General features: G+C 41.3%; 1 protein-coding gene across 1 annotated transcript; it reads right to left on the bottom strand.

Moving 5' to 3' along the window:
• Nucleotides 1–21,009: 21,009 nt before the first annotated feature.
• RAD23B (RAD23 homolog B, nucleotide excision repair protein) lies at nucleotides 21,010–67,550 on the bottom strand. Its single transcript, XM_039240469.1, has 10 exons — nucleotides 67,118–67,550; nucleotides 47,520–47,601; nucleotides 47,149–47,228; nucleotides 43,895–44,163; nucleotides 38,619–38,674; nucleotides 33,719–33,846; nucleotides 29,588–29,720; nucleotides 27,711–27,838; nucleotides 26,866–27,036; nucleotides 21,010–22,364 (listed from the first exon to the last, which is right to left on the bottom strand). Exons 1-10 carry the CDS (start codon nucleotides 67,181–67,183, stop codon nucleotides 22,251–22,253), a joined length of 1,227 nt encoding a protein of 408 aa, XP_039096400.1. The 5' UTR covers nucleotides 67,184–67,550; the 3' UTR covers nucleotides 21,010–22,250.
• Between the last annotated feature and the right edge of the window lie 4,539 nt (nucleotides 67,551–72,089).

Raw genomic sequence — 72,089 nt, 5'->3', positions numbered from 1 at the left:
CTTGCACCTGGCTTTTCTGGTTAGCAGCACTCCTGGAAATCCCTCCGAGGTCACCTAAAAGGGCTTCAGCTCCTCTTAAAGGGCTACTGCATATTCTGTGGCAAGTGATATGAAGTTGGAACTTCTCCACCCACTTTCCCCAGGAGTCTGAGCCTCACAGATGCAGAAGAAATCTGAACCCACGCTGAGGTGCAGCGGGAGACCAGGAATCGCCCAGACTGAGGACCTACTCTCTTTAGTATCTGGTGAGCATAAACTCAGAAGATTATGGGAGAAACGCCTTTTAAATAATGATGATGTGGATGCTGCTGCTGACAATGACTAATAGTTGCATGTGTTGGTTTTGACTTTCTTGTGGACTTTTTTTTTCTAAGCTTACTTTTTTCATAAGTAATGCATTCCCATGGTTCAAAATCCCCAAAAGTATAAAGGGTACACAGTGAAAAGACCCCTGTCTCCCAGCCATCCTGCTCCACACCCCACAAAAGTACCATTAGTGGGTACTTTCTACACTATTAAAAATTTCGATTTTCTTGGGGCACCTGGGTGGCTCAGTCAGTTGAGCGTCCACCTCTGGATTTCAGCTCAGGTCACCATCTCATGGTTTGTGAGTTTGAGCCACATGTTAGGCTCTGCACTGACTGCATGGAGCCTGCTTGGGATTCTCTCTCCCTCTCTCTCTGCCCCTCCCCCAGTCTCTCTCTGTCTCAAAGTAAATAAATAAACAGTAAAAAAAGAATTAAGGTTTTCTTTATTCCATTTACTCATCCAAGCAGAGTAAAGTAGGTAGCAGAACAGCTGTCATTCCATGTTACAGATGAGGAAGCTGAGACTCCTAGGTTCAGACACTAAGCACAACCTGGGTGGGGACCGCCGCTCTGTCAGACCCCAGGCCCACTTGGCCAGGTTTTCTTCTCACTGAACGAGTTCACGGTGTGGCTGGATGAAAGGAGGCCGATCATAAGTTCCTGTCTGGAGTGACGCTCATCTCTCCCACAGATTTATCACTTTAGCAAGCCTGGATTTTTCTCCCTAGAGTCTTTTTGTTTTTCTTTTTTTTCCTCCTGCAAAAAACAAAGCTGATGCCCTGAGCAGTGGGATGTGACCAAGCCAAGGACTGTCCCACCTACGTTTTGCAGCATCTGGAGCTTCTGGAGAAGGCCGGTGCTTGTGCAGCTGGGCCCCTGGTGCCTTCCCTCTGTCTGCCTGGTGTTTGCCCTGAGGGCCTCAGGATAGAGGCTGTCTGTTCCTGCATCTGTTTCCTACCTCTGCCAAGAAGCCTTTCCCAATGCCCCTTGATAACCCCCGGGTGCTCAGTTGAGAAAGATCACCTAGGCTTTCATGGGCTTCCTCCATCTGATCCTCACAACAAGACAGGTGTGAGGAAACTGAGGCTCAGAGAGGCCAAGGGACCCCTTCAGGACTGCACAGTAAGCCAGTGGCCCCATCAGGACTGAAACTGAAGTTTTCTCAGGCCAGTTCCCATGCTTGGACCACTGTACCGGCCACCTCTACGGAATGCCCGGGCCCTTTGCTTTCGGCTCTGGTGTGCAGGCGCACTATGTAGAGGTTAAGGTCGTGGATTTGGGGATTAGCAGACTGGGGTCGGGGCCTGGCCTTGGCACTTGCCAGCTCTATAACTCAGGATGCGTTCTCAGTTTCTCTGAACTTTGGCCAGCCCAAAAGTGGAGAATGTAAGATCTGGCTCACAAGGTCCGTGTGAGGCCACAGCACGCAGCGAGGAAACAAGACGGTGTACACAGCACACTCATCACCGGCTTCAGTTGGATGTGAGAGTGACGGCTTTCTATGACAATTTTAAAAACTGACTCATTAGCTCCAGTTCTCTCTTGAGCCTGGCAGACAGAGGCCTCAACTCCTCACTCTTTGAGCATGGGGCAGTGTTTTGCACAGAATGGCTGACATTCTGAGCTGGAGCTCAAAGGATGATGAGTTGATAAAACAAGGGAGAGGCTGCCAAGGCCAGCAGGTGTGAGGGTGCTGGCATTTTCTCAGAATGGTGGCTCTTCCTGTGTGCTTGGACCTCACAGGTGGCTGGAGGGGGTGTGGAGAGAGATAAGCCTGGAGAAATAAAGAGGAAGTGGACCCATACCAGGAAAGTAAGAAGGAGAATGAAATTAGCATGTGGCCCAGTGGGTCCATGATGGGGATCAAGCCAGACCTCTATGTCTAAGGCTATTTTAGGCAAGATAGAAAAGAAATAGAACTTCCTGGGGGCTTCCAGCTCCCCCGTAACTGATGGGCAGCAAGAACAGAATTTTTGTTGTTGGAAGAACTCATCTGGTTTTCCTCTCAATTGCAAGTTTTCCTTGTGGATCTTTCTGATTTCCCTAGGTTTACCAGTCTAACCTTCCCACTGCTAGGATAATTCCAGATAGAGATGATCTCTTCTGAATTTGGGAGCAGGAACACTTAGGAACGTTTGGCTGTAAAATCAGAAAGATTTGTTTATTGAGGAGAAAACTCACACTAAAACAACCAAAAAACAAGGAAACTAACAAAAAGCCTCTGCTGTGTGCAACACGGCAATGCAAGTGTGTAAATTTCTTCCTAAAACCACAGAAGAGAAATTCTCTAAGGTTTATATTGAACCAAGGATGGTTCTTAGAACATGACAACAAAGTGCTCACTGTTTTTTGTTTTTAATTTTTCTTATCATTTATATTTGAGAGAGAGACAGAGCAGGAGCAGGGGAGGGGCAGAGAGAGAGGGAGAATTCAAAGCAGGTTCCAGGCTGTCAGCACAGAACCGTGAGATCATGACCTGAGTTGAGTTGGACACGTAACCAACTGAGCCACCCATGTTCATCAGGTTATTCTCATGAAGGTAAGAATATTCTTAAGCATAACCTTGTACCCCCAGGCCTTGCCAACCTGTGGGTGGTCTTGGGGTTACCCGGAACACTAACAATGCAGTGTTTTTAGTCCATGCCTCTGACAGAATAATGATCCCGCACAGAGGTCTGGCTCCTAATCCCCAGAACCTGGGAGTATGTTAGGTTACACTGCAAATGGGAATTAAGGCCGAGGATGGAATTCAGCTGACAGAAACATAAGGGGACAATCCAGGCAGGCCCAACAGAATCACGAAGGCCTTGATAAGAGGGAGACAGGAGCATCAGAGCTGAAGGACTTGTGAAAATGGAAACAGAGGCCTGAATAATGTGGCCACAAGCCAAGAGATGTGGGTGGCTCCTAGAAGATGGAAAAAAGCAAGGAAAAAAAAGAGTCTCCCCTGCTTTCCAGAAAGTACCATAGCCCTGTGACACCTTGATTTTAGCCCCATGAGATCCTCTGACTTCCAGATCTGTATGACAATAAATCTGTGTTATTTTAAGCCACTGATTTTTCAGTGATGTGTTGCAGCAGAACTGGGAAACTGATATACTGATATAATGCCCTTACTTGCTGTTGGATGGGCTGAGCCCTTTCCAGCCACTGGGAGTCCCGTGCTTGTTCTGGGGAGATGGTCCTGGGCTGACTCATGTAACTTCCAGACACTCCCCCCACATTCTTCCAGTCCGGCTCCTTCAGTGACAGGTGATGCCCACGTTGTCTTTGGCCATGCTTTGTCACTGTGGCAGGGACCCCCGGGAAGCACCAAGGGGATCATCTTACAGGACGTGGAGCATCATATGCTGGGGTTTCCAAAGTGGCACCATCCCTGTCATCATCACTTTAAACTTCACCATTGTCCATGAAGGAACTGGGAAGAGATTGCTTCCCCCACCACATACTTGGCTCGGGCACCTGGTCTCAAGGGATGGCTGCTCGTTGGGCAGCCTGCATCCCACTCCTCCCGGGAAGGAGTGGGATCTGTCCCATTCCTGCTCTCACCAATGATGCCCTTGCTGTGACCTGTCAGGCTCCCTGAGCTAGACGCCCTCATGTACGTGAGCTCCCCTTGCCCCCAACATCCACTCTCACCAGACGTGCCAGATACATTTTCATCCCCCCATGTGCCCTCAAAGACTCACTTGCCGGGGCGCCTGGGTGGCTTAGTCGGTTAAGCGTCTGACTTTCGCTTAGGTCATGATCTCGAGGTTCGTGGGTTCGAGCCCCACGTCGGGCTCTGTGCTGACTGCCAGCTCAGAGCCTGGAGCCTATTTCAGAGTCTGTGTCTCCCTCTCTCTCTGACCCTCCCCTGCTCACGCTGTCTCTCTCTCTCTCTCTCCTAGAAATAAATAAAAAAATATATTAAAAAAAAGACTTATTTGGCAAGCAGCCTTTTTTGGGGGAGGTAAGGACCAACAGGAATTAAATATCATCACCAGCACCCCCCCAACCCCGCCATTATACCACGCCCCGCTAACCTCACCTGCAAAGCTGTCCAACTGTCATCCCTGATGGACCTCAGGAACAGGCAGGAGTGACCCGGCGCCCCGTCCCAGCCCCAGTCTCTCCGTCGGGGCCCCAGGCGGCTGCTTTGGCTGATAGAGCAGTCCCGGGAAGAGGAGGGGTCCCCTGCAAGCCACGCTCACCAATCAGACCCCGTCTCTGCAGCTGAGTCTCTTGCGGAGCTCATTTGCATAATTTGGTTCAATATTTACCGAGCCGACCTCATTTTCTGGGCTGTCTGCGTGGCCGACAGCTGGGAAGGCTGCAATTACCGCATTACACGCGCGCAGGGAAGCCACGGAGAGCGCACGCTGAGAGGAGGCTTCCAAACAAACGGCCCTAGGGGAGCCCCGCCCGAGGTCTACCCCATCCCTGCAGCTGGAAGGCTGCCTGGGCCACAGCTGCGAGCCGGGCTGCACCCGGGCGCAGCTGACAACAGCCATGGCGGCAGTATCGCCAGCGCGTACTTCCCCTTGGGCCGGTCATCGGAGCTGGCTTCGGTTGGGTGCTTTGGTGTGAGCCCTGGACTCGCTTCTCCAGATGGGAGTTCTCCCCAATCCGCACAGCGGTCCCGGGAGGGAGGCCGTCGGCAAGGCCTGTGTCAGGCCGCTGTGTGGCCACAGGAGACTCTGATAGGGAAGTCTCCGATTGGGAAGAGGCTTCGCTTCTGGCCCAGCTGGATTCAGGGTGTGAGAGATGTCATCGAGACTCATTTTTTTCTCCGGTGAACCGCACCCGCACGCAGTTCCAGGGGCGAACAGTCTGAGACCAACTGCCAGAGGCCTGAGGGTCCCTCGGATGGGACAAGCTGGGAAAGTCGCTTTTCCGGGGCTGCCCCTCGTGACACGCAACAGGGCAAGGGAAGGTAGGGAAGGATCTGAGAGCAGACAGGCCGACAGTCACGGACTCTGCCCCAGGAATGTAGGCTCGTTTAAGGCAGGGGTCCCTGGTGCTTACTCTCCGGCCTCACAAGTGTCTGAACATGGGAGGATTTCAAATACACAGGCTGATTCCTGCTTCTGGATGGATGGGACCTATTTGAGGCTGTGGTTAGGCTTCGCTTAGCCATCAAATGTGGATAAAAATAGCCATCCCAGTTTGGTTGGGATGATTAAATGAGAAAATAGAAGTACACATGCCTAAAATTATAGGTCATGCTTAATAGGGGCTCCATAAAGGACTGTGGACTTCATGAACTCATTCCTTTTCCAGCTGTTCTTGACCATGGTAAGCAACCCAGACAGACAATAGCTGCCTGTGGATTACTTGTGTCCCCCAAGATAATAAAGTAGGTTTTAAAAATAATAATGCTAACCTTTTTTTAAACATGCTTTGCCATTTACAATGCACCTTTACAGTAATGATCTCATTTGATTCTAAACATCCATGGAAATCATGATAATTAATCCTAGTTGAGAGCTTGTCCGTGCCAGACACAGTCCTGGATGCTTTGTGTTTACTGATTCCCTTCATTTTCACAAAAGCCCTAAAAAGTAGGTGTTATTCTCTGCATGTTACAGATGTGGAAACTGAGGCAATGGGAGGCTAAATAACATGATACACAGCAGATAAACAGCAGAGACCCAAATCATCTGGCTTCAGCGTGCCTTCTTCAACCACTAAGCAAGATGCTGTTCTAGTTGGTTCCATGAGGAAACTGGACGCGGAATAATGCAACATCTCACAAGGAAGTGGACAGTGGCAAAGGTGGGAAAGAGAACAAGAACCTGGATCTTTTCTGCGTCCCCACCAGTAAAGCTCGGTCTCTCTCATCCCATAGTACACAGGTTGTGTGCTCAGAGCGCCAGTTTTCAGCAGACAGCTGCCCGCAGGGCTCAGGACCCCGAGTGGACACACAGCAGGGATCTATGAGGCAACTGAGTGGTGGGGGGGGCAAGAACAGGGATCCCCTTACTGTTAAACCTGCAGAGCCAGGAGCCTGGGGGGTGGGCAGGTCAGAGAGGAGGGGTGAGCTAGCTGGTAGCTCTTGGAGAGCAGGGCCAAGCCCGAGGGCGCTCTGGGTGCCCTGAGACAGCACCCCTCTCCTGCCCCCCCCCCCCCACAGGAAGGCACCAGGAAATGTCTGATGGGCGAAATCAAAACAAGCACATTACGGAGTTGGGCCCTGTGGGAGTTTTCTCCACATGCCAGCAGAGAGGAGACCCAGAGAAAACAGCTAGCCAGTCGGCACGCCACATTCTGGGGCTGCCCACACACACCTGGGGCAGTGAGCGGCACCCGAGGGCTTTGGAGCCACAGAAGCTTTGTGGGAACAGCGGGCAGTGAGGCAGACAGGTCAAAAGTTTACACATGAGAGTCTAAATCTGTGGGATGCTAACGGCAAGGTAGTATCTTGGTTTTGATCTTGGAACAGTAAAAGGACGTCAGTGGAAAGCCACGTAAAGTCCGTGGTTTAGTTACTAGCAATATAACCCAGTGTTATTTTCTCAGTTGTGACAAATGTACCGTGATTGTGCAAGATGTTAACAGCAGGGACACTGAGCGAAAGGGTACACAGGGGTCTCCGCGTTACCTTTTCCTGAAAGTTTAAATTTTCCAAAGAATTTCATTAACGTTTTTAAAAAATGTTTATTCATTTTTGAAAGAGATTGAGAGAGAGCACACAAACAGGGGAGGGGCAGAGAGAGGGTAGACAGAGGATCCAAAGCAGCAGGCTCTGTGCTGACAGCAGGGAGCCCGATGCGGGGCTCGAACTCACAAACCACGAGATCATGACCTGAGCCGAAGTTGGACGCTTAACCAACTGAGCCACCCAGGCACCCTTCATTAAGCTTTTTTTTACATCTTTAGATGGAATCTCAATTCCATCATATGCTGTGCAACCTTGACTAAGTCATTTAAGCACTCTGTGCCTCAGCTTCTTCATCTGTGCACACAAACATGGGGATAATAATGGTCCCTGCCTTTGAGTACGCAAGACACTTAGCCTCATCTGGCACTGTAAATACTCAGTGACTGCTTTCCTGGGTTGTGGTAGACATGGGGACAACTCCCAGAGACCCCCCCCTCCACAGTCTCCTCATGGAAGCACTTGCAAGGGAGCCCCGTCTGAGGTCATACCCTTTCTGGAGCAGAGTGATGGGGGGGGGAGGGTGTGGTGTAAAGACTGTGCCACTTCAGGAGGATGTGGAATAGTTCTGCCCCTGGGAGGAGGCCCGCCCTGGCTGTGTCAGGCCTGGTCACAGTTGACTTTCCTTGTCCAGTCGCTCACAGGCATTGATCCCTGATTCACATCTTGCCCACCCCCCACCTCCGACACCCTGAACCCCATTTCATTGTTTGGTGTGAGAACCTTACCTGTAGCAGGTGGTTAGATGGGGGCTGGGGAGCTGGGTTAACCCTTCTCGGCTGGCAAGGAGGACCCTATCACTGGTGGGGGTTGAAGCACAGGCAGGCCCTGGTGCAAGGTGGCTTCCAACTGTTAAAACTTGTCCCAGTGCTGAACTGGATGGTGCACCTGCGGGCAGAGTGTTAGCAGGCAGTGAGGGCACCAGGCATTTGAGACTTAGGGGTCATTGGGGTGATAATAGTAGCTCTAAAGATCACAGTATTAGAAGGCCATGGTAAGCACTAGGGAGGCCCCTTCAGAAAGATAATGGACAGTCGAGGCCCAGAAGCAGATAATGGAAAACTAGGAATGGAAGCCACAGGGCCTCTCTAATTGCATCCAAGGAAACTTCCATCCTCCACAGAGGGAAGGGGGAATGGATTCAAGACAAGCCTGAAATAGTCTTTTTTTTTTTTTAATTTTTTTTTTAATGTTTTATTTATTTCTAGGAGAGAGAGAGGGAGAGACAGCGTGAGCAGGGGAGGGTCAGAGAGAGAGGGAGTCACAAACTGAAACAGGCCCCAGGCTCTGAGCTGGTAGTCAGCACAGAGCCCGACGCGGGGCTCGAACCCATGAACCGCGAGATCATGACCTAAGCGGAAGTCGGACGCTTAACCGACTAAGCCACCCAGACGCCCCACAAGCCTGAAATAGTCTTGAGTGGCTAAACTTCAAAGGCAGTTGACTGCCCAACCAAAGTAAGTCTGTTAGGCCAAGGCCAAGGCAAAGGCCTGGGATCTGGGCTGATGGGATATGGACATCGGAGTGGATGCCTCTGAATGTTTCAATTCCCCAGACTCCTCTGAACCTTCTGAACCAGAAGTATGGTCCAGCCTTCTCCTTACCTCAAGACAATATGGAGGCCTCTACATGCAAGGCAACATGTAGCTCCCTACCCGCAGGGCCCACCTCAACCTCCTCTTCCCTGTTTAGAATTTCCTTTAAGAAATCCTTACCGTCCCTGAGATTAAAAGAATCTTCATATTCCTTTTCTCTCCCCTACCCCCAAATCAATACAGCTTTTTTTGTGTCTTTAAAATGTCACAAATAAGTCTGAAAAAATCATTTGGCATCTTGCTGTTTTCGTAGCTGAACAACTTAGATCTTATTTATTAGCCTGCTGCGTCGTTCCTTTTTCAGAAATATAGAGATCATCCAAAACTTTTCTGATACTCTTGTTTTCAACTGTTGTTACTTATTGAATCAAAGCAGCTGAGTGTGATGCAAGTTCAACATCATTTCCCTCAAGAATCGACTCCTCTTACTGGGCTTGGGATACTAAACAAGCAACACCTGGCATCATCCGAACCCTGCAGATGTCTTTTTCAGCCTAGAAATTTTGAATTTCCACAAAAGAACCATTCTTCTGAATAACAATGTTGATGGGGAAGTGAGCATTCACAGACCTCATCTTGTAATGGCCCGTTGGAGGCCTGTCATTGAAGGATCCAGCCCAGGACAGCCCTCCCAGATGGGCCAGCAATGGTAACACCCAGCAATGTGTGTCAAGCCCCAAGAAGGTGGCTGTATCTATGTCATAGGCTGGAAGAAGTAGGAATCTATAAGACTCGATTCCTACCATCTATAGCTTACAAGTGGGAGCCAGTTAAGGGTCAGTTCTTGCAGGGATAGGAGCCTCTTCCTGCCCGAGGACTCCTCTCTTCCAGTACCCACACTTCCTTCCCTCTGTTCACCTAAGACCTGGGCTTTAGAGAAATCGCTCCTACATCCATAGCCTGTGGACAGCCCTGGGGAAGAGCCCCTTCCACATCCTAAGTCCCAAGTTTCCTTTGGAATCATGCCAACAGCCCCTTTCATCCCAGAGAACTTGCCTAAGCCTCCTTCCCAGATGGTGATCCTTTGAGAGGTCATTGGTCCTACCTCATTAATCATTCTCTTGGTGGCCCACGGGAGTGCCTAGTGCTGGGCTTTGTCTTAGAGGCTCAATGAATATTAAATACCCAGTAGATCTGTGGGGACACAGAAAGGTCACCAAAACCATCAACAAGCTCTAGCCAGGCCTGGAGCAGGGACAGAGCCATGAGAAATTCTGCTCTAACGGGAGACATGGTAAACAGACAGTGACAGTGTGGCAGCTATATACATGGACATGCTTTCAGTAAACACCAACTGCAAGCCAGACACTACTTGCTATCATACATGGTAAGGTCTTGCTCATTGGATTGTTGAAGAGCAAGTATAAGGATCCCCATTTTTAAGATGAGGAAACTAAGGCTTGCAGAAGTAAAATGATTTGTTCATTTTCAAAGTTAAATAAATATCAGAGGTACAGTGAGAACTCACATCCCTGTGCCATAGGAACACTGAAAATAAAAGCCATTCCATGTTGTTTTTTTCCATGGGGGAAGGGAAACATCAGGGAAGGCTTCATAGATTTGATCATTAACATGAGCCTTGAAACCCTTTAATAATGGTTCATTTATTCAGCCAAAATGTACTGAGCATCTATTGGATGCTGGGCACTAAGAAAACATGGAATAAGATACAGACCTTCACTGAAGGAGCACAGTGATTTCCATAGTGATGAGAAAGAAAAAAAAAAGAAAAGGAAAAGTTTGTGTCAGTGGCAGGTGTGAAAGGAGAGTCTGTGTCTGTCCATTCAGGAGATGTGTCCATCCAGCATGGGGCTGGGGGTCATCGAAGGCTCTCTATTCAGTATGGGGGATCATAGGAAGCTCCTACTACAGTGTGGGGGAGTTGTGGGAAACTCCTGGTCCAGTGTGGAGGATCATGGGAAGCTCTCAGCCAGTGTGGACACCATGAGGAATCCCTGGTCTGGTGCAGGGGATCTTGTGAGGCCTGGGGAGGAGGGGATATCTGGGCTGGGTCTAGAAGGCTGAATGGGAGAGCAAGGGAAAGAAGTGTCCAGAAAGACCCTAGAGCAGTATGTGCAAACATCTGGAGGCGAACTTTTTCTGGAGGCCCTGAGAACAGGTTGACAGATAGGCGTCAGAGTGTGTGTATAAGCTCCAAGGCATCAGAGTGTGTGTATAAGGCCAACAGTGGGAAATTCATGAGGCCTAAGTCAATTCCTGGGATTAGTGCAAGTCCAACATTGCTGAGAATTGCATTGAGAATTATTTGAGATTATTAGTTTTGTGAAGTCATAAGGAACACAAAAGAGACACAAAAGGTTGTAAAAAGCATTCCAGGCCACAGGAAAGGAAGAATGGCCCTTTGGAAATGTTGGTTCACTTCTCCGAGGTACCTTCTTCTGCCTGGGGGCTTGAGGGGCTTCTGGTTGAAGAATCCACACGGTCAAGTGAGGACCATTGCTCCAGCTGGAAAGTGGTCCCTGGACTGGGTCAGGGACAGACAGCAAGGAGCAAGGAGCTTCTTGGAGGGGCCAGAAGCCCCAGCCCTCTGTCTGCACGAACTGTCTCCGGATGCCTTCTGAAGGTGAACAGGCTGATTTTTCTAAAGAGAGGGACTCCTCCCCCACCACCCCACTCCATGTATAGCAATACAAATCTGAGGGAGAAAAAAAGTTCCCATCTGACTCCCAATCCTATGAGCTCTCTCTGTGCCCCTCCTTCCAGCCATGGCATAGGAGGGCGAAGGTCCAAGACCTCCTCAGACCGGGATGATCCCGTCTGCCCACCCCCAACACTGGTACAGAGAATTGGCATAAAGAGGGGCTTGGGTGTGGCCTGGAGCCAGGTGAGAACCTGGCAGCCGGCTGGCCTTCTCTGAGCCTCGGCTTCCTCCTCTGTGAGGCACTTCACAAAGATTAAACGAGTCAGTGCAAGTAAAGCTCAGTGCCCACGGCCCTATGGATTTAGTGCCCTGCCCTCCTTTCTCCTGCCCAGCGTGGGCAATCGCAGTGCAGTGTGGGCTGGGTTTTCTAGGCTGGCGTCTTCCCTTCCTCCCCCTAGCCTATTCCCCACAGCTGGCTTCAAGTTTTCCATGACCCAGAGGTGCTGGTTCTTCCTCCCGGGCCTGGCCCTCCCCACTGAGCCATGGCCTGGCTCTCCGTCACCACAAGGAGGCGTTCTCCTTTCCAGCCTGTTCTCTGTCAGGTCCTGGCATTTCCCCATCACTCATGTGGGCTTTTCACTTACTTTTTCTTGACCGTGTCAGACCAACCCTCCTCTCACCCCAACACCATAGGCAAGCCTGTTCAAAGCCCAATTCCTAACGTCCTTGTTAGCTGCGGGTGCTGAGCTCCTACGGCCGCTGGTAGGTATGATAAGTTTTGGTTCTGGCTCTGACACAATGTCCAAAACTCAAATATGCAAAAAACTAGTTGTGTTCAGATATGCAGAGTCTGTGCGCTATGTGTTCAGAGAGTAGAAGGGAGCAGGCCTCTGCTGACGGCTGGGCAAGAAAGCCTTCGCAAAGCATGCAACATTGAAGTGGGTTTTAAAGGTTGAATAGGAGGTCACATGAGAAGAGAGGAATAGAGGAGAATTTCTAGGCGGAGAGACCAGCTATGTAAAGGCATGGAGGTGTGCAAAGGCCTGGGTAAGGAGGTCCTGCTGTGTGTGGTAGATGGAAGGAGACAGGCAGAAGGGGTGAGTGGGGCAGGTCTGTAAGGGTGTTGAAAGCCAAGCAGAGTTATGCATTTGTTATTCTGAAAGTGAGAACGGAGGGCAGTATGAGAGAGGGGCCTCAAAAAGCTCCAGGGGTCTGATATTCCAACCAATGTCCCCAGCAGACAAGAGGCAGCCCTTCACCAGTGCCCCGGGACCGTCCCACGCAGTGTGTTTGGAGTCACTTGACTGGTCGAAAGTGGAAAAACCTTTCCTAAAGAATCGCCTAACGCAGATCTCACACTGTGTGGTCTTAGGACGTCTTTTCCCTCTTAAAATCTGTTGAGAAGCCCAAGACTTTTCGTTCATGTGGGTTACATCTATCGGCGTGTACTTGATTCAAAATGAGAAATCTAAGAAGAGTATTAAGTAAACCCATGTGTTTATTTTTTGTCTTTATGAAAATATATTAAAATTTTTTAGTTTTTTATGTTTTATTTATTTTTGAGAGAGAGAGAGAGAGAGAGAGGCAGTGTGAGCAGGAGAGGGTCAGAAGAGAGAGGGAGACACAGAATCTGAAGCAGGGTCCAGGCTCTGAGCTAGTTGTCAGCACAGAGCCCGATGCGGGGCTCGAACCCACAAACCGTGAGATCATGACCTGAGCTGAAGCTGGACGCTTAACCGACTGAGCCACCAAGGTGTCCCTAAAAAAATTTTTTTAATGTTTATTTTTGAGAGAGAAAGACTGAGCATGAGCAGAGGAGGGGCAGAGAGATACAGAATCGGAAGCAGGCTCCAGGCTCTGAGCTGTCAGCACAGAGCCTGATGTGGGGCCTGAACTCACAAGCCATGAGATCATGACCTGAGCTGAAGTTGGACACTTAACCGACTGAGCCACCCAGGCGCCCCGAAAAATAATTATTTTTAAAACATGAGTGAGAAACATGGTGTTGGATCTGGAGTTTGCACATCTCTGTTGTCTGGCTCACCAGAGGACTGCCGGCTCGCCACATCTGCTCCCGGGTGTGCCGCAGTGTGTGGCACGAGGCATCTGGGAGACTCGGCTGCGCTCCTACGGAGAGTGGAGTGAAGACAGCAAGCAGAGACTTCGGGCTATTGTAAAGGTAGTTCTTACCTCAGAGGCCTCCTCTACCCACCCTGAAAGTGGCCCACAAGCTACATTTTCAGAATAGCCAGGCAGATCATAAGAGGAGCGAAGAGCTGTCAGAACAGATAGGAGGAATAAAAAAGAAAAAAAAAAAGAATCCCAGGAAGAACAGACTTCACTCGTGGGTAGGAAGAAGCAGAGGTGAAAGTGATTTGGGAGCTGTTGATGTCGGTTTGCTTCCCGGCTCTGCCACTCAGTAACTGTGCTCCTTTGGCCTGGTGGACTCCAGTTAGACCATCTGTAAAATGGCAACAGAGCTGGCGCCAGTAAAGTTCAGCTCAGGACCGAACACCTGGATACGTTAACTCCCTCCTGTTGGACCAGAATAGGACTTTGTAACGATAGCATTGGCTCAGTAGGTAGGAAATACAGTGAGTCTGCAGTCGGCTGCTTTTGCTTCTGTAACACGGATCAGATGTGGATTCCAAATGCATGGACACCTTGAAAATTCTGGTCTATTAGCAGAGCTGCTATGGTGTGATGTGGCTGTGAAACCATCAATCTCAAATTTAGGATGCATTAATAGAGCTATCATGCACAGAACAAGGGAGGTGAGAGCTCCTCCTACAGTTCATATTGTTCAGACCCGACCACTCCCCTGACATATTCTGTTCATCAGGATGCAGAAGGGGCTTGTCATAACATTCCAAGTGAGGGACTTTTTTCAGCATCTTGAAGACTTGGCCAGAGGGTGAGAAGTGGTCAGGAAGAGACACAATCTCTCACTCTTAAAGACCTGAAAGGTTGACACATTGGTTCAGGGTGACCCCCAGAAGCAAATTAGGGCCTTGGTCTGGCCTATTCAGGGAAGCAGAGGGGTTTGACTGGAGTGTCTGAACTCGAAGGAGTCTGAGCTGGCGGTAGTAGGTGCTACATCACTAGAGATATTCAAGTGGAGGCTGGAGATCAGCCATGAATGGGGCACTGCGCTTGGCCACTGGGCAGCACCCTCAGAGCCCTTCCAAACCTGAGTTTCCGTGAAAGGCTGTCAGAGGAAATGAAAAGAAAACATGGAGAAGAGAGTCCCTAGGGATGGGTGAGAGGAACAACTGCTATTTTGCCAGGCAGGCTGGCCAGATTCTCTGCCAGGTTTGATCTGGAGATGAGACGTCCCTGCCCATTGCTTGGCCTAGAAACTGACAGGAAAATTCAGCACTGCTCAGAGACAGTTCTTAGAAATTAACACTTTCCATGCTGAACATGCCAAGTGTTTGAGCCGTGGTGCGCAGCCGAGTGGCAAGCCCCATGGCCCCTTGTGAGCACTGTGAGGACAGTGAAGCAGGGAGGACCGGGGCGCCCGGGGACCAGACGTACTCTGTGCTGCTGGGAACAACATAGCCATGCTCAGCCCTCCAGCGGCAACCTCGGAGAAACGTGCAGAGCTTCTTCCAAACTGCAGGATGGGGATGGGAGGGTCAGTACCCACATCAGACATGGGCCTGGCCTTGGTAGGGATGCCCTCCCATCCAGCCTCTCGCTGGAGACAGGCTCGACTGGACGGAGGAGGAAACCAGGCACAGAGGTAAAGAGGCATGGCCGATGTCCCGCAGCTGGTATGGGGTGTGAAGGCAGAAACCCGGGCCTGACTAGTCCAAGTGCTGACCCCCCAAGGCCCCCTGGCCTCCGTCTGGAATTCTTGGGAGTGCAGCTGTTGGTCGGCTCTCCATTGAGGTCTCAGATGGAGAACTATCTGGGATTCATTGCCAGCTTCCACCAGACAGGTTCAACCAGCCAGCTCACTGGATCGTCAGTCTTTCAGAAGCTAGTGCAAAGGTCCCTGGGGGTGAGGAAGCAAAACCAAAGCAGCCTTCAGGATACTGCTCATTGTCCCTCAACTTCTTAGCTTTTACAACTGAGGGGTGACAGAAGGACAGGACAGCTTAGATCTCCTGGAGAGAACAAACGTCCCAACCATATATTCACTGCCCATGTGTGTCCAATATTGACTGGGCCTCTCTCTTGTTTAGCCCTTCACTAGGTTCTGGGGATGGAGAGGAAAGGCACAGGTTTCCAGGAAGAGGGGCCTTGTATGGTTTTGGACACTGAGGAATTAGCAAGACCAAGGAGGTGGGAACAATCCCAAACCAAATACCTGGTCCCGGGTGACTGCTCATCGTTTGCTGAATGTATGCATCAAGGAAGCAACCATGTGCCAAGACAAAGACATGACAGAGCACAACTCGGGGTTGGGGTGGGGGAGCACTTGGAGATCGCAAAGAGCCCAGCGTGTGGGCTATATTCTCCTCCCCTAGTCTGCCCTTCATGCTGTCTCCCTAACCACTTCCAGCACCTAAAACGTACCCTGGTCCCATGGAGAAGAAACTGGGGAAACTCACCCCAGCACTTAAACCCCATGTGCTAGGAACCCAGGGCACCCAGACACCAATTTAGCAGCACAGCAGCAGGAACAAACAAGGCCTTCTCCTTGCAGAGGTGCTATTTCCGGAGTGCTGAATTCAGGAGAATCCATTAAACATTATTTTCCCCTCCATTGAAGCCGGCGAAAAGTTAACATTTGAAGCATGAATGTTGCAGCTGTGCAAAGTGGCTGAACAGGGTAAGGCTCAGCACCCAAACACGAAGGGCAGCTCAAGTGCTTAAGAAGACTGGTCACACACACTGGAGGTGACAAATGAGTCAACACCTGGAGCATTAATGGCAGCCAAGTTTCTCATTGTCCAAGAAAGGTGTCAGAAGCCTGGGCAGCGAGAAGCTGGGACGAGCGCAGTAGTGATGGACCAGAACGAGAGGCACCGGTGTGCACTCAACAGTATTTATATAAAGATGGAGCAGTGAGACTCCAGGTGCAGAGAGCATACCTAGCACTGAGGTGGTTTCTAAAGTCTCTGCGGAAGGGAACCAGAGCTTGAAGAGGCGCCTGGGGGCACAGCAAGTACAAGAGCCTGGATACACTATTGTGCCGGGAAGTCAGGAAGAGCAGGAAGAAACACAGATGCCAGAATGCACACAACAGCAGAACCCAGGACAACGTGCGCATCAAAGCTGCAGCAGTGATGGACTGCACACCACTAAGTAAAACGGGAATCTGAGCCCACACGGACGCAGGGGAAAGTGAACACCAGAATACAGGAGACTGCTAATAAACGCAGAAGAGATTATGCAACTTGAAAATCACCACTTGGCAACTATCTTAGTGCTACTAACTCAGGCAAGAAACATCAGTGGATACTAAAACAAATGGGCCAAACTTTCATGAGAAATAGGATATTCTGTCTCAAAATAGCTTATATAACGCTTACTAAATGCAAAGTAGCTGTTTGAACAGAGTAGTTGTTCAGCGGAGAAGCCTGGCAGGCACCACGTTCCTTGGACAGAGTGAGCCAGCAGTGGGCCAAATGGACGCCCTGGCCCCCCTCACGGGATGCACAGTGGCACTTCTGTCATTCTTCTAAACCCACCGTAACTGGAGTCTAGTCATGAGGAAACACCAAACATAAATGGAGGGCCATTCTAGAAGGCAACAGTCCTACAATCTTAGAACAGTAACAAAACTGTTAAGGTCATCAAGACTCAGGACGGACTGAGGAATATGGACTGAAGCAAGCTATAAACATGGTGTGTCACCCTGTATTAATCAGGTCCCTTTGCTATGAGGACATTAACTGGAACAACTACACAACTGAAATGGGTTTGGGGTGGGATGGTGCTGCTGGTGGTAAATGTGTACTATCCCTGTAACTTTTCTCTAAGTCTGAAATTGTTTAGGGGTGAAAAGCTGTTAATGCTCTTAGCAAAATGCAAACATGTAAGCACGGTATAACCAAAGTTAATGAAGATATTTTACGGAGTGCCTGAGTGGCTCAGTAGGTTGGGCGTCTGACTCTTGATTTTGGCTCAGGTAGATCTTGGGGTTGTGGGATCGAGCCCTTCATCAGGCTCTGCACTGACCATGGAGCCTGTTTAAGATTCTCTCTCCCTTTCTTCCCAGCTCTCTTAAAAAAAGAAAAAATTTACAATCAAATAATTAGTGAAACTATCAAACTTTTTAAAATTTCCTTAGGAATGGAAACAAAATAAAAATTAGTCAAACTGCTGTCAAACCAGGCCTAACTGGCCAAAAATAAATTTAAAACTCCAGCCCTGCCCCCGCCCCCAAAACCCAAAAAAACCCTAAAGGACTAACATGCTAAAAAGTTGCAAAAATCACCCAGAGTACATAGACGTGTTCAGCTGTTCCAAGGCATAGCAGCACCAACCCCATTCATTCTCATCCGGTTTCTAACCAATGCCTTTGAGTAGTTTATCAAGTGTTCTGATCTGTAATTGCAGGCAAATAAACCCAGACTGGCTTCTAAAACTTACCGCTGGACTTCTAGGAGTTGTGAGGCAGCTCTGCAGTGTTAGAGAGGCTGTCAGTTGCACAGGCAGTAGTAGGCAGCCACGGAGCCACGTGCTTCCACGCGGCAGGCCCACCTAGAAAGCCAGTGCAGGCGTGGGACACAGCACTCCCAGCGTGCTCAGCACAGCAAATCTAACAGCTGTCCCAAAACCGGGGGTCGAGATGAAGTTGCTTGAGGAGGCCAGTGTTGAGAACAGCTCCCCCAGCTGCTCTGACCACTTCACTGCCTTGGGAAGATCACGACCTCTTTTATCAGTAACTCCCGCCTAACCAGCTGGGAAAAGCCGAGGGCGTATGTCATGAAGAGCGGAAAGCCAAGTTTCAGAGACATGAGCTGAGAGTCTCGGATGGCTGTTTTCTGTGCTCCTGGAAGACAAGTCATGCACGCGATACCTGGTGAAGGATCCATTACTACTCAGATGTTCTGTCACAGTAGTTCAAACTCAACGGCAGAGATCTTCTTTCAAGTTGTCACCACTGATGCTTCTTTGGTTGTCTCAGCCTCCTCTCCAGTGAAAGCTCTACCTGAGGGACCACTGCTTTTGCAATCAAACATCATACTAGAGAAGGCTTTTTACGGCCAACTTGTCAGCACCATTGTCCCTGTGGTGTCCTCATCACCACTGCAATGCTGGGTCTTTCTCCTGGCAAGCCCAGACCTTCACGCTCCTTCCTTGTCACTGCCCGCCCCCTGCCCCCCATTCCCAAACTCCCTGCACTCTGTTCTGGTACTAGTTTGCCACCCAAATAGGTCCAATGGCTACACTCCCCCGTCTGGGGTTCCACCCACTCTCTTCTTCCAGCTGTGGTCAGGTGCTTCCTCCAGTTGTCTGATCCTAGGGCCTAAGCATTCCCAGATGCACACAGCGCACTTCTTTGTTCTGGTGGATGCATCGCTATGCCAGGTCCAGCTTCCAACTGTGTGCTGAATTTCATTATCTGACGTAAGAGCAAGGAATAGCACAGCAAGAGCAAAGAGTTATTTCAGAGTGGTGCCCTAAGACACCACGTACAGGTTAGGCTAGCACATGAGGCACACAATGCTTGAGACTACTACTCTGGAAAGGACCTTTCATAGTCACAAGCAAACCAAACTGAAGATAAGACCAAAAGTCAGTAAGACAAGAATGTCAAAAAAGCAATAGGAGGCATCACATACGTTAACGTACGCTGGGCCCAATCACAGTTTAGAACAGTGATGGCCAACTTGCTCTGGAAAGGGCCAGACAGTAATTATTTAGGCTTTTGCAGGCCTTAGTCTCAGTTCCAGCTATTCAACAGCAAACCTCTGTAGCACCAAAGTAGCCACAGGCACTATGTAAACAAATGAGCATGGTTATGTTTCAATAAAGCTATTTATAAACACTAAAATTTGAATAATTTTTACACCACAAATCTTTAAAAAAGAAAGAAAATCCTACCTCTTAGGACTACAGTTTGCCAGCCCCTGGCTTAGAAGAACTAAGTGGAACAAAATGGATATGGGAAATCAACTAAAATGGTATGTTGTAGCTAAGCCTCATAGCCAGGGAACTGACCGGAATGGACTTGGTCAGGAAGTACTTACTCCCTGAAATTGTTTAATTTTGGTTGAATATTTTGTAGCAGTTTGAGGCTGGCTGCTCAGACAAGAGCATGGGGAAAATGGGATTTTACTTTTCTTTTTTTAAAACTTATTTTTGTGAGAGAGTGGCATGTATACACAAGCGGGGGGGGGAGAGGGGGGAGAGAGAGAGAGAGAGAGAGAGAGAAGAGAGAGAATATATATCTTAAGCAGTCTCCACACTGTCAACACAGAGCCTGATGCAAGCCTTGATCCCACAAACTGTGAGATAATGACCTGAGCTGAAATCAACAGTTGGACACTTTAACTGAATAAGCCACCTAGGTGCCCTGGAAAAATGGGAATTTAACTAAAATTTCTAAAAGCCATCATGAACTTGATTTAAGGCCCATCAAGTATCCCATCTTTGTGTTGATGTTTTAGTTGAGAAAAACAGGAGACCCAAGAAAATGAAACTAGTACCTGGCCCCTTCATGTAATATTCACCAATTACTAAAGAAAACAGTGACAGGGGCATTGTCAACTTTCAATCTAACGTTTTTAAGATTCTGTATGGCAAAATTATTTTAAAAAATGAGAAATGCAATGGTGTATGTATTGAAAATATTTTATAATTAATTCTCTAGAATCCTAGTCAAGGTACAGGAAAAATTATATGGTGGAACACTTCAGTATTTTTAAACAATGTAAAAGACATTATTTGACTCAAGGATGGCAATAAGAATTTTAACAAATATAAACTTACACTTCCTCACATTTCCATAGAGCAACTAAACAATAAAAATATTTCAAGAAATAGATGACAGAATACCTCAAATGCAAAATTCCAAAGTCAAAGAGCCACTTAACATTAAGAGATTCACCAGAACTGTAAATTAAAAGGTAACAGCAAAAGGTCACAGAAAGCCTAGTTCTTTCACAGCATCTTAGCCAATTCTTTAAGCAGATAAAACAAGGTACTGTAAAGAATGGTCAAAACTTGGCCTGAACTGTCTTCTTGTGTTATTAATCCCACTTATTTGTGGTCTTGCTGTCCAAGGACAGAAACTCCGTGCCACCAACTTCTGCTGTCACTTTCCAGAGAAAAGAAGATGCTGCTGGGGATTTGTTTTCTTTGTTTTGCTTTTCTTTTTTCCAGTTTTCGCTATGCTGAGCAATTAGGTAGCAGACAGAATGACAAAATAAATGAAAATATTCCATTATCCAACCAGAAATGCCACCCTCTTCCCAACTCAATGCTCTGCCTTAAATGATGAACATATTTACAAATCCTCATTTTATTCTCCTGAGACATTTTGTATATCCATTATAAAACATACAGGCAGTACAAAGTCCAAAGGTCTGCTGGATTGAAGGTATAAGCATGGAGATGAAACTACATAACACTGTGGGGAGAAGTCATGGCTTCATTTATTTTCATAAGAGACAGGTGTGAGTGCATGACGTCAAAGCTTCAAAGTCCCCTCCAAACTTTGCTAAGGATTATTGCAAGCGATTATGCAGGGAGAAATCTGTGCAAATTCATTTTCTGTACTCAGTATCAGATGGTAGGGGAAAAAAATTATTTCTTTAAACAGTCTTGTTTATATTCAGGAGAAAAAGATTTGAAAAACAAAACAAGTAGATACTTTCCCCCTCTTTATGATCCAGTAATATGCCAATGTAGAAGAGTCTAATAAAAAAAAGAGCTGAAAAAAATCCAAATAAAAGCCAACACTGCTATTAAGATTTTCTTTTAATATGCCATGAGATATTCTTGATTGTATATTTTCCAAAGTACTTTTCCAGCTGCATCTCCCAACCCTTCCAAAAGATTATGCCAGTCTTTCCAATGCAATAAAAGATGCTGGATTTATACTTTTATCCACCTTTTTTGAAAGTAATAGAATCCTAATGACTTTAATGGTCATATATTCTTATCTAATAAGGAAAAACACTTACAAATATCAGAAACCCAGTTTTGAAACATTAGCTAATTTTCAACTGAATCAGCATTTTGTGGGTTTAAAAAAAGGCAGCAATTTGAACTCACGACTTATTGACAAACACATCTCTGCAGAGGGATGGGGAAGAGAGGGAAAGTGAATGCTGCATTTCTCCATTGGCCCCAAAGTGCTAATTTCACAAAGGGATACATCAAAAGCAAACATGCAATGGTGGTTTTAAAACTTTTACTGCAATATAACAATGAAGTAAACAGTAATTAGACACCTACCAATTTTTTCCCCAAACCAAACCAAAAAAAAAAAAAAAAAAATGTAAACAGGAAAATAACTGCCTATACAGCTTCTCAAATCATGTTAGAAGGGTCTCACATTCGATGATCAAGAAATTTTAAAATAGCAGTAATTATTTTCATTTTAAGAAAAGGCTCCCCTTTCTCCCCTCCCTACCCCCAAGTATTTAACATGAAAGAATGGGCTTTCTTACACATTAATTCAATATGTATTTGAAGCAGCAACAATAACCATCAATAATTTGGCATTTCTGTTTACAATTGCTCCAAAATTTTTTCAATTTCACAAAGCCATTATCCAGTGTTGCCATGAAATAGAGACTGTAAATTCTAGGTAGCAAAGATTCTTTCTGAAACCAATGTTAAGTCAAAGAAATATAAAGCAGGGCATTACACTAAATTTCTGGATCTAGTACACTAGAAAGAGTGAAACCTAGGAAAAGTTACCTACTGTTTTATAGAAGAAATAAAGACCTGCAAAAGCTGATTTTTGGTTGTATAATATTTTACACACTGTGTGGATTTGCGGCATCTGCTACTTGAAGCAGACATGCACTGTATTTATCCCTGCCCTGTATCCTAGATCCCTCCCTCCCCACCCCCAACAATCTACTACCTTATACCAAGTATTGTGGATATGAGCCCAAGTCATCCCAGACAATCCAGTGAACAAAGTTAGTGTAATGCACTGGTGTGAAGTGTGAGATAAAAAAAAGTCCCTTTCAATCTTCATCAAAGTTTTGCTGTAGAAGAAAATTGGCAGCCAAGTTCTCATTCTTCTCACAAGCAAAATATGCTTGTATCACAAGTCCTTCAGGAAATCCTAGTGCCTTTAACTGTAAGAAAAGAGAGAAAACATAGGTTCCAGCACAGCAGTACTGACAGATCATGACCTAAAAATATGAAAGACACAAAAAAGCTCTTAAAAATGTTACATGAACGCATGCCTGAGTATGGATTCACCATCCAACCCAAGCAGCTAGATGGAACTTAGACCCTTTATCAACAAAAAGTCTCTTTCTTGTTAAAGCTATTATACGAACAGATACTTTGCGAACACTCACCAGCATTAATCTTAAAAATTAGTTGCTACCTGTGATGGCTTAAAAATAAATGACCCTATAGAAATTTATAAATTAGCTTTGAGTATATAAAGGGTAAAGATACAGATGAAAGCAACTGGATAGGAGCTTACTTCATTATTTGTAAAGAAGGTCATGTCCTTCACTATCACTCTTGATCTCCTTGGCATACCAAATACTTCATACTAAAAAAACAGGTGATCAGTATTATAGGATATACTTTGAGATCAAGACATATGGTGTTCTATTTATATGTGCTTAAATTTTCTAGCATTTTAAATGGTGATACCAGCCACTTAATTTTATTTTCCTAGTCTATTAAAAAATCACTTGTGACTTAATAATCAATTATCTAACTCACCTGAGACTATATGTCAGCCAAATATTTTTTATGAACCCTCTCCTCAATCATCTAAATCGCCTTTCATTAAAAAAAAAAAAAAAAAAGAGGGGCACCTGGGTGACTCAGTCGGTTAAGTATCTGACTTCAGCTCAGATCATGATCTTGCGGTTTGTGGGTTTTCTAGCCCCTGTTGGGCTCTGTGCTGAAAACTCGGAGCCTGGAGCCTGCTTCACATTCTGTGTCTCCCTCTCTCTGCTCTTCCCCTGCTCACTGTGTCTCTCAAAAATGAATAAATGTTAAAAAAAAAGTCTCAATTCAGCATGATTAACTATTCATCCATGAAAGGAGAAGAAAAAACTGAAAACAGATTTTGTACTCAGTTCTTGTCCAGATTAAAACTTTACTAGCTTAAGTAGAAGATAGGGCACGATCCCCACTATGTGCTTCTACAAGATACACACTATAAATTCAAAGACACAAATATGCTGAACGTAAAAGGATGGAAAAAGATATACACTATACAAACAGTTACAAAAGAAGAGCTGGAGTGATTCTATTAATATCAGACAAAATACACATTAACACTGAAAACTGTTACTAAAAACAAAGACATTATATGATGATAAACACAGGAATACTTTGGTTATAAATACATGTAACAATAGAGCCCCAAGAGACAGGAAACAAAACTGACAGAACTGAAGGGACAAATGATTCAAGAATAGCTGAACATGTCAATATCTCCATGTTCAATGCTGGACACAACAACCAGGCAAGGCAGAAGACTGACAAAGAAACAGATGTGAACATTATAAACCAAATAGACTAACAGACATTTACGGAATACTTTACAACAGAAGACTGCATGTCCTTTCTAAGTATATGTTAAACAGTCTCCATAAAGACCATGTTAGGCCATAAAACTAGCCTCAATACATTTAATAAGATTAAAATTGTACACAGTACATTCTTTGACCACAATAGCATGATTATTGAAATTAGTAACAGAAAGAAATTTAGGAAGTTCAAAATATGTGGAAATTAACCTAATCTTTAACCAACAGATCAGAGAAGCAACCACAAAGAAAGTCAGAAAATACTCTGATGGATGAAAACAGCCCCAAACGCACTGAAACTTATGGGATGCTGCTGAAGCGGTGCCTAGACGGAAGTTTATAGCTGTAGCTATTTATATTCAGAAAGCTCTAAAATAGATACCTAAGATTCTACCTTAAGAAACTAGAAAAGAGGAAGAGAAAATTAAATCCAAAGCAAGCAGAAGGAGAAAAATAATAAAGATCAGAGAGAAAGTAGAGACTAGAAAAATAGAATCGACAAAACCAGAAGTTGGCTCTTGTTTTCTTCCGATTAACAACATTGACAAATGTTTTAGCTAAACAGGGAAAACGAGAAATCTGAGGATTTAAATTACTATAAAAATCAGGGATGTGGGAACATTACTACTTTTTATAGAAATAAAAACTACCAAAGGAAAATACTGTGAACAATTCTATGCCAACAAATTAGAGAACTCTGATGAAACACACAAATTCCTAGAAAGACAAAAACCACCAAAATTGACTCAAGAAACAGAAAATCTGAATAGCCCTATAACAAAGAGATTAAATTAGTAATCATAATAAAATTTCCCAAAAAGAAAAGCCAGGCCCAGATAATTTTACTGGTGAAGTCTACCAACCATTGAATGAATTAACACGGATTCTTCATAAGCTCTTCCGACCAACAGAAAAAGGGAATACTTCCTTATTTTTCTAAGGCCAGTATTACTCTGACACCTAACTCCACAAAATCATCACATACACAGAAAACTACAGACCGATATTCCTTCCAAAACACTATCAGACCAAAATATAATAAAGATTATACAGTATGACCAGTGGGAGTTATCCTAGGAATGCAAGGTTGGTCCAACATACAAAAGTCAATCACTGTATTAAAGCATACTAATAGAAAAGGAATAAAATTACATGATCATCGCAATAAATACATAAAAGCCATCTGACAAAATCCAATAATCCTTTTGCGATAAAAACACTCAATATTAACTAGAATAGAAAGGAACTTCCTCAACCCGATAAATAAGGAATCTAATAAAACCCATAACTAACGTCATACTTAATGGGTAAAGACCGATACCTTCTCCTAAGACCAGGAACAAGACAAAGATGTTCGCTCTCAACGCTTCTATTCAACAACACACAGGAAGCTACAGATAGGGCATTTAGGCACATGCACGCGCGCGCACACACACACACACACACACACACACACACACACATACAGTAAGAAAGAAAAAGAAATAAAGAGCATCCATACTGGAAAAGAAGTAAAACTATGCCTATGTGCAAATAATATTCTGTAAATAGGAACCTCAAGAAACACAATAAATGAGTACTCTCCAAACTGATCTGCAGAAAAAAGTTATCAAACCTTAGCCTGTTTTGTTTTTTTATTTTTTTCACTTTTCTTACAGAAATCAGACAAGCTGATCCTAAAATTCATACAGAATGCAAGGGATCCAGAGGAGCCAAAACAACCTTGAGAAAGGAAAAAACAGATTTCAAAACTTACTACCAAAAAAAAAAAAAAAAAAGTCACAGTAATCAAAACTGTGAGGTACTGGCATAAGGACAAACATAAAAATTAATGGAACAGAAATGAAAGCCCAGTAAACCCTCACAATGATGGGCAGTTGATTTTCAACAAGGACACCAAGACAATCCAATGGAGAAGAGTGGAATTTTCAGTAAATGGTACAGAGGCAAATGGATATCCACATGCCAAAAGAAAAATAAAAATCCAGACTCCTACACCTCACACTATAAACAAAAAGTAACTCAAAATAAATCACACATCTAAATAAAATAAGAGCTGTACAACTCTTCAAAGAAAAGATAGGAGTAAATCTTTTGACCTTAGGTTAGGCAACTTCTCTTAGTATAACACCAAAAGCACAGGCAACAAAAGAAAACATTCCTTCTCCAAAACAGAAATGAAGAAGAACTGATAACTAACCCTAACTATTAAAAAAAAAAAATTGATACTGAACAACTGACGCAAGTGTCATTCACTCACTTATGTTAATTGATGGAGGAAAACATAAGCATGATATATAAAGTATCTTTTAAGAAACATATAGTTATAAACCTTGAACACTTTATATATTTTTATCATAAATATGGACAAATTATCTCCCAGATGATTTTTCTAAGTATTAAGTTAAAATGTACTTTATCAGATCCATCTCAAAACATTTTGTAAAATAGGACAGGGCAGGTACTGTGTCCCTATTTACAAATGTTAACCATGGAGCCCAGAGAAAACTGAATGACTTGTCAATGTATCATATAAACTAAGTTATATGCAGTACCTCAACGTGAACTGGCTGACCCATGAAGGATGGAAACAGAAAAACAGTATCAGGTGCTGATGTTTAATGTACATGTTTTTTATACAGAATTCATATACATATCTCTTTTATATTTTGGGGCAGTAGTGAAGTAAAATTTAGAATATAAAAAATGGATAATCTTGCATTAAGCATACAATTTAATAAGATCACTGTCTTCATGAATGTTAAGACATAAATGAAATCTTTAATTTCTTACTGTATTTGTAACTATTTTAGAAAGTTAGAGTAGTATTCACTTCTAGTCCCTTGGCTTCACAAAGGACAAGATGCAAGAGCAGGGACAAAAATACACAGTCTTTACTGCAATCCTTCAGACAATGCTCTTTTTGGCTCTGTCCAACAGAACTACCTCTGGCGGCAGAAATAATCTATACCTGTGCAATCCAATGAAGGAGCCTCTAGCTCCATGTGACTTCTGAGCATCTGAAATGTGGCTAGTGTGACTAAGGAACTCAATTTTTAGTTTTACTTCAACTCACCCTTTCTATAGCTTCTTTTTCCTGAGGCGTCACTTGAATGTAGTTCATGTGACCACTTCCAGCTTCCGCAATCCCTCCACTGCCGCCTCCGCCCCCTCCTCCTTGCCCGCCAGCTTCCTGGACTGGTTCATTTAACATCTGAATAAAATGCTCCTGGTGTTGGCTAATTTGCTGTGGTGATTTGAAGGACAGAAAAAAAACAATACAATGATAGAAGTATCTTCAGGAAACTAAGAATTCTAAATACAAGTAAAAGAGAGAGCTAGTACTGTACAACTGCCATATTTTAGAATGATTTTGGATTACATAATCCTTGGAAGGATGTGATTTCTTATATATTATTAAAGAAACTCGGGAATTAAAAGAGTTCAAATTCCTGTTCCCCCCAAATCAATTTTAAAAAATTGCTTGGGGGATCTATAAAAAGAAACAGAATGTATGTATCTTCCACACTAGCAGGCAGTACAATGCTGCATGAAGCTCAAATACTTCATGATTTGAGCATTCATTAAGTCCACAAGTATGTTTCTAAGACACAGTACTTCACTAATAGTAAGTCTGGGAAAAAAGATTCATGAAAAGTTTCTTTGCTACAGAGTTTCTCATATTCTTTAATAAAGTGTTTTCAAACTTACTATTTGACCAACTTAAATCAACCCAACCTCCACCCCCCCCACTCCCCAGACTCTCTTATTAGTATATCTGATCTATAGCATATTCTATTGAGGGCAGCTCAGAATAACAGTTTCTAGAGCATGTGGAGGGGAAGGGAGTTCTCATGGACTTTTAGAAAATATGATATACTCTATAAACCCACTTTTGAAATTAACTGATTCAACAGTTACCTGCAGTAACTGAGGGTTTTCTCGACCTATCTGTTGTAGCAACGCTGGAAGCAGGGAAGGATTCTGTTGAATAATTTGTCTCATCTGTTGAAACTGAGGCTGATTCCGTAAAAATTCAAGGGGATGTCCTAAAATACACAAATGTTTTTAAATCAAAGTAGCAATCACATATACAAAGAGCTGATTCAATCATAATTTTAGACAGCAAACACTGACAAGTAAATATGATGAGCTCTCAGATGTGTATAGAAGGAAATAATGACAAAAAAGATCTTTGGACTGCACCAACTTGCAAGTCTTATACTACAGGAATTACTCCTATTAGCATAGGTAGAGTATAGAACACTGAAAGAACAAAATTTTCCCACAAGTGTCCTGAGCACTTGATATTATCAAACAATGAGAATTTATGACCTGGATGTACTCTATTAAAATAAAAAGTACTAAAATTGTTCCTAAGAAAAATACATACCCCGGACAAACAAAACCAAAAAACCTGCTTACTTTAAAATACAACCCAAACCCTCAAGGAAAAAAACCCCCAAAAAACAACCTATGCTTGAATTCCTGGAAAATTCTAAACCAAATAAGAGAGAGAGAACGTAATGCTTAGAAGTGTTCAGATATGCAGATCAGAAGTTTTTTTTAATACAAACTTAAATTATAAAGACGACTTTGGTTATTACCATTAAACTTCAAACATTTATAATCTATAGAAGCTTGAGATAAATAAGTTGTAAGACCACTTAGTACTAATACATCTAGAACTCTTTAGTTCAAAATCCCATGGCAATAATAAATATTAAGGATACCAAATAAAATACAGAACTGCAACTTTCCGGTGTAGCGGTGGTTGTCTGATTATATTACAAGAAACCCAAACTGCATATGTTTTTGAGATTATCGATGAAATATGAATAATTTTTTAGATATTATTTCCTAAAGTACTGAAAAAAAATCATCCAAATTAAAATGGCCACATAACATGAATATTGCTCCTTCTTTGTGCGACACTGGTTTTACAAATGAAGAAAATGAGATTCAGAAAGGAAGTGAACCCAGTAAGTGCAGCTAAATGGGACGGCAGCCCAAATCTGAACCAAAGCTGGGGCCTCTTCTTTCCATTCGCATGCCGCCAGCTCTGCAGAAATGAAAAGCCTGTCCTCTGGAAGCCTGCATACAAAGTGTTCAGGGGGCTTTTTGTCAACCAGAGCTTACTGTCCTACGCAAAGCTAAAAGCTCTAAGAAGCATCTAAGCAGGACCTCTTCAAAATTAACAGTTTTAATTACTTTATCTATACTATACACAGAATGAAGAATAAAAGAGAACAAAGTAACTCTTGGGTCCACCACAGGCTCCAGACTTTCCTCTGCAGTCACGCGTTTGGCAATGAAGGGTGGGTGCTGGCCAGTGAAGAGAGCTAAATTCAAGCTTGGCTTTCACCTTTAGATAGAAGTCTTCTATTCTCTCAGTGTTTTATTTCGCTGGCTGTAGAATAACCAGTAAGTTCCTACTGGTTTTGAAATTATACATTCTTTTGACATTTACAGGGAGAGAAGAGACATGGTGAGCAAACATTCTGAATAGCTCTAGAATGTAACACAAAATGCAAACTGGGAACCATCTCTTCCTTGGCATAGGCTAAACAGAATGTGCCCTTTGCCAGAACTACAGTGCTAATGTTTCAGCAAGAATGTACTGAATAACTGCTTGAAAGAATTTGTTTTAGGCCCTTCTCTAACATTAATGGACAGAGAACTTGTTTGAAGAGTTATCCAAATATTCCAGGAAAGAATCTCACCCCAAAGGTATTTCAGATTAATTTTATACTAAAAATTCAGGACCGTTTCCTCCCCATCCAAACACCCCACTTTACCTCCAGGACTTGCGGTTGTGGTCGACGCTGTCGTAGTTGCCGCAGCAGCAGCCACTGAAGACTGAGGAGCCCCGGTACTAACCGCTGGAGGGGTGTCGACCACAGCCTGACTTTCTCTATCTCCAGGGATCCCCTATAATACAATTTCCCAGCTTTAAAATATCCTGTCATTCAAAATTAAATATTACACAAAGTAAAAGATTTATTCATCTGTTTAACGTGCTTGTCTAATTTCCAGAAGCATCAAACAGATGTCTGCTTCGATCACAAGTAAAGGGATGGGGCACCTGGGTGGCTCAGTTGATGTCAGCTCAAGTTGTGATCTCATAGTTGTGAGATCGAGGCCCCACATCAGGCTCCATGCTAAGCATGGAGCCTGCTTAGGGATTCTCTCTCTCTCTGTCTCTCTCCCCTTTTGTCGTCCTCTCTCTCAATAAATAAAAAAAATAGAAATAATAGTAAAGGATTAAGACTTATCTGAAAGCTTTATATATCTGAGTTAGATTATAAATGACCTGAGTGTGGTGTAGCAGAACCCATACTGCTATAAGGCAGCACTGTCCAACAGAACTTTCCATAATGATGAGAATGTTTTCTGCGCTGTCCAATGAAATACTCATGAATCACAGGGCACGTAAGTGGCTCAGTCAATTAAGCTTCTGACTCTTGATTTTAGTTCAGGTCATGATCTCAAATTTCTTGAGATAAAGCTCCATGTCAGGCTCTGAGCTGACAGTATAGAACCTGCTTGGGATTCTCGCTCTGCCTCTGTCTCTAACCTCTCCCACACTCATGTGCATGTTCTCTCTCAAAATATATAAACAGACTTAAAAGATACTCATTAATCACATGTAACTTCTGAGAACTCGAAATCTGGCTAACGTTACTAAAGAAACTAACTTTTTAATATATATACTTTCAATTTTATTAAATTTAAATAGCTACTTACACTTAATAGCTATTTTACTAAGGTGTAGAGATTTGGAATTTAAAACAGAAGTCACAAAATGATGTTTACATATAGCAAAACAGGTTACACCTAACACCAAAGATTCTAAACTTGCATATTAGGTAATAATGTACTGCTTTAAAAGGCCACCATTAAAAAACCAAAGTATCAATACAAATCTTATTAAAATTGGACACATTTGGTTTTTATGCTACACATCACCCTAATTTTCAAACTTCATAGAAAACTTTCACCAGCTCAGTGATAGAAAGGTTTGCACTTATAAACCTAGCCTTAAAATTATCCAAAGAAGCAGGTTTTGACGTGCACGTGCAGCTCTGAAATGACTGCTGGGAAAAAACCTAATGGAGATAGAGCAGGTGGCAAGAGAAGCCGAGGATGAAGGGTCTCCTCTATTGATCCATGGTTCTGGTTCTGAGAAAGTGTCATTTGAAAGTATCACATACAAAAAATTAAAATGGATTATTCAAAATTCACAGAGGTAGTTATCAAAAAACCTTAAATATTTCAGCATTTAAGTGATGCTTTTTCTAAGTTTGTACTGCTCGTCTTCTGAAGTTATAACTTAAAACTGCACTGAGGGGCGCCTGGGTGGCTCAGTCGGAGAAGCATCTGACTTCGGCTCAGGTCATGATCTCACTGTTTGTGGGTTCGAGCCCCACATCGGGTTCTGTGCTGACAGCTCAGAGCCTGGAGCCTGTTTCAGATTCTGTGTCTCCCTCTCTCTCTGCTCCTCCCCCACTCATGCTCTGTCTCTCACTGCTTCAAAACAAAAAACATAAACAAAAACAAAAACAAAACTGCACTGAGACTTTTGGAACACTATTGTGATGCATGATTTATAAGACTTTTCATATAAGACAGACTAAAAATCTTTATGAAATCCACACAGATTGTGAAAGGAGGAGAATGAGGAAGGAACTATTACATTTAGGTAAGACATGGTAATGGTAAATTCTTCCATTTCCCAATAAAAATCGGAAGTCAAGATCATAAACCTACAAATAAGCTAAACGAACAGCATTAAGGGTAATGGCTGCCTGTGTTAGCTGTCCCTCCAGGCATTAGAAACAAACATTTTGGAGAATCCATTAATTCAAACTATATGCAGAATGAGGGTCCAAAGCCTCCATCAAATTCTCAAACAGGTCTGTTAAACTAAAAAGTTAATCACTGCTATAGAAGTCTCAAAAACTAGTGACAGTTAAAGGTGGCCCTTTTCAGTCTATGAATTGAACACCGAATTGTCAAAAACACTTTAAACTATTTCATGAAATGGGGCACTTGGGTGGCTCAGTTAGTTAAGCATCCAACTCTTGATTTCAGTTCAGGTCATGATCTAAGGTCTATGGGATTGAAGTCCCACAATGGGCTCTGCACTGAAAGCTGAGCCTACTTGGGATTCTCTCTCCCTCTCTGACCCTCCTCCACTCTTTCTCTCTCAAAAAAACATAAATATTTAAAAATATAAAGTGTTTCATGAACTTGTATCTATTCATTTGCATTTTATGCTAAAAAGTAGTAGCAACTTTGAAAACAGTGATCTATTTTTTATACCTCAAAACTTCAAATCTATTATTAGATTAAAATATCTGCTACTATTAAACTAATGCAGAATTCCACACAGGAGTGGATTTAAGTCACTCCATAAAAGGAAAGGTAATACTTAAATAGAATATGGAGTTTCGTTTTTGGGGGGAGGGGTACCACAAACAGACTCACAATACTTATCAATCCAAAATGATTCCTAAATTACAAAGACTTTCATCAAGAGGGCAATGGAAAAGAGAATTCAAAAGAGGAAATGATATAGTAAGAAAAGGCTGTGTGAATCTCACATGCAAATGAGTAGGCAGATAACTGGTGGAGGCAGCACAGTTACTCATTCTTGACTTTGACTCTCCTGAAACTACAGTCTGAAATGGAGTTTCTAACAAAAGTACAACCTGGAAACGAATAGATTAAACTGTAGACTATATTCTCCAAAGAGTTAGGATTCTGGATTTCTAAGATAATATTTAAAGCAACTCAGAACTTGATAATACTGTAAAACACCGAAGACAATTATGGAATAAAATGTTAAGACTTTAAATTTTTTTCATTTTTTTTATTTTTGAGAGAGAGAGAGAGAAGGAAGTAGGGAGGGGCAGAGAGAGGGAGACAGAGGATCTGAAGCAGGCTCAACGCTGTAAGTGCAGAGCCCAATGCTGGGCTTGAACTCACAAACCGTGAGATCATGACCTGTGCTGAAATGAAGAGTCGGTCGCTTAACTGACTGAGCCACCCAGGAGCCCCAGATTGTTAAAAAGCCAATTAAATGTTATTCCAAAATTCTATACTATTACTTTAGCCCATGCCACATCTGTAAACTAACAGACACTCACTGTCATAAATACCAAAGGTTTCAGACCATGTCCACAGTAACCTATTTCCCAAAATTTTATGCTAGTAAAATAACTTATTCAAAATTCCCCTGACTGCTACTAACTATAATAAACAAGCTGACAATTCAAATACTAGTGAACCAAGCAAATAACATAACATTTTACATTACATTAAATGCACAATGCTATGTCAGGTAATAGGGAATGGATGGGAATATAGTGAATTAAAGAGTCTATAAGATCTAAACCCTTGCAAAAATCTGTATCCAAGTTGTCCAGACAAACCAGCTATCTGAATTTATTAAGTGAAATCTTTCAATTTTCAAAAGATGGTCAATGAATTACAAAAATGTACATAGTACAAGACAAATAAAATTGGGCATGGGCTTCCAATTTGATATTTTTGTCTTAAGTAGTATACGCAGCAGTATGCTGTCAAAAAGCTACTAAAATGGAAGATTAGAGTAAAAAAAATCTATTTCCACCCTCCAAACACACAACCTATCATTATGACATGAATAGGGTAGAAAGTACTGCTCTAAGTGCATAGCCAATTTTATAACTCATTTAGCCATGTTGTTTCCTAATTAAAAAATCACATCAAAATCTTTTAGAAGAGACTACATCTTTTTAATACAAAATGTTAACATACTAAGAAAAAAGCATTATATAAATTATTAGCATGTATTACCATTTTTCTAAGAACTGTTACTGTTCCTTTAAAATATATGAGCTTTCAGTCTTAAAGTTGAATGAATGAAGTGAAATATTTCTCACCATTAAAAGATACTCCACTGCTCTGTCAGGGTTGTTGAAACTGGCTCTCAGGGCTGCAATTACTTGCTCTCGTTCATATCCCATTGACATGATCTCGGTTACCATATTCTCGTAAGACTGACCTGTCACTAAGAAAAGGTGTGTGGGATGGGGGGAGAGGAAAGAAAGGAAACATTTAATAAATAGACATTTTCTGCTCATTTCTTGAGGGTGCATGTGTATACAATGTTTCAGGCAATGCAGGGCTAGGAATACAAAGAGCAACAACAGCACAAACTACATATATGCGCAGGTAGGATAATGCCACCTGTGAATCCACGGAATCTATAAACATGTTAGGTTTACAAGGCATAGCAGAATTAAGGTTGTTTATCAGCTGACTTAAACATGGGGGAAATTATCCCAGGTTATCTGGGTGGGTCCAATGTAATCACAAGAGTCCTTCAAAGCAGAAGGAAAACAGATGAGAGGGTCAGACAAACAGATGTAAGGACAAGAGAAAAGAGGCAACGTCACAAATTCTATGCTGTTGCCTCTGATGAAAGAGGAAGGGGCTATAAGCCAAGGAATGAGGGCAGCCTCCAGAAGCCTGGAAAAGACATAGAACAAATTCTCCCCTAGAGTATCCAGAAAGGAATGCAGCCCTGATTGTAGCCCAGAGATTTAGCCCCTTGATTTTAGTTCAGTGAGTACCATGTTAGTTCTAACCTACTGTACCATAACAACAAATCTGTGTTGTCTCACACCAGGAAGTATGTGGTAACTTATAAGTACAATAAAAATATCAGGTACAAATGTAGCACAAATATAGGACAGAATTAGCAGGTCAGGGAAGGCAACCTGGAAGAGATAGATGAACTCATTTTTGAAAACAAGTAGGAGGGACATTTCAAGCAATTGATTTGGCTATAACAAGTTCAGTTTTCCCTTGACACCTTTTATTATCCAAGCATAGGGAAAAAGGAGGTTAGAAGTTGGAAAGTTAGACTTTCACATACCATACAGAGCTGGTGCAAAGCCCCAAGCACTATTCCAGGAATCACTTCCTACAGGCTGTCTCTGACCCAAACTTGCTCTTCATGGAAATGTCAGACAACAGACAACACTCTGAAAGAAAGCCAAGTCTCTACACTAAACTTACCTTACTTAAGCCATTTCTACTTCCACTTGTGTTCTGGGCACTATTCCCTTTCTCGTCTCCTCAAAGAACTGGACCCATTGGTTATCTTCTCTCTTTTCTACCTCTTGCTCTTCACTCTCCACTTAATTATCCTGATCAGCAGTTAACTATATCCTAGAACGTCATCCTAAAAACAGAAGCATGCCCCCATGGCCTCATCTGGATCCCTCTTTCAGAAACTGGCCCATCTGTCTGCTCCCTTCCCTTTCTAGCCACAGCTGTCTGCATGGGCTGTGTCTACTTCTGACATCCCACTCACTCCTCAACCAATATTGACATGTGACTTTGATCTCTTACGGTTTCTCCCTCAAATGTGCCCTACCACTACCAATCTGCCTTCTCCATTTCAGTAAATGGCACCTCCTTCCACACAAGCACCAGAACCAGAAAACGGAGATTGCAGTTTCCTTCCCTTTGTCTTTCGCATCTCATCTAGCAGCTTATCTGCAGATTCTCCCTTTGAATTACGATGCAAAACTCCCTAGGCTCCCCCTTTCTCCACTGCCTTAAGACCAGACCACAAAAGTTTCTGGTCTGGTTCACACCCTGCTTCCTCTCCTGCCCTCCCCCCCAGACTACAACTCTTTCTTCACATGGCTGGAAAAGCAAGCTTTTAAAAAGAAAACCTTATCTCCTTTTGGGTTCCCAACTATCTTCAAACACCATACTCCAACCACACTGATGTTTTCTAGTTCATAAGTCATACCTTCTAAAACCTGCCCCAGAACTTCTACACACGCCAGGCTTCTTGGAGGGCCAGTTCCCCTGCAGGCTTCAGTTCCCAATTTAAATGTTACAGTCTCATAGATTACGGCCTGACTACCAAAAGTATAAGCACCTCTGTTTTTCTTTGTAGAGGCCATTAGTTCTTTAGAATCATTAATCATGATTTGCAATTTACTGTATGTCTCACCCTTCTTTCTTTACTCCATATGAATGAAAAGTTCAACCGTGCAAGGGACCCTGTCATTCTGCATCACCACTTCCTTGGCACAGTGACACGCTTTCCCAGTTGAATCACTTTCTGCAGAATTTTCAAAAGGCATTTATTACCTATGAAAGTATAGTTAAAAAACCCTAGATATCATTGAGCTAAGGTGGCATCTGATATCTTGTTTAGAGTAAGGACTTTTCCTTTCATAGAGGGCTTGTTAATAGATTTTTATTTTCTTAATTACCTATTCATATACTTCTAGCACAAAGCCACTCAAGTGCCAATATACTTTGAGTAATCTAGTTCCCAGATTCAGAAATTAGCATCAAGATAAAAGAAATTAAGAGCTGTTGGGTACCTGAACTACACTATTTTAACATGGTGTTTCTCACTTATCTCACGATAACTCCATGAGAATGGTTTATTTTGATCATGGCATCAATGGCTGGTTAAGTCATGGTGCAGAGACCAACACAGGCTGTCACACTCCAGAGCCCCCAAACCAAGTCAGCATGCCACACCTCCTAAAATCAGGCCTCCTAATTAATCAAGTTATAAAACAACAAAAATAAATGCTTATAAGCAGTTTGCTACTCATAGGAAAACTAGGGACAATGGACAAAACAAGAGAGAGAGCTAATGAGACTAAAAGTAGTAGTGATGAAGAACCATTATGTGTCATTAAAGATTCTTATCTTCCAGGTCACAAGAAACTACAAAGGGAACAATAACCGCATTAGATCAGCCTTTTATAAAGTCCCCTACAACAGAGCACTGACAAGTAGGAGAGAATAATGCAGGAGTATTAGTGAGGTAAGGATGTGAATTAAGGCAGTCACGTGCCTTGGAAACAAGTACTCCAGAGACATTAGAAAGAAGGATTGTCAGTACCCTGGGCTCAAGAGGCCAAGAGAGGCAGGGAGATCAAGGACAATGCCGACGTTTGGTAGAGATGATGGTGCAAGCAATGAGGAACAAAGGATAAGAACTGGATGGGAGAATAAAACAGGACCCTGTTTGGAACCTAAAGAGTTTATGGAGGTTATAGTTTCCCTGTTGACAGTGTAAAGAATGATTCAGTTCACATCTGAATCTGGAGGCTCAGAGGGAGATGTGTACTGGGGTTATAATTTTGGGAATCATTATAGTATATGGGTGGTATCTGCCATTTCCAGTTTGAACTTTGAACTGTGGTCTAGAGCAGAACTGCAGAAAATCCATATATTTAAGGGTCAGGTAAAACAAAAAGAATTAACTAGAAAGCCTGAAAAGGAATAGTCAGATGCATGGATCAAGAAAAGAGTAGTGTCACAAGCCATAAAAGAAAAGTTAAAGGAGCAGGGTATCTACATAAAGACTGGGTAAATTAAAGAGTAAAGGGGTCCCATGACCTAAGTTGTACAGGTTGACAGAAGACATAAACATAAGACATCGCCTTCAGAGGTGTAGGCGTAGTAGCAGCAGCTAGAGCTTGTCAGCACCATGCTTTCCAACTAAGGCAGCAGTGGGGGTAGCCAGACAGTTCAGCAGTACCAGGGGCAAGTGACAGTCGGCTCCAGCTCTGCGGGTGGAGAGCACATCACCAGTTTCTGGGTCATCTCCTCTAGTCCTTTCAGTATCTCTGTAAGGACTTCCTAGGATTAAGCATCTCCCTGTTTGAATACTAACTTATACTTTTTTTTGGCAGCAGAGCAGTCCCAGACAACAGTAAAGATGTGGGTGTGGTACATGCAGTGACCTTAATTAGGTTGATTATCTATAACACTTTGCCCCTACATGCTATGGGCAGCCAAGATGCCATTTCCATTGCAACGAGAGGATCATGGAATTTTAGTCCAATTAGGTCAGAAGCCACCCAAGATCTCATGAGGTGATACTGCTGTTGGAATCCTGCTTCTGCAGCAACTAACTGAGCAAAGAATCTAGAAGCCCACATGATTGAAGCTGTTGTTCCCACCTGTTCCCAGTCTTCTACCTCCCTACCATTTCCAATAACAGAATAGTACCAAAGGGGAGGAATGAGGTGCCCAGCCAATAGACCAATAATCAGCAGGCACAGTAGCAAAGGCACCAGAAGTGTTATAATGGAAAAACAGGCAAAAAACAAAACTGATTTTGACAGTGTGAAGGGGAGATGAAAAAGAGTTATCCAAAACAGTTAAATTTAAAATTGGGATGGGGCACCTGGGTGGCTCAGTTGATTAGGCAGCCAACTCTTGATTCTGGCTCAGGTCATGATGTCATGATTTATGAGACAGAGCTCAGAGCCTGCTTGGAATTTTCTCTCTCCCTGTCTCTCCCTGCCCCTTCCCCACTCTCTCTCATTCAAAATAAATAAACTTAAAAAAAAAAAAAAAGTTGAGATAGAAAGGTATGTTCACTGAAAGTACAACATAAGCAGTGAGATACAGGTGGGACCCTCCAGGGTTACAAACTGGAATAAAGGGTGGAGGAGAATGAGATATGAGACAGATTTAGTAACATTCGGTACCAGTTTCAAAAACATTTTGTAATAAACCTGTACACAGTTCAAACTCTGTTAAGACCATGTTTAAAATTCACATTTGGAAAATTATCTGCTTTAATTAAAAGAACATACTTAACTCTAATAACAGCAGTACAATTTAAAAGATTCAATAACACATTAACTTACAAAGTCTTTAGAAACGTTAACTGAACAATGATCTAAACCATTTAGCAACTTGATCATAAGTAACCATGAAGATGAACACACGACCTAGAAAAATGATCCCTCTGATAAGGTTATTTACAACGGAGACACTTACCAAGTGCACTTGTCGCATCTTCAAAAAGATTTGACCGAGAAGAGTCTCCTGACGTACTGCAAAAGGTTTTTAAAAAATCATACTTCAGAAAGTATATAAAACTTAAAGTTTAGTAACTGTCCAATATGTAAAGAGATTGATTTTAATTAAATGTAAAAGTCTAGCTACACTGTCTCTAAATTAATCCCTAAAGCTTTATCCATAACATTTCCAATCTTAATACTCACTCTGCTGCAAATGCATCATTTTAAATGTCCAAAGATGTAAAATAACAACCAGATTGCTTACTACTTAAGGAATACAAAACAGATAATGCACAACCATTTCCCTGAAATAATTTACATGAGAAGTTAAGTAAGACAAGCCACAGTGGAAGAAATACCAAACGATTCAAGTATCCCCCACTTTCCCAAAGTTCACATTCTGCCACTTCTCCAAAGAGGATTTCTTTCTTTTACAAGGTAAGTGAAAACAGTGTCATTTGCTTTGCAGCAAGCCTTTATAGAGGTGTACACCCAGAAAAGCAAGTGGCCCCGCCAAGCTCCTTCAAATGGAACTAGACCCAGCATCTTGGGATCAAGCCACTATTGACTCTGAACTGCGTCTGTGTGCATCTGTGCTTTATTGGATCTTCCTGTGTGCACCACTAGCAAGGTGTGTCCTAAGGTATCAGAAAAGCCACGGAGGTTATTTTTTGGGTCTGATCAAAACTTTTTCCATATTAATGGTAATTGCTTCTTTGCTTTATGCTATTTCTGCTTTTACAAAAGGTTTCATAGGAACTCTCTACTTTCAAATAGCGGGGGAAAACCTGTACATGGTAAATAGCCAAAGCAGAAACCACATTAGGCTGGAAAGGCCTGGGAACTCTTTACAGAACAGAATTTCAGTTAGATCTTATAGGTAAGTTTTGAACACAGAAACTGAAAGAAGGCATTCAAGTCAAGGAACACAGCATAAGCAAGAAATGGAGAGGTGTGACAAAATCCACATTGTAACCGAAAGTAAACCAGTTTAAAAGGACTAAGTTTCTGTTAGGCAATTGCAGAAGAGGAGTCTGGAAAACAAGGTAGACAAAAAAAAAATTATGAACGACCAGGAAGAGCAGGCCAAAGAAAAATAAATTCAAGTTTACAACAGTAGTAAAGGGAGCCGTTAGCAGTTTTGTACATACAACACAATACACTTATTCCCAATTTAAAAAATAAAACCCAGTAGACTTCAGATCTGAGAAAATACTGTAGCATAGCAAGAGCAAGGAGAATATCTAAGTTTGAATTCATAAATTATTTTCTAAGCCTCAGTTTCCTCATCAATACAATGGGGTCAGCAATAATATCCATGTATCCCAAAGTTGTATGTATGTAGTAGGTATGTAGGGTTACTGCCGGTAAAGTGTTTAGCAAAGTGCCTGGCATCATAGCGTCCAATATGATTATTATGATTAAACTACTTGTCTGGTATAATTTTAAAGTGTCTTCATTATAGATAGTAAGGCTAACATGTACCGAAGGAAAAAGCTTTGGAAAGAATATATATATGCAGGAAAAGTAATTCTCCTGCCCAAGACCCCAACCTGGGGAACAACCACCACTACCTGTTTCTGTGTAACCTGTTTCTGTGTAACAATGAGTTGGGTCTTACTTTTGGAGGTGTTTCATTTAACTTAATTATCTCACGTCAGCATTAACTACAACTATCTCAATTTTTCCTGAAACGCATAGCATTCCATTTAATTGGCCAAATTAAGCTATTACTAAAGTTTGGTTTTCAACTTTTAAATTCTATGGTGAAATTAATCAATTGCTGCTTTTATAACTTTTTTGATTAAGATTTTCATTTCTCCCTATTCTCTTGTTTGTGGTTTCACTTTATCTATCTAGAGTGATCCATCTCTCCCCTTCCATTTGGCTAGACCTTAACCCCAACAGCATTTTCCTCACAGTGGTCTGAAATCACAACTTTAATTTACATGAAGTCCCTGGTATGTATTCTGGTCTGTTTCTAGAATACTATCTATTTAAATGAGCCATCTTTCTAGAAAGAGCCACTCTAAACTGTTGGAATTGTTACCACGTAGAGTACATTTTACTACATGGTAGGACTAGTGTACTTTCCTACAGTTCTTTTACAGAACAGTTTGTGCTGTTTTGCACACTGCTTTAAAATTTCCTTTTTCACATCACAGACCAGACTGAGGTGAGATCGGACTGCCATTCTTCAACCTTGACTCTACCTCCCTGCTTCTCCTTCCCCATCTGCAGAGGAAACTGCTTATCAATTAGTGTGCTGTTCCTTTGTTACTGTTTTTCTACACATTACTACACATACCCAAAAAATATATGATGTTTTGTGGCTTTTCTTTGGTGATGGTTACTGCCCATACTGTTTTGTAATCTGTTTTTCTCACTTGATAACAAAGCCTTGAAACCACATTCACTCAATATGCATATATACTACATACTTTAACTGGCCTGTAGTATTGTATATTAGGGCTTCTCAAGCTTTGGGAAGCCTAAAAATTCACTGGGAGAGCTTGTTAAAATACAGATTTCTAGGATCTGCCCCCAGAGAATTCAGATTTAGGTCAAGGCTTTAATTTCAAACAAACTCCCAGTGATGCTGATGCTGCCTACTGAGCAGCACTGCTCTTTAATATGAATAAATTACAGGTCAAGTCATTCTCTTATTAAGGGGTATTTAGGTTGGTTCCAATTTGTCTTTACTTACAAATTAACAGTCTTTGTGCACACAGACAGTTTCTCTAAGGTAGATATCTACAAATAGAATTTGCATTGTAATTGGTAGTTTTTAAAGAACAAAACTGGCCTAAAGACACAAATGACTAATAATGAAATGTGAGGCCAGGGGTGATGAATAAACTTTCTGATGTCCCTCAAATAGATACCAGTGTATTTCCTAATAATTATCTAAGTTTTGTGCTTTATAGGACACTAAATGTTTTACAGCAGATGAAAGGACTAAGGCACATTTAAGCAGCCAGTTTTCTGAGCTTCTCTCATCCTTCTGTTATCCTTCTCTAAGGTGATAATCTGGGGAAATAAGATTAACAGTTGGCATACAAAGCCCAACCAAGTAAGTAGCTCTAGCATCTGCTCTCTGGATCACTGATCATCTACTGATTTACGCAACCTCTGTAGGTCTGAAAAGGTAATCCTGAATCCTGAGAATGGGTACATCAAACTGTACCTCCAGGAAATTTTAAAAAGAGATCATACCAATCAGTTATGAAATTCTCACTATGAGCTTTTCAAAGAGCTAAAAACATGTAAGAAAACAGGCTATACTGTACTGAATAAAGATATATTTAATTACATTCACAATGTTTAAATAATCTGGAAACCAATGTGTTAAATTTGTTAACTTCCCCCTCCTCTACATGGAATGGACCAACAACCTTTTGATAGAACAGCTTAACCTGAGTCTGGTTGTCTCCTACTAGGTAAGAGTGTTGAATGCATTTCTAAATGTACATGGGAGAAGCATCCAGTTAGGCGACAGTGTCTCAGAATGCCTAAACTAAGGCAAAGTGAGGCAGGCAGGCATACAGGAAATATTTAATTCCTTGACAACAGGCCTAAAGTGAGCAATGAACCAGATGACTCAAATCCCTCCAAACATGGTTGACTTGGATCAGACACAGAAATCAAACATAAAGGTAAAACGCTAAAATAAAAACTATTTTTTTTCCTGATCATTGTTGTATTTATCACAAACATGCTTCCTTTCCAGTACATGTTTCCAATTCCTGTATAGATCTCCATTCTGTCTGGTTTTGATTCCAAGGACTCTATTGCCACTGAGGTCCCAAGCTGTACTAAAGTCACAAAACACAAACAGCTCCAGTGCCAATGCATGCTGGATTTAATACAATCCATGCTCTCAGATAAAGCAGGAATTCTCCATGCAAGCTCCAGCCAAGAGAACTAAAGCACTTGCTTTGGTTCTTTTGTTTGACATTGGGGGAAAAATCTTTACTCATAAATTACTTAGCAATCTTGCTAACTTCTTAGAAGAAATTATTTCTTGCTCCTCATATATCTCAGCACTTTTTCTTTTGTTTTAAAGATCTACACAGGCAAAACTTAAATTTCTACAAAAGTCCACAGAAACAGATAAAACAGTGGAAAAATGAAACAATCCATATGTTCAACAAAAGGTGGTTGGTGAACTACCCACAAGAGCTGATACTTAGTGCTGCATACCATGTGTTATTTTACACCTTTTATATTCATTATTTCATTTATTCCTTATAACAACTCTAGGAGATAGTGTCTTTGTCATCCATACATTTACAGATGAGGAAAATACCCAAAGATGTTACTTTTCTAAGGTTAAGCATGAACAAATTTCAGATCCAAACACAATGCTATGCAGCAAATGGAAGTATTTAGTGGAATGGAAGATGTTTACAATAGAAATGACAAATGAGCAGGGAAAAAAAATCAATATAAAAAATGAGTCAGGGCAGTGTCAAGGTATTTGTAACATGTCAAACTATAACAAAGTATCAAGTAATTGTTAGAATTTTTTGGAGGGGTATTTGTATTTCCTAATTTTTCTACACAAAATGAAGAATGACTCTGGCAGTTCTCCCTTCCCCCGGGGGGGAAAATGAAGTACACAAAACTGGGATTATGAAAATTGTTAAACAGGCACAAAAATCAGTTGTTTTTTTTTAATGTTTTATTTATTTCTAGGAGAGAGAGAGAGAGAGAGACAGCGTAAGCAGGGGAGGGTCAGAGAGAGAGGGAGTCACAGACTGAAACAGGCTCCAGGCTCTGAGCTGGCAGTCAGCATAGAGCCCGACGCGGGGCTCGAACCCACGAATCGCGAGATCATGACCTAAGCAAAAGTCAGACGCTTAACCGACTAAGCCACCCAGGCGCCCCACAAAAATCAGTTTTAGTGTGAGTTTAATGTGTAGAAACAAAGTATGATCAACACAATAATCAAAACAAATACATGCATGATTTTTTTTAATGTTTATTCATATTCATTTTCGAGAGAGAGAGAAGAGAGAGCACAAGCAGGAAGGGGCAGAGAGAGAGGAAGACACAGAATCTGAAGCAGGCTCCAGGCTCTGAGCTGTCAGCACAGAGCCTGACATGGGGCTTGAACTCACGAACTATGAGATCGTGACCTGAGCCAAAGTCAGACGCTTAACTGACCTAGCCACCCAGGAGCCCCTATGTGTGTGAAGTTCTTAATATGAACACATTTTGGGATACAATTTCCTAGAATACAGTTCTTACCTGTCAGTTGATGTTGGACTAGTAGCCACTGGTGTTTCTGCTGGCTTTTCTGCAGGTTTCTCTTGTTTCGTTGCACTAGCAGGCGCAGGTTCAGAAGATGCCGTCGTCGATGCTGGAGTGATGGATGCAGGGGTAGGAGCAGGAGCCACAGCAGGAGCAGGGGCTGGGACCTGGACGGCAGCTGGAGCTGTGGAGGAGCTAACTGTGGTAGTGGTGGCAGGGCTGGACTGCTGCGTTGTAGCTGGTGCTGGCGTTGTCACTGCTTTGGGCTAAACACATTAGAAAAGTAGAATAATGAATCATGATGATAATATTATTGCCTGGTCTGTAAGTAGAGTATTGTTACAAGAGGCTATAAACATAATACTATTACAAACTTGAAACCTGAAAATAATTTTGTAAAGTAACAGTAACATAATAACGATCAGTATTAGCAATCTGAATCACTGTGTTACTCTTTCAAAGCTGATGACAGCATCTATATTAACAACCTTAATTAGCTTTCAGCTAACAGTTTGTTATCAAGTCACTACAAAAAAGAACCAATAGAAGCCACTATTCAGAAATATAAAAAATGTGTTACTAAAAAAAGAGAACCATTTAATTACTCCTCACCAAACTTCACAGTTTAAGTTCCATGGTTATAACTTTAAAGCATTTGTCATTTAAAAGCATCACCAAAATAACTTTCTTGTTTGAGTTGAGCTAGTTCAGCATGCACTGAAACGACTGACTGCGCAAGGTGGGACAGGGGACAGAAAAAAAAAATACTAGGAGCATTCACTCCCTCTTAAAGAGTCTTGTGTTTAGCCCTATAACTTTTTAAACTGGCAATATAACACTCTGCAAACTATTAATATTCTAAAACCCCAATCTAGATTAAAATGTAATTTAAATGTATTACACTCATTTACTATTTCCCTTCAGATTATTTGTGATTGATATAACAATGTAACATTCCATGCCCTCTCAAGGTCTCTGTTGCTACAGTGCTATTTAAGCCTCATTCTAAATGGTAGCAAACCCATCTGCTTTTTGAGGTTTTGATGCTTACTTTTGGTCTAAATAAATTTTATCCTGGCTCTTTTTAATAAGGTCCTTTCTCTTTGCCTCTATAATGCCTAATTCTTCCCCTTCCAATAGATGGCCTCTATTATTAAAAACAAAATAACTACAAATATCATTAGAATCCTATGTAAAATAAGAAAAAGCTTGGCTCTAAGTAGCTATTCATCAAACTCATCCATCTATTCTGAGATTTAGTTAATCCTTAGTTATAAGGGATTAACTGTTCTAAACAGTCAAGATTACAATACTAAAGAAAATAAGACCCCAAACAAATACAAAAACAAATCTGCAAATATGCAGATACCACATTTTGCATTACATACTATCTATAACTAGATGAGACAATGGAATATTATTCAGCTCTAAAAGGATGGAAATTCTGGCACATGCCGTAACATGGCTGAACCTGGAAGATACTATGCTAAGGGAAATAAGCCAGTCACACAAGGAAAATACTCTATGATTCCATTTATATGAGATATGTAGAGAAGTTCAATTCATGGAAAGTACAACGGTGGTTACCAGGGCCTGGGGAGAGGGGCAGAATGAAGAGTTACTATTTAGTGGGTACAGAGTTCTGTAGATGGTTATACAACAATGTGAACATACTTAATACCACTGAACTGTACAATTAAAAATGGTTACACTGGTAAATTTTGTGTTATGTATATTTTATCACAATTAAAAAATATTTAGTTGAAACAAAATTTCCCCATGATTCTGTTCTTCATAATGTGAAGTTTAACACTTAATGAGTAAGTGCTTTAACACAGCAAAATCACAATGGTTCTTAATGGATTATAAGTTTTAAAGTCCAACACATGTCAACTGTTTAGCTGTTTTTTCTTAGGACAAAAATATGTAGTAATTAAAATTTACTTGCTCACTATAAGAGATTTTTTTAATGTTTATTTATTTTTGAGAGAGAGAGAGAGAGAGAGAGAGAGAGAGGCAGGCAGGCAGGCAGGGAGGCCAAGATTCCAAAGAAGGATTCAGGTTCTGAGCTGTCAGCACAGAGCCCAAAGCGGGGCTCAAACTCAGAAACCTCGAGATCATGAACTGGGCCAAAGTTGGATGCTTAACTGACTGAGCCACCCAGGTGCCCCTCCTTTGACTCTTAAATACAGGAAACAAACTGAGGGTTGCTGGAAGGGTGCTGGGTATGGGGAAGGGCTAAATGGGTGATGGGCATTAGGAAGGCATTTGTTGAGATGAACAATGTGTATTATATGTATGTGATGAATCGCTAAATTTTACTCCTGAAATCGTTATTACACTCTATGCCAACTAATTTGGATTTAAATAAAATTTTAAAATTAAAATAAATTAATAAAGTTTACCTGCTCAACTCACATATTTCTACTACATATATTAAACTTAAAAAAAAAATCATCGCATTTATTCTACTTTTAGTCTTTAATAAATCGGTTTCCAATTACTTACCTAAACCTATTTTCAGGGTTACAAGTATCACTGTTCTCAGATTATGACAATTCAATCCTAAAAATTCATGTCACGAGTACACCACTTCTCTAACTCTCCACTGCATGCTTATGCATCTTTAAATAAAAATATAACAGAATCTCTGAAAGAACACATATTCATTCTCTTTTAAAGAAAAACTGACTTTTATAAACTGTCCCAAATCTATTTCAGTCCAATAAGTCACAAAAAATTCCCTTACTTTCTCACAACAATCATTCCTTCATTTCTTTAATTGCCTTTTCCTTTCTTAGTTTCTTAAAATCTACCCCATCAACTAAGAAATATGACTGCACTGAAGAGTCTACCTGCCTTTTCTGCCTGAGTCTATCAGATCTAGAACATAATTTAGCAAGTCCCTTTAAGGCACCCTTACTACTACTAAAACTACGAAATAAATATTTATTCTATTTCTAACAATCACACTTTTAAATAATTACATAGAGATTTTCCTATCCAGCAAAATCTAGCAATTTTATCAACTGTTTTAATTTATTTAAAAACGTTTAAGCTATAAATGTATAAAATTATTTTAATCGTATGGTTCATACAAAGTAGATTTAAAATCTTTAAAAAAACAGGTAAGTGTCTGCCACTATGGATGTGCATAAACTGTATTCACTTATAAAGACTGGTCTTGGGATTTTTATTTTTTTTAAAAACTTCACATGCATAAAAATATACAGAACGAGGCTAAAACTTACTTTTGTCACCATAACCACCACAAAGTTTTTTTCATCAATTTTATATTCTTTTAGAGCAGTATCATCATTGAGGATTTTGCCTAGTACATTAAAAAAAAAGAACACATTATTTGAATCCCCATAACCTTTTTCTTACATATAACTAAAGTTAAAACAATTACCAATGTCAATTCTATCAATTAATACTTTCTCCAAAGAAAAACATGAACTGATCAGCCAAGATAAAGACAAATATAATTGGAAATTTAACAGGTAAAAAGGTACTAACATTTGATTAAAAGATATCAAACACAAACACTGTATATATGTTTGACAGAAATTTGTATACACAATCCAAAGATAACATATTACTTTCAGTACTTAATTCATACCTGCATAAATTAATTTTTGACCTGCTACAGGAAAGGCATCTTTCCCTTTTTCAGATTCAATCTTCTCTTTCAGTGCCTTCACCTAAAGGAAAAATAAACATTTTTTTCTAACACGTCTAAACAACAAATGACTATCCAAAGTCTGGATAATGCAAGGTAAAATTTTTATACATATATTAATCATTAATACTTGCAAAAACTTAAAGATCAGCTTTCACAACATTATATTAAAAAAGACATTCTTTTTTTTTTTTTTTTAAATATTTTTATTTATTTCTAGGAGAGAGAGAGAGAGACAGCCTGAGCAGGGGAGGGTCAGAGAGAGAGGGAGACACAGACTCTGAAACAGGCTCCAGGCTCTGAGCTGGCAGTCAGCACAGAGCCCGACGCGGGGCTCGAACCCACGAACCGCAAGATCATGACCTAAGCGAAAGCCGGACGCTTAACCGACTAAGCCACCCAGGCGCCCCTAAAAAAGACATTCTTAATGCATATCATTAGGTATAGGTATAAACTTTACCACCAGCTGCTATACATACAAAGATTAAAAGAAAAAACTTTTACCAGTTGACTTGATAAATCTCTTCAAAATAAAAACTGCAACATCAGAAGTCTTGATTCTCATTATAAAGTTTATGGGCTTATTTCCCACAGAGTAAAAAAGAAAAACTCTCTAATCTAAAAGGTTTAAGAAAAAAAATAGTCACATCTACAGTAAAAATAAAAGTTAAACATGAATGTGCAAATGATTCACGGGTGCCTGGGTGTCTTAGTTGGTTAAGCGTGCAAGTCTTGATTTCAGCTCAGGTCATGGTCTCATGGAGAGCCTGCTTGGGATTCTCTCTCTGCAACCGGCCCCCCACGCCGGCCCCCACCACTGTGCTCTGTCACTCTCTCTCAAAAATAAATAAACTTAAAAGAAAAAAAAAAGGCACATGATTCACTTTATTTAAAAATTTTTTAAATGTTTATTTTTGAGAGAGAGACAGACAGAATGTGAGTAGGGGAGGGGCAGAGAGAGAGGGAGACAGAATCTGAAGCAGCCTCCAGGCTCTCATCACAGACCCCGATGCAAATGATTCACTTTAAAAGTGGGATTATGTTTCATCATAATCATCTGAAGGGGTTTTGTAAGGATCAATTAAAACATAATTTCTAGAGATGGTGCCTAAACACCTATATTTTTTAAAAGCTTTACAGGTGGCTCCAAAGTTCAGCCTTGGCCAGAACCACTGGACCGCTTAAATGATCTTAAACAAGTAGCTCGGTTTCTCGCAGTATCTGTCTCACCTATAAAGTGAGAGGTACTGTAACAGATGAACTTTATGCTCTCTAACTTGTAAAATTACATGACAGTAGGCTCATTATGAGGTATTCTGAACATGAGTCTAATTTCTGAAACTAACTAATCAGAAAGCATGACAGGAGGAAAAAAGGCAAGAAGATATAATGGAACTAGTTTCATTACTTTTATTATTTTTTTTAATGTTCTACTGATTTCTGGGGGGGGAGGGGAGGGAGAGAGAGAGAGAGAGAGAGAGAGAGAGAGAATCTGAAGCAGGATCCAGGCTCTGAGCTAGCTGTCAGCACAGAGCCCAACGTGGGGCTCGAACCTATGAACCGTGAGATCATGACCTGAGCCGAAGTCAGATGCTTAACCGACTGAGACACCCAGGCGCCCCTCATTACTTTAAAGGCACAAGAATCAAGTGGGAAAATTCCATTCCTTCTATTTCCCAGAATACTTCTAAAATTTGTCTAAGTTGATAGTTCTGAGCTTTAGGTGAAAGACTGCCTGATAGGGATACACAGTGAGAGTACTACTTTCATTACTTTAAAGATACATGAATCAAGGGGGGAAGATTCCATTATCTTCAATTTCCCAGAATACTTCTGAAAATTGTCTAAGTTGATAGTTCTAAGCTTTAGGTGAAAAACCGTCTGATAGAGATATAAAGAGAAGGCTCCTTTGTATAATTAAAAATCAATGGGGCGCCTGGGTGGCTCAGTCGGTTATGCATCCGAGTTCGGCTCAGGTCATGATCTCGCGGTTTGTGGGTTTGAGCCCCACGTCGGGCTCTGTGCTCACAGCTAGCTCAGAGCCTGGAGCCTGTTTCGGATTCTGTGTCTTCCTCTCTCTCTCAGAAATAAATAAAACATTAAAAAAAAGATTAAAAAAATGCTCTATCCCTTTAAAAAAAATAAATGAAAATAAAAATCAATGGTGTAGTTTCCAAAAGAAAAAAGGACCTCACTCCACTATTTTCTCTTGTTCCAAATTTCGAAGGTTAAATGAACACAAGTAATACCTTTCAGAAATTATTTTAAATTTATGAATGAGACTCAAGCGGGGTCCGCAATGCCAGTGCAGAGCCTGATGCAGGGCTTTAACCCATATATCATGACCAAAAGTCAAATGCTTAACCAACAAAGCCACCCAGATGCCCCACAAGTAACAGCTTTTTAAAAAGGCACTCAGAGAATCAGTAAACGCAGGATATAAATTCCATGAGATGGTAAATTCTATGTTACATGTGGTTCAGAATAAAAAAAAAGTACAAAGATTCACCAATCTAACAGTTGTCCCTTGTTCCATAATTTATGTTGACAGTTCTCATTTTACCTATACATTCAGCTAGAACTTCATGATAAGAGTGGTGAAATAAAAGATACTATTCAAATTTCTAAGATAAAGTAAACTTTAAAGACCATTTAATTAAACCCTATACTGCTACAGATGCTAAGGCCTAGAGCAATGATTCTCTAGGTGTGGTCAAGGAACCATAAGGTTCTTAAGACCTTATCAGGTGGTCTGCAAGGTCAAAAGATATTATTTGACTTTTCCACGCTCATTTTCTCACAAGTTTATACTTTAATTTTCCAGAGGCTACAAAACATGAGATTTCAAAAAAGACTGAGTGCAGAAGTGGATGAGAATTTAGCTATCTTTTTCTATTAAGCCAAACATTAAAAAGTTTTGCAAAACAAGGGGTGCATGGGTGGTTAAGCATCCAACTTCTGCTCAGGTCAGAATCTCATGATTCATGAGTTTGAGCCCTGCATCTTGCTCTCTGCTGTCAATGCAGAGCCCACTTCGGATCGTATCCCCTACCCGCCTTGCCTCTTGCGTGTGCGTACTCTTCTCTCTCAAAAGTAAATAAACATTTGAGGTGTGTGGGTGGCTCAGTCAGTTAAGTGTCCGACTTCAGCTCAGGTCATGGTCTCATGGTTCATGGGGTTCAAGCCCCACACTGGGCTCTCTGCTGTCAGCACAGAGCCTGCTTCAGATCCTCTGTTTCCACCTCTCTCTGCCTCTCCTCTGTTTGTGCACGCTCTCTCTCAAAATAAATAAACTTAAAATAAACATTAAAAACAAGTTTAGCAAAACAGGTAAGACAATGCCAGTCTTAACGGTTTTTTGTTTTGGAAAATAATTTTTCACATAAAAATATATTAATTATAACCTTTAAGAGATTTATTATCTTTAAATGAATATTTAAAAAATTCCTCTGCTTAATTTCTAATAGTTAATACAAGTACATTGATAAATGTAATTTTGGGGTCCTCAATTAATTTTAAGTGTCAACGGTCTTGAAAACAAGGAGATGATTGCTTGAGAACTGCTACTTTATATGCTAAATGACTTCCCCAAAGTCAGATGAGCGATGGCCTAGAGCTCAGTTAGGGCATTCTATGGTGAATGATAAATTTTCTTCCATACTTCTTTGTTCAGAGAAGGAGAGAGAGATGCAATATTTGCAACTGTGGTTGCTTGGTTAAAAAAAAAAAAATTACAAACGAATTACAGACCACATGTGGTACTATGAGTGATTCTAGTTCTCAGAACAGTACATAGTAGTGTAGCACACAGCAAATGCTCAATTAACACTTGCTGAATGAGTAAATTAACGTAGCATAGATATATGTGAAGAGAAAGGCAAAATAAAGAAATATATGAAGCAAAAAAATAAGAGAAATAAAATAAATAAGCAGGAATTTCATTTCTGATGACCAGGAATGTGTAGCCAATTTAGACTTAATTGATATGTACACAGTTTCTAACCAACAGAAATTATATTTTTATTTCCCGTACCCATCGAATACATACTTTAAAAGTTTAGGCCATAAAGACTATTCCACTATATTTTCATAAGCCCACAGAAGTAACGAACCTACCTCTAGCTTTGTATGTCAAAAGAAGGAGAAAGGGAATGAAACCCAAAAACCCTTCTAAGTTTAAAAAATAAAAGCAGAATAACAAGAACACCTCCAATCATTTTTCTCCAAAGAAACCAAAAATGGTGATTCAAAAATACTAAATACCTAATAATGAGAACTCTACAGACATCAATATCTGTATGATTTGACTAAAAAAAAGTAATCACAGACTAACATTAAAAGTGTTAATTACTAAACAAAGAAAAATTAACTAAGCATTCAATTCAGACAGAAATAAGACAAATACCAAAAGGAAAAATGCAAATACATTAAGAAGAGAGTAATGGTGAAAATATTTCTTGTGTCAAGAGAAATATGGGACAAATAACAGGGCAACAATTCTTAAGTACAGTCAATAAAAGGTTCAACTTTGTTAGTAACCAAACTCACAAATTTTAGTGTCAGACATCGTTAGTCCAAAACATCATCATACTGGAATAGATAGTGTTGAACAATCCTTGGTGTTAAGTGTGAAGACACAACACTCAGAATGGGAGTACCAAATGATAAAATACTGGAGGGCAATATGACAAAGTGCAACGTTTTTGGGGTTGGTGGCCAATCTCGCAATACCACTTCAGGATATGTGTATATTATATATGTATATACACACACACACGAACTAGATTTTAGTTCCAGATGTACCGACCTGTCCAAAATTCTGGCACTGTTCCTTAACCTCAACACAATCTTTACTTTCAATCTACTTAAGTCATCTAACCCACAGGACACAGGCTGAATCCTGTTATCCCCAAACTGCTCCATCTTTGAAACTGTAAACCTATCCTTACCAGCTCTCAGTAACTAACTCTTTACTACACCTGATCTTGTATTTCATTAAGATTTTGGTCCCCAGAGTACCTACTTTTCACTCTGATCTTTATTGCCAGTTCTATTCAGCAAAGACAACATTTCCACTGCTTCTACCACTTTCTTCCTATTATTAGACTTTGTCTTTCTGCTGCTTCTACCGGGCAAAATCCCATATTTGGACTAACACAACTTAATTTATTTCTATCTGTACTCAACAGAAAATTCACTCTCACCACTCTGTGCTATCTCCTACCTCACTTAGCTAACAAATCTTAACTATCCAAATGCTGCCTATCCATTTACATCCAGTTTTCTAAATGCTGGAGAAAATAAAAGATACTCTAACTCCTCAGTTCTTTTGGTTCTCCTCCATTCTCCAAGAGGATATTTCAAACCTGCACTATTCTCTAAATTTGATTCCCAAAACTTCTTCCCTTCCCACAGATGACCATCTTCTACTTCATTCAAACTATAGTAAGAGCGCCTAGGTGGCTCAGTTAAACTCCTGACTCTTGATTTTGTATTAGGTCATGATCTCACGGTTTGTGAGACCAAGACCCACTTTGGGTTCCATGCTGGAGTATGCTGGGGATTCTCTCTCTGCCGCTCCTCCCAAAATCAAAAACAAAAACAAAAGCAGCAGATATCAGAAGAACCCATCCTTACTTTCTGCCACCAATGGGACAAACCTTTTTTTGCATCCAGATCTACCTAATTTCCTTCCTTCCAATTAAAGAGGCATCTGCTCTTTCTTTAAAAAAAAAAAAAAAAAAAAATTTTTTTTTTTTTTTAGCATTTATTCAGTTATTTTTGAGAGACAGAAAATGAGTGGCGAGGGGCAGAGAGAGAGAGGGAGACACAGAATCTGAAACAGGCTCTGAGCCGTCAGCACAGAGCCTGATGTGGGGCTTGAACCCACAAACCGTGAGATCATGACCTGAGCTGAAGTCGGATGCTTAACCGACTGAGCCACCCAGGCGCCCCCAAAGCTAGTTCATTTCCATTCATACTTAAACAGACCCAATCTTCTATCATCTTAAAAACAAAACAAAAACTTCACAATCCTCCAGATTTCTTGCTAGCTATAAGCTATATTCTCCACCCCTTAGTCTCAGGCACTTTTCAAAAAATTAACTACATACATTGTAGTACTTACTCGTAAACCCACACCCATTACTCAAGAGTGTAAGGTAGTGGGTGACAGAAGCATGGACTTTACTCTCATTCTGCTACTTGTTTCCTCCCTATTCTCATGATTCCATTATGACTGCTCTTACCAATACCACTAAATTCAGCAAAATCATAACTAGATACTTCTTAGTCCTTCACTACATTACTTGACCTATCATATTAAACAGTACTGACCTGTCTCTCCTTTTCACACTGTCTTCCCTTTGGCTTCCATAAGGCCGTACTCACTCCTCAGGATTTCCTATCTCTCTGTTCACTCCTCCTCCTGAGCCAGCCCTTTAAGTGCTACACAGTATTATGCCCCCAAGGCTGCCTTTTCTCCTCCATAAACTTCCCAGAAAATACACCTCACCTAGTTTTAATAACCATCTAGGTATCACTGCTATCTCTTAGCTCAGCCCTCTCCTTATCTTTAGTGATGCATGCTCAACTCTCTACTGGACACTTTTACTAGATACCCCAGTAAACACATTTCACCCATAATGTATTTGTTGTAAGATGGCTTCTAGACCAGTTTGTCTAAATCTTCCCCAACCCAATCAAATGGAACACACTTTAAAATAGCTTATAACATGAATGGAAAAATAGTTGGGGAGAGGGAGGGAGGCAGACCACGAGAGACTCTTGAATGCTGAGAACAAACTGAGGGCTGATGGGGATAGGGGAAGGGGGATGATGGGTATGGAGGGGGGCACTTGTTGGGATGAGCACTGGGTGTTATATGGAAACCAACTTGACAATAAACTATTTAAGAAATAAATAAATACACATCTTATACCCATAAAAAATAGCTTATAAAGAAAGGAGTTCTTTATAAAGTGCTAAAAAAAAGTAGCACCTCTCTACATGGTTTCTCTTGGGAAGGTTATGGCAAGCAACAGATTGCAGCTTTTGACTCCTCTAACTGTCAAGAGCCCCATGCCAGTGCTCCTGTTTCAGTAAACAGTAACAAGATAGATCTATAATTGAGCGCTAGAGTCCCAATAAATACCCAAAGCTACCCTATCTAAGTTAAAAATAAACAAGAAGCAGGGACTAAACTTTCATTTTGCTGCTTATTTCCCCCTAGAGAAAGAATGGAAGTTTATCAACTCAACTACTGACAAAAAGCATGGTTGACAATCAAGAAATTAAACGTTTTTCCTAGCCACATATTTCTTTCTCGTGAAATTGTGTGCATTTTGAAGGAAAAACATACTCTGTATGTAACATTAAACATGGTTGACATGGTTTCCCCCCTCCAAAGGGAGAAAATCGCAATAATAGTAATATTAAAAAGTGCCTACATAAAACTTGATCAATTATCTTGTTTTATCCCATCCCCATGAGATACTTGTCTCTTCTTCCACCTTCCTCACATTAAATCATTCATCTAGTGGTTCCAACTTACCATCTAATTTCTTTCCAATGTGAACATTACATTGCATCCCATGATACTGCCTTAGTTCAGGCCAACAACTATTAAAAGTAGTTATTTTCATTCAACAAACTTAAGTGTATGTTTCATATATAATGTTTTATAAACTATATCCCTGTGGTAGTAAATGCTGTTTTGCACATCATTCTTTTTTTCCTTTTCTTTTGCATGTCGTTCTTCTTATACAGCACTTTTGTACAAGATTTCTAGGATGACAGTTTGTTGATTAGGTTAGCAACTGAATATTCATGATAATCCAGCTTCCTCAATGTTACCATATATTTTCCTTATTACTGTTATAATTATACACATAGTAAGAATATTTATGCAAGCTTTAATGGGTAGCCTTGAAATACAGAGGCTGAATGAATAACAGCTCATGGATGCTATGTACTTAGCACATGCCAGGCAGTATATAAAGAGCTTCACAATACTTAACTCATTTAATCTGTGCTACATCTCCTATTTGAATCCTGGTTAGTGCTACTGTGGAAGTTGATATTTGTGAACAAATACCACTGATATCTGTGAGCATTAATACAGGCAAATTTGAGTTCCTTTGATCCAAGAGCAGTTCTATTATCTAGAAATCAATGTTAAAGAGATGTTTACACAAATACTTCAAAGATATATGAACAAATTATGTGTTCTACACTACTGTTCATAACACTGAAAACAAGCATAAACATTCATCAGTGGTGGAATATATTACTGCACATGCATTCATTTGAATACAATGCAATACAACAATACTATATATGCAAGGTATTCACTGAATGCATGCACATATGAATAATTTATAATTATCTTTAAAGGGCAAAACCTAGTTGCTAAGTAACTGGTTTTTAAAAACATAGTGAAATATGTTTATATATTACACAGACTAAGAAGAAATGTCTAGCAGCAAGCAGTCTTTAGTGGTTATTTGGACCGGGGGCATAAAGCCTTCCACTTTTTTATATACTTTATAACTATAACAAGCCTAGATTATGTTAGTAATTTAAGGGAAAATTTTAAACATTTAAAAGCAAAAAAACCCAATCTCATTGCGTCCCCTTTCCAACCACTGTTCACAAATATCACACAAGAATATACTGCAATTTTGAGAGGAGTCTGCACTAAAAAAGAAAATTCTATGGCACAAAAACAGACACACAGACCAACGGAATAGAATGGAGAACTCAGAATTGGACCCACAAATGTATGGCCAGCTAATGTTTGACAAAGCGAGGAAGAGCATACAATGGAAAAAAGCCTCTTTAACAGATGGTGCTGGGAGAACTGGACAGCAACAGGCAGAAGAATGAAATTAGATAATTTTCTCACACCATACACAAAAATAAACTCAAAATGGATAAAGGACCTGAATGTGAGACAGGAAACCATCAAAACCCTAGAGGAGAAAGCAGGAAACAACCTCCTTGACCTCAACCGCAGCAATTTCTTACTTGACACATCCTCAAAGGCAAGGGAATCAAAAGCAAAAATGAACTACTGGGACCTCATCAAGATTAAAAGCTTCTTTTTTTTAAAATTTTTTTTTTTAATGTTTTATTTATTTCTAGGAGAGAGAGAGAGAGATAGCGTGAGCAGGGGAGGGTCAGAGAGAGAGGGAGTCACAGACTCTGAAACAGGCTCCAGGCTCTGAGCTGGCAGTCAGCACAGAGCCCGACGCGGGGCTCGAACCCACGAACCGCGAGATCATGACCCAAGCGAAAGTCGGACGCGTAACCGACTAAGCCACCCAGGCGCCCCTAAAAGCTTCTGCACAGCAAACGAAACAATCCATAAAACTAATAGGCAACTGACAGAATGGGAAAAAATAGTTGCAAATGACATATCAGATAAAGGGCTTGTATCCAAAAATCTGTAAGGAACTCATCAAACTCCACACTCGAAAAACAAATAATCCAGTGAAGAAATGGGCAGAAGACATGAACAGACACTTCTCCAAAGAGGACATCCAGATGGCCAAGAGACACATGAAACGATGCTCAGCATCCCTCATCATCACGGAAATACAAATCAAAACCACACTGAGATACCACCTCACGCCAGTCAGAGTGGCTAAAATGAACAAATCAGGATACTCTAGATGCTGGCGAGGATGTGAAGAAATGGGCACCCTCCTGCACTGTTGGTGGGAATGTAAGCTGGTGCAACCCCTCTGGAAAAGTGTGGAGGTTCCTCAAAAAATTAACAATAGAACTCCCCTGTGACCCAGCAGCAGCACTGATGCATAGGGGCACATGTACCCCAATGTTCATAGCAGCACTCTCAACAATAGCCAAAACATGGAAAGAACCTAAGTGTCCATCAACGGATGAATGGATCAAGAAGATGTGGTATATTTATACAATGGAATACTACATGGCAATGAGAAAGAATGAAATCTGGCCATTTGTAGCAACATGGATGGAACTAGAGGGTATTGTGCTGAGTGAAATAAGTCAGGCAGAGAAGGACAAATACCATGTTTGCACATATAGGTGGATTAGGAGGAAGTTAACGGAGGATGATGTGGGAGAAGAAGGGGAAAAATAGTGGGGGAGAGGGAGAGAGGCAAACCATGAGAGACTCTTCAATGCTGAGAACAAACTGAGGGCTGTTGGGGGTGGTTGTTTGGGTATGGGGGTGATGGGCATGGAGGAGGGCACTTGTTGGGATGAGCACTGGGTGTTATATAGAAACCAACTTGACAATAAACTATTTAAGAAAAAAAAATTAAGAAAAAAAAAAAAAAAGAAAATTATAGAGCACCTAGCTGGCTCAGTTGGTAGAACATGCAACTTGTGATGTTGGTGTCTTAAGTTTGAACCCCATACTGGGTGTAGAGATTACTTTAAAAAAAATTAAAAAGTGAGGCAGTAGTATAATACTTAATTTTTGAAAAATAAGAGCAACCAAAATTTGGCAATTAACATTAGCAAAAGGAAAGAGTCCCAAAGCTAAAAAGTAAATCTTTTGTTTCCAAAAGATTTCATAGATTCACACTGTGGGCAATGTTTTTCGTTTTATTTTTCCTTTTGATTCCTTAAGTGGTATCCTTCCATTTGAGAAATGGGCTTAGGCACCAAGGAATATTTCCTGGATTCCTCTCCCCAAAGAAGGTTTCTGCTAATTCTAAAGATAGATTTGACTGTTAAGTCAGTTGACATTAGTGCAATAGGATATATCTTCCCATTGGACCCGAGGAATAAAAGAATGTAGCAAAAGAGATTTTTTTTAAATTACTGAGAGTACAGTATTAATAGTGTATGAGCTGAAAGTATATAAAGGCGATCAATTCTCAAATTAGGGTTATGATCCAAAAAGCTATGGTTTTTGAAGTTCAGAATCTATTCCTCCCATACAAACTATGATATTTAAGCTACCCCAACCATTCACACCAACTTAATCTATTCTAAAATATATTCCTGGGGCGCCTGGGTGGCTCAGTCGGTTAAGCGTCCAAGTTCAACTCAGGGCATGATCTCACAGTTCATGGGTTCTAGGCCCGTATCAGGCTCTGTGCTAACAGCTCAGAGCCTGGAGCAGTTTCAGATTCTGTGTCTCCCTGTCTCTCTGCCCCTCCCCCACTTATGCTCTGTCTCTGTCTCAAAAAATAAAAATGACTATAAAAAAAATATATATATTCCTAACAATATGATTTCAACAAGATTACAACTGACATAGACTTTGAAAACTGATTAAGTAGAAAAATAGAAACTCTCAAGATACCTGTAAACTTTTAAAGGCAGAGAATGGGTCTAACACACTACAAAAAAGTCACCTACCTAACTTACCCAAAAGCGTGAGGGCTAGGAGGGAGGGAGTGACAAATAATTTTTATCTACCTAAGTATTTAGGATCTGTCGATATGTATTAGTCATTTGTAGCCAGTCTACCTTCTCTCTTAGAAAAGGTCTATGTAATGTATAAAAGGTTTATTAAGTTCATTCAGTGTAAAATTAGCTCTTAGAGATACTACATAAAGAATTTTTCTAAATTTATAGAAAACAGATGGCGTGCTGTCCTTCAGTAGGATTCACTGTGCTATGGCAGGCTCAAATTTAGCACATTTCTTTCCAAAAGCAACAGAAATTTTATACATTACCTATCACATCATGTCATAATTTCCAAACTAACGAAAGCAGAACACTGCTCTTAAAAACTGTTCAAAATTGCTCATCACATCAAGCTGACACAATCAGAGGATACCACATCTACACAAACTTTTTGTAAAAAAAGATAATAAAAACAGTGGTCAAAATAATGGAAAACTGATGAAAGCACAATTTGTTGAAAAAAACTGCATGGTTTATTTCTAATTTCACTAAAAAATTTCAGATTCATGATCTCTTTTGATTTTCACATCAACTCTACAAGAAAGGCAGGCAAGTTATTATTACTTCTATTTTACTAATGAGAGAAGAGATTTAAGTGCTCAAGGACACAGGATAACTATAAAATGGGGGGGAAAACTCCTAGGCTAGCAGTGCTGTGATGTATTTGAAAGAGAGCAAAATGTAAAACCAAGTAAACAGACTCAAGAGCTATCCTTACATTTTGCTATAAAGAGCAGCAGGGAAATGAGGCAGTAGCCAAAGAGGGATGTGGAGATAAGGGATGGTTTTATTAAGATTGGGAAAATGTTTGAACATTCTAGAATGGAAAAATCAATGAGGCAGAAGAGAAAAGTTGAGTTGATGGAGTGGGCCCTTCACAGACGAATAAGTAGAGCAACCAAACTGCTGTGGAAAAGTAGAGGACCGGCCTTAGCACCCTTCGATATAGACAGCTACCCCACAACAAAAGACTAGAGGAAGTAGGTAGCTCTGGTAGGATTCTGCAAAGTTCTTCTGTTCCAATTGTTTCCATATTCTCAATAAAATTTAAAATCTAGGGCCATCAGCTGAAAATAAGGAAATTAATGAAATCTGCCTGTGACAGCAGAAGAGTGAATGGACAGACTAGCAGAGGGTACTACCAGGCAGGAAAAGGGCCCAAAGAAGGTTAATGTTCATGAATTTTAAGTGAGACAAATCAATATGGCTATATGTCTTCTAGCAACACAGGTGCAAGCACAAATATAACTGAATTTAATCACTTCTGGGGTTTTCCAAGCAGAAACAATGAAGTGAGACTGGGACCATGTTGCCAGGCACCGTCATAGCTCTAAGCACTCTGCGTATGATCTCAAACTCATGAAACCTTCCAAACAACCATATGAGGTTAGTGTTTCCAGTGGCAGTACCCTCATTTTAAGATGAGGAAACAGGCACATAATTGGGTAACTTGCCCAAGGTCACAGAGCAAGTGTTACTGCCAGTATTGAGACGCAGGCAGTCTGGCTCAAGAGACATGCTATGCTGACCCTTGCAAGAGTGATTATAATCACTGCCCTATTTTAGCTGGGCAAGAGTGGAAGCAATAACATGAAGGGAAGGCCAGTAAAGAGAAGTATGGATCAAATGAATTATAGGTCTCATTAGAACTGGAATCAGAGGAAAGGTAGAGCAGGATACTAAAAACAGATTACTGGGGATGGGGAATAGCTTGTTATTGGTAATAAGATCTAATTACTAGTCATGGGACTGAATAATTGAGGTAGTAGAAGGAAAGATCACCGGATGAGATTAAGGAATATAAGACTTGGGTATAGGCAAGATACATAGATGCTGAAACTACCAGAGTCATTGACTGTGCAATGGCAGCAAGTTCCTAATCACATTGGCCTTCATTTCTTCTTTTTCAAACATAGACTATTACATATTTTCCACAATTCTGGTGTGGATTTTTAAAATGTCTACCATATGCTGTGAACTTGGAACTGTGATGATTTTCACATGTTTTTAACACACAGATAAAAGCAGCTACATAAGTAAAAATGACAATGTCAAAATAACAACGTATGTCCACAGCTACTATCTACATTTCCTCATCTCCCATTCATTCCTCAATCTACTCGAACATAATTTTTGGCTCTAATACTGCATGGAAATTACTTGCCAGGGTCATTAATGAACTTCAAGCTGCCAAAACCAAAGAGCATGTCTCTTGAATTCTCAAGCATCAGACACATTTGATCCTTTCCTCCTCGTTAAAACATTTTTTCTTGAATTCTTCCTACCTCAAAGATTGCTCCTTGACTGACTCTTCACTATTCAATCTCCACGTGAAATCTCCAATTCTAAACCCAGACTTCAACCCCAGGACCCATCCTATTACCTAGCAACATTCTCACCATGGTTCTTCAATTCTAGAAGCATACAATTAATTGCATATCCTGGATAATTCAGGGTTCATTTTTCACAAGGAACAGCCATTGAAAAAGACTGCTAGATAATCTCATCCAGTCCTGTGGACTGAAGTCAACCACATATGCTGCCTATTGTCAGTTCTCTATCTCCAACCAAAACTTCTCTCTGGGATAAAGATTCATTAAAAATCTTGCCATCTCTACTTGAAGATTGTTGTTTTTTAATGTTTAAATGTTTACTTGAGAGAGTGAGAGTGTGTGCTCATGCAACTTGCAGGAGGGGCGGGGGGGGGGGGGGGAGAGGGAGAGGGAGAGGGAGAGAGAGAGATCATGACCTAGACAGAAATCAAGAGTTGGATGCTTAACCTACTGAGCCACCCAGGCACCCCTCTGCTTTAACGTTTAATAAGCATCTTAAATTTAAATCATAAGTTCCCACCACAACCCCAAACCTGTTCCTCTCCCAGCCCTCCACATCTTAGAAAAGAACACAAGTATTCACATAATTTATACAACCCAAATCTAAGTTTCATCTTCAATTTCTCAATTTCCCCCACTCCAACCCATCAAAAATTCTCTCATCTTCACTCTCTCAAACCTATCTCAAAGCCATACATTTTTCATCATTTCTTAAATAGGTCAAAACCCTGTTTAAGACTACTGTACAAGCCTACCTGGTCTTGCTGCTTTCACTCTCGCTCATCCTACTATCCACTTTCCATACGGTCAAAGTAACTTTGGGGTGCCTGGGTGGCTCAGTCGGTTAAGTGTCCGACTTTGGCTCAGGTCATGATCTCATGGTTTGTGGGTTCAAACCCCATGTCTGGCTCTGTGCTGACAGCCAGCTCAGAGCCTGGATCCTGTTTCGGATTCTGTGTCTCCCTCTCTGTCTGACCCTCCCTTGCTCACGCTCTTTCTCAGAAATAAATAAAAACATTTAAAAAAATTTTTTTAAAGTAACCTTTAAAATCATAAAAAGAATAATTTTTCTCACCTGCCTAAAATCCCCTAAAGACTCCTTCCTATTTTACCTTAAAACCCCCCACCTTATGACAAAGTCCTACAGGCTTTGTTCCCTTGTCTAACTCAGATCTATTACCTGCCTTCTCCTTCACCTACCAGATCAGCAATACAGACCTTTTTTTGATTCCCAAAACATACTCTTAAAAGGTCTTTCCCCACAGAAAACACTCTTCTCCATTGGAGTAATTATTATTATTCAGATCTCAGTTTAAATGTCACTGTATTTAAAAAGGCTTTCTGTGACTAGTCAATTTAAAAGTAGCCACCCAGTCATGTACTATCAAATTACCTCATCCTATTTCAATTCTCTATATAGCTCTTAACATTATCTGGTTATTAAAATGTTTTTTTCACGGACTCATTCCATTATAATATATTTACTATAACAGTAGGACAGGATATTTATTAAGTGCTCAACAAATACTAAATAAATCAACATGCAAACACTGGGGGATCACTAACTTGATAGTTCACTAAAAGAAATGTATTCAACTCATTCAAAAGATGTTTATCAAATGCCTACTATGTGCTAGGTATAGGAAGAGCAAAATTCTGACAGAAACCATACCAGATTTCCCAGGTACTTCCTGTATTGTGATTTACCAATATGCCAACAAACCTTAATTTCATCTCTATGATATAGTATTTTAATATATTCCTCTTGTTCTAACAATCTAGGAAACTTCTATAATAAAGTACTATCTCCAGCACAACTATATTAAAATATACTAAGCTGCAATAAGAATAAGTTGCTAATAAATTATGTCTAACAAACACCATATACAGTACAAGTACAAAACAGTATTTTACAGCATAATCACCAACATTATACAAATAAACCACAAAGCAAGGTAATTCTTTGTAGATTATGGTACAGTATGCTGTGTGCAGTCTGTTGTAATAAAAACTGTTTTATCTTTACAGTTCTCTTATCCAAAACTTCCAACGTATATACACAGCTTTGATGTATTAATATAATCACATTTCAGCTCGTTCATTTAAAGTCTCATCTCAAACTTAGTGGGTTTTTTTTCCAGTTACTGAAAGCACACAATGGTGACAAGGGTTAGCATACTGAAGGATTAAATCTATATATCACATATTCTTTCTTGTCATCATTTTATGGGATACAATAAAATCTGCAATGTATTATAATCATTTCAATTTTTGTTCTTTAATCTACCTGTTCTTAATGGGTTAAAGTAACAGCAAAAGAGAAAACTAAGTGACTTTGGATCTGAGCTTAAAAAAAAACAAAACAAAACAAACAACAACTGTACTCCATTTCCCTCTAAATGTCTATCACATGACGGACTTAAAAAAAATTGTTTTTAACATTTATTTATTTTTGACAGAGTCCAAGTGGGGAAGGGGTAGAGAGGGAGAGGATGCAAAGCAGGCTCCACGCCGACAAGAGTCCAACATGGTAATGGAACCCACAAACCATGAGCTCATGACTTGAGCCAAAGTCGGATGCTTAACCAACTGAGCCACCCAGGCACCCCACCAACTTTCAAAATTTTAAAGAACTTTATACAAATAGCAGTCTGTTAGGCATCTCAGAATACTTTATTATGCAAACTACTTAAATTTCCTTTTTTTTTTTTTTTTACAATAAATCATCTCTAAAATAAAACTTCACATAAGAATATTCTCTTTTAGTAATGGTCTTCCCATCTTTCCATTTTGTTTCTATATTGCTTGAATATTTTATAAGATGCATTACTATCATAATAATAAAAAGATTGTTTTGCACTGGTTAACACTAAGGGCAGTGCATGGTAATGGTCAAATAAATGGCACAAAATGGTTGGTTAAGTGTTAACATTTTGGCTGTTAAAAAAGGGGGAGAGGAGTTTCAGCATTCAAAAACTAAAGCAAACAATTTAAAAATGAATTCTGTTCCTTTTTCTACTTTGTACATCTACTCTATAGCTATTGAGCCACCAGGTCAATAAGGCTCCCAGAAGACCCAGAACCTGTCCACATGTGCCTATATTCCTCCAATGCTGCCACTCAAAGATTACACTAAACATATAGCTGTTCAACAAATGAATCACTCTCATGATTCCCCTATCCCAGTCCTTTATTTTTGCTCTTGCACATCTCAAGCTCACAGAGTTTTTATGCTGGCCACTTCAAGTTACTTAATTTTCTTAGTTCCTTCTAGGTAAAAATCAAGTAAGGACAAACCTTTGAATAGCCAAAATAGAAGAAACTGTTCATTTTATGTGGATCTCATTACAGGTCTCACTAAAATCCTGTTTTCTCCACTTTATTAAAAAATCTATTTCTGATATCCTCCGTTACCTAGTTTTCACCACAAATTAGAAACAGGACATTTAGAGTCTCTCTATATTAATAGAACGTTCATTGTTCCTTTCCTTACAGTAATTCTACTCAAATACTGTACCAAAAATAGATATTAGGGGCGTCAGGGTGGCTCAATTGGTTAGGCTGCTGACTTTGGCCCAGGTCATGATCTCGCAGTTTGCTCAAGCCCCACATCAGACTCTGTGCTGACAGCTCAGAGCCTGGAGTCTGCTTTGGATTCTGTTTCTCTCTCTCTCTCTCTCTCTCTGCCCTTCCCCTGCTCATTCTCTCTCTTCCTCAAAAATAAACATTAAAAAAATTAATGAGCTTTCCGAAAATACACCTTTAGAAGTATATTTACATTTAATGTGACGTAAGACATTCCCTTGTAAATAAACTGGTAAACATGTACAAAAACAATATTGGCTCTAAAATAATACATAAAATGCTTAAACAGCTCTACAAATTGTATAGAACATCCAGTAGAGCTGTAGAAAGTCAATGCATAACTTCAATAACTCAACAGATATTTACAAAAACCTCCTTTCGGTTTCAATAATTCTGGAATTAATTCTAAACATTATAAGCTGGTAAAGTTCCTGTGGCACCAGTATTACTGCAAAGAAACAAAGTCAAAGAGACATTTTATGAAGTTTTGTCTGAAAACATTAAACAAATGGCTGCACTTTAACTTTCATCCTTTATTAGTACACACTAAGCAATAAAGAAAACGTCAAGAAAAATTTGACTTCTATTAGTAATATCAGTTCACAGGGTGTTGTCAATTACTCTGAGGACACTGAAAAGTTTCTCACCTATAATTGCCATCTCCTGTACCTTAAAGAATTTATCACAAAACATACGTCTACATATTCTTGAAATAAAATTATTTTGTGCCACAATTCCACAAAGATTGGAAACTATGTTTCTTAAATAATTGAAGATGCAGGAAACTTCAGGTTAAATGAGACATGTAAAACATAACATTACATCCTCACCCAAAGACAGCCATTGCTAATGACGGATTTCATTTACTAACCACCAATTAAATACCACTATATCCTCACATTTCTGAAAGGCAGGTACATAGCAAATAAGTTACAGAGGCACAAATGGAACTTGTCTAACACCAAGATCCCTGATCTCCACCAAAAATAGAATCAACTATTTGTTTAAATACAGATTATTAGAAAGTAGTTGGTTTAAGCCTAACATGACAATCTTAATGGTGTGTACAGAACCACAATTCCAAAACAAAAGCAATAGATTTACACCGGTGGAGTTTTTAGATTCTTGGCATAAAGTTGTACTGACTTCTTGCAGTCACAAATACATGAGAGGGCAGACTTCTTGCAGTCACAAATACATGAGAGGGCATGAGAATGTACCACGTGGACTTTCAAAGTGTTCGGGGGTTTGCTTGACTACAGAAGAGATTCAAAGGTTTTATTTTATTTTTTTTCTTCCCTGAAATGCTACTATTTGGGGGCCGGGGAAGGATGCCGGGTTTCCAATAACTACATGACAAGACTTCTAACACAGAGGAGTCATTAACCTGGAGTTGAGTTTGAGCCTAGAATTCGAAGGGCTCTAAAGCAAAAATAAATCTTCTCCACCTAACAGGCCTGGGAAGTGCGAATTACGTATGGGTGTGGGCTTGGTGGCGGGAGAACTGCGGCTAAACGATTCACGATAGTATATGCAAATAAAAGGGTTACCAGTTCTGGAGAAGAGGCAAATAATTCATCTTTACCACCACTCACCTTTCACTCTGCGGCTGACGGAACCTGATTATCTTTTTTTAAAAGCTCATTATCTTCAGTTACCACCTCCTAGACCTTAGCGCCTAACCCAAGTCCGCGCAGGGGTAGTGGCGACGCCTACAACTCCCTCCCGCACCTAAGCACCCAGAGAGCCCGACTCCATCAAGGAGGAGGCCTTGACCTCCCCTCCCCTCCCCTCCCCCTCTGGCCCCACTACCGAGAGCTCCCAGGCCTCCAGTGCCCGGCGGCCGTGTGCTCCACGCCATCTGCCACCAGGGCTTCGGCGTCCGGCCACTGCTTCCCCTTACCCCTGCTACAAAGCCTGTGACCAACTCCGAAGACTCGCGTGGACCGCACGCCGCCGGGCCCGAGAACCCGGGCCCTGCCCGTGCCCGAAGCCCTCAGGCCTTCAGCAGCGCCCAGAGCTCGAGCCCCACGCTCGCCGCGCACTCCCCGATCCGGCGCGCCGCCGGGCCCTATTCGGAGCTGAGGCCCGGGCCCAGCGCACTGAACCGCCGCGCCGCCCCCAGCTCAGGCCCGGCGGCCCCCTCGCGCTCCTCGCGGCCCGCGCGCGGCCGCCCCCGCCCTGCCCGGGCCCCGCGCTCCCCACCGCTCGCACCGTCTCGTCGGGGTCTATGTCGATCTTGAAGGTCTGCTGTTGGAGGGTCTTCAGGGTGACCAGCATGGTGCCGCCGCGCAGCTCCGCTGCCGGGCCTGCTCCGGGTGCTGGCCGCTGGGCGGGGTCTGTGGCCTGGCGGGGCCCCGGGGTCGCCCGCGCTCCTCGCGCACTCGGGAGGAAGGCGGTGGGGGTGGGGGCTTGTCACATTCGCCCTGCGGAGCGGCCTCTCCCCCAGCCCTGCGCCCGGGCCGCGCCGCTGCCTCCGCGACTGCGGCCTTCCCCGCGAGTTTGGGCCGCCGTGCTTCCTCACGCGCCCGGCGCCGGCCACTGAGTCCGAAAGGCACGAGGGGCTCTGCGAGACAAGCAGGGAATCCGCTACCTCACCACAAGCTGGTGGCCGCCATCAACGTGACTGGCCGAGACGCGCCCCCTCCCCCACCCGAAAAAATCTGGGGGATGGGGCCGGGCTGGCTAAGCACGCAGGCGTAGGGTGCGGCGAGGCTGTGCGCAGGCGCGGCCAAGAACTCCGCCCCGGAATTGGGGCGGGGCGGATTGCGGCTCTGGAATGTCGGCGGCCTGGATCGAGCGTGCGCAGGCGCAGTCAGTGGGCTTCGCGAGGGCTGTCTGGGCTTCCTTGTGGCGTCTGCACCCGGGGCGTTCTCCCGCCGGTCGCTGCTCCGCCTACGTCCAGGCTCCTCCCGGCTGCTTGAGTTGCGCAATCCGTAGTCGGGGAAGCGCTACGTGGAGACCGCGCAAAGTGGAAGCCGAGCGGCGGTAGGTTGAGGCGGGGTTTAAGTGAAAAGATCGTGGTAACCACGGTACTGGGCCGGCGCTTATTGGGCGCTTATCGTGTGGCTGAGCCTCTGTGGTGACGACTCTAATCCTTTACTCCTGAGAGCACAGACTGTGCCACACTGCCTGGGTGGACCTTGGGCGTAAATAGAAGGACCGATAAAGGAGGTCAAGTTCTTTGGCTCGTCTGGGCGGAACTGCCCAGTGGCTCCTGTCACCCAGAAGTCAGAGTGCTTGGATACATAGCCCTTGCCTTTCAACCACGTCTCCCTCCTCTCCCTTGCGCTGCGGTTGGTGGTGGGTACTAGGCACGTGCTCCCGCCCGAGAGCCTGCCTTTGCACTTGTGCCCGCTCCTTAGTCCTCTTTACCCAGACGCTAGAGTGGCTCACTGTCTCGCCTCCTTCAAACCTTTGCTCAAATGTCACCTTCTCAGTGAACTCTACCCTAATACTCGGCTGAAAACCTCCACTATGCTAGGTCTGTTCTGTTCTGTCTGTAGCACTTATCGTCTTCTAATTACCAGATAATATACATATTTATTATGTTTATCATCGTTCTTTTCCTCCAAACCCCAGATTGAAACTGCACAAAAGCGAGAATTTTGTTGTGTTAACCGATGTGTGAAGAAACGTGCCTGACAGCAGGCACACAAATATCATTGGAATGGGTTAATGTGCTTCCAGTCCCTCATCAGTAAGGTACAGATAATAATAGCTTCATTGAATGTTGGAGGGGTTATTGAATAATGTATGTAAAGACTTAGTACAAGGAACATAGTAAGCATCGCCTAAGTAGTTAGCTATTTGTAGTATGCTCATTTACAGATAAGGAAAGTGGAGTCCAGAGATGCTGAGTAATGTGCCTGGAGTCACCCACCTAGTTAGTGACAGACCCAGCATTTGAACCCAAGCAGAATGACCCCAGAGAACTTGCTCCAGGTGTCTGGGTATTCTTAATAAGGTACACATTTGACATAAAGTGGTTCCAGTATGAAGGAAAATTACAGTTATACCGCTAACCGTGTGACCAATTGCAAATTACATCTCTCTGCCGTTGTTCTGACTGAGACAGTGTCGCTGCTTGGTTTTTCCTTGATTTTAGCGCTCAGGTATAATTCTTCCACAGAACTTTCCCTGACCAACTTCCTTCTCCACTGACCTGGCATTTCCCCTTTCTCAGCGCATGTCTCCTTGTCTTGTAGTTCAATATCTAATCCTCTGCCGTCTGTATTCCTGTATGGCTACTGTTAGTCACCAGGTGATCTCATTTTGTGCTTTGTTTTGAAATACCTCCAGCTTGACCTGTCCCCTTAGGTGTAGATAGTTAGCCAATTGCCTAAACGATATCTTCACTTAGAGCGTAACAACCTTCTGAAGCCTATCACAGCCGAACAGAACCACTGATTTTTCTCTGAACCTCTCTTCCTCCTGAAACCTGTTTTTCTCCCAGTTTTCCCCCGTTTTAGTTCATGATACCACTATCTACTTAAGGCGCTCAGATCAAAAATCTAATCATCATCCCTGGGCAATCTCTCCTTTGTTTCTATTTCCCCACCCACCACATCTAATCCATTATCAAGTCCTGTCAACTTTATTCTCCAAATTATGTCCCCAATTCAGCCATTTTTACCATTTCTAATTCTACAATCTTAGGCTAATCCATCATTATCTTTTCACCTGCCTCCCAACTGGTTTCTCCCATTTTACTCTTTTTCCTTTAGCCTCCCCAGCAGTCAGAGTAGTCTTTTTCAACCGTTAATCAAATCATGTAACATTTATTTTTTTTAAATATTTATTTTAGAGAGAGAGAGAGAGGCAGAGAGAGGGAGACAGAATCTGAAGCAGGATCCAGGCTCTGAGCTCTCAGTACAGAGCCTGATAGGGGACTCAAACTCACAAACCGTGAGATCGTGACCTGAGCTGAAGTTGGACCCTTAACTGACTGAGCCACCCAGGTGCCCCTCACACCTATTCTTAATGTCTAATTACACTTGAGAATAAAATTCAAACTCTTCGCCTGGTTTTGAAGAATTCACATGATCTGTGTCCTGCCAAATTCTCTGGCCTCATCTCTCCTCTGTCCCCTGCTCATTCACTGTCATCCTTCTGTCCCAGCTTTCTCTCACGTCTCAAACTGGCCAGGCTGGTTCTCACCTCTGCACTTTGCAGTTATGGTTACTTCAGCGTGAAACTATCTTCCTACATCTTTGAATGGCTAATTCCTTTTCATCATTCAGATTGCAGGTCCTATTTTGCTTCCTTGGAGAGCACTTCTCCAACAACTGCAGTGATCTATAATAAACATAATAACCCTCTAAGCGAGGCACTGTCCTACGCCCTTTATTTGGATAATTTCATTTGGGCCCCAACAAAACTCCACGAGACAGCAACATTACCCTGGCTTAAATTTTTTCATGGATCTACTTGAAATTATCATCTTTCTACCTGTTTATAGTCTATCTCACATTACTACTCACTTCCCATCTTTTTTTGGGAGGAGGAACTCACTTGCCTTACTCATGGTCTTTCCCAAGCATCTAGAAATAGCCTAGAACACAGTAGGTGCTCAGTAGTGTATGTTCACTGACTCCCAACTCAGTTGTAAGCTCCATGAGGCCAGATGTTGTGTCAATCTTGTTCATAATGGTATCTTTAGAGTCTGGTGCAATGTGATTGCTCAATATGCATTGGCTGAAAAAGTGGTGACATAACTTTAGTTAACAGTCAGTTTAGTTTAGTTGCAATTTAAATAGTTGTAATAAAACCTGTGAAAACATTTATAATTTATTATAGTTTTGTTATATATTATAAATTCAACCCACTTATATTAAATTATCATTTATTTTTATTTTAACATCTTTTATATTACATTTATTATACTTTTATTTATTGTATTTATTATAATTTTAAAACCTTTCCTGCTACAGGTACTGTTATCCATCTGAAGTAAAATGGCAGTGAGAAATTCCTCTACATATATTGGAGTATGTTTTTAAAAAAATCTTTCACTCATGGCAAAATAAATAAATAAATCAACAGTATAAAGGGATCAATTAAAAATAAATCCCCCTGTTCCCCTTTCTAGAAATAACCACCATTTTGAGTGACTTTAGACATTTTCTAGATATATATACAAGAATATATTCCCCCAAATAGTAGGGGATTTTAAATAGATTTTAAATGCCAAATGTATCAGAGTCACCTGATACATTTTCTAAAGTACAGTGTTAAGATAAAAAGTTGTTTTTGTTTTCTTTTAATTTCTGGAAAAACTGTATGCCAGGCATAACCACTCTTGGCCCAATAGCACAGGTTGGACAGGCTGTATGCCTCCTTGGAAGATGTTGCCTTTACCCAGAGTCCCATAGTTCACATGACAGATGATAGGACCCCATTCCCCAACCCTCCCAACACTAAGGCCACCGAGGTGAGGTTGTTCATGAGCAAGGCCTTGTAGGATAAAGGCCTTCAAGAGCTATTGTGCAGGATAAAAAGATGGGTAGGAGTTGTTAATTCCAAATACTTGATAAGAAGCCTGATAATTTTGCTTGCATTTTTGGAAATAAGTCAAATGATTTCAGAGGAAAAGATGAGCAAGAAGAGATGTAGCAAGTGCTGACTTAGGAAATACTAGGGCAAAAATGCCAGACTTCAAGCTATTCATTCAACAAATAGTTATTGAGACTCAATCCGTGCCAGGAACTGTTCTGCATACTGTGGATACAATAGGGAACAAAACAAAGTCCCTGCCCTCATGGAGTTTATAATCTAGCGGGATAATAGATAAAGAACTAAAAATCAAAGATGCTTCTAATCAGGTGATAAGTGCTATTTTTTAAAAAGCACACAAAGAGAATTGGAGTACCTATGTGGCTAAGTCAGTTAAGTATCCAACTCTTGATTTAGGCTCAGGCATGATCTCATAGTTAATGTGTTCGAGCCCTGCATTGAGCTGTGCGCTGACAGAGGAGCCTGCTTGGGATTCTCTCTCCTTCCCTCTCTGCCGCTCCCCTACTTGGGCACACACTCTCTCAAAATGAATAAATCAAGTAAAAATAAAAAGCACATGAAGAGGATCAATAGTGCCCAGAAAAAATAGAGTTGCTACAGAGAATGTGCCAGATAGCTTTCATTCCTTTTCCTCCCGTTATTCTTTCGTCCTTCTTCTTTGCTCAGCAAC

This window comes from Hyaena hyaena, unplaced genomic scaffold (assembly GCF_003009895.1).
Source record: "Hyaena hyaena isolate Hyena2069 unplaced genomic scaffold, ASM300989v1 scaffold_6, whole genome shotgun sequence".
Classification (NCBI taxonomy): Eukaryota; Metazoa; Chordata; class Mammalia; order Carnivora; family Hyaenidae; genus Hyaena; species Hyaena hyaena.
This window is presented reverse-complemented; position numbering and strand designations above follow the sequence as displayed.

Bases quoted from the DNA above. Each gene is read 5' to 3' on its own strand.
- RAD23B (XM_039240469.1), bottom strand. From the start codon at position 67,183: ATGCTGGTCACCCTGAAGACCCTCCAACAGCAGACCTTCAAGATCGAC. The intron at 47,229-47,519 runs GTATGAATTAAG...TTAATGTACTAG, and splicing joins TCAAAAATTAATTTATGCAG to GCAAAATCCTCAATGATGAT. The intron at 27,037-27,710 runs GTAACTGTTGAA...AAATCACCACAG, and splicing joins AAAACCCTCAGTTACTGCAG to CAAATTAGCCAACACCAGGA.